Here is a 72,089-nt window from a genome sequence, read left to right as displayed (position 1 = left end):
GTTGACTGATAGATGCCCACACACACACATCATTTGAGATATGTTATTGTCACCCTATCATCATCCGACTTTATTCATAGATGCATTACAATATGGAAAGAAAGAGAGGGAAGAGTTGAAAAAAAAGATTAAGTAAAAATAAATTAGGGAATTAAGAGTGGATGACTTTGAATGACTTATTTTTCATAAATATGTTATAATTTAGAGAATTGAAAGAGAGTTTTGAGAAGTTTTTTATTGTTCTGATAAAATTTTCAAATCAAATTCAATTTATGTTATTATAATAATATAGATATTAAAAATATACAAAAGAATAAATATTTATTTATTTTTCTAAACAAAAGCTTTTTCTTAAAAAACTTATATATATTTATAAATACTCATTTTCTTTTAAAAAACTCTCCTCAATCTTCCTCTAAATTTTTGGCGAAAAACCTTTAAGTTAGGTGTTACAACTCTCCCCACTTAAAGAATCTTTACCTTCGAAAATTACCTAAAAGAAAATAACTCTAAACAAGACTCCATCATCTAGCTCTTTAACTTTCACGTCACGCTACCCTAAACAGATTATCTCTCACTTGTTTCATTCCCACTTGCGATCTCCTGCAGGATATCAGTTAAAGGAAAAAGAGTGTCGACAATGTTTCACACACATGTCATACACCAAGGTACAAACAAGTTCACAAAACCTAGGCCAAATTAACCCATCAACTATGATACCAACTATGTAACACCCTAAACCCCAACATACAATTTATAAAGTAATCAAAATAATTTTCTTAAAAAGGGTGTAACATCTTTACTCAACATAAAATATTTTACTCAAATTTTAGGTTTAAATAGTCTTTTGATCCTTATAATTTAGCGAACTTTTGATTTTGGTCATGTATCTTTTTTTTAGTCCCTAACAGTTGATTTCCTTTTGGGATTAGTCTCTGACGTTAAACTTCTATTAAAAAAAGATGATGTGGCCAACGCCACTTACGTGGCAGACTCAATAATTTCACATAAGTGTTGTTTTTCTTTTGGGCTTAAATCTTAAAAAGGCAACAAATCAAAACTTAATCCTATGAGGCATTAAACTCACCACCTTTGCAATTACAAATAACTATCTTCACACTAGGCCAACCATTTCATTTCAAGGAGGATATTGCGATAAGAATATATCTTTCATAAGTGATTCAGTATTTAATAAATTACTTAATATTTCAACTATTAATGATTAATTAATTTATTTCAACTATAAATTACTTAATATTCTACTAACGGCTTCATTATTAGTATTTCATATTATTTAATAAACTAATTTTTATTTCATATTAATATTTATGGTTGAAATAACTGTTTAATTAACTAATTTTCTAATATTATATTTTTATTTTTATTTTTATTGATATTATGAAATAATATTAATTTTACTAAATATTTTATTAAATATTTCAACTATTATATATTAAATAATTATGTCATATTATTTCAACTATTTAATATTTCAACTATTAACATTTTAGCTATTAATATTTCCACTATTTAGTTTATTAAATAAATATTCTATTAAATAATTATTTTATTAAATATAAAATATTTAGTCTATTAATAATTATTTTATTAAATATTAAATATTTAGTCCATTAAATATTTAGTCTATTAATAATTATTTTATTAAATATTAAATATGTAGTCTACTAATGATTATTTTATTAAATATTTAGTCTATTAAATATTTATTATATTAATAATTAAATAATTAAATATTAAATATTTAGTATATTAAATATTTAGTATATTAATAATTATTTTATTAAATATTAAATATTAAGTCTATTAAATATTTAGTCTATTTAAACTATTAGGTTATTAAATAATTATTTATTAAATATTTCAACTATTTAATATTTAAACTATTTAAACTATTTAATATTTCAATCATAAATATATTATTTAAAGTTTCAATTATAATGGAAATATTTCAAATATTTCAATTATTTAATATTTCAACTATAAATATATTAATTAAATATTAATTATATTTAATATTTATTTAATATTTAATAATTAATTAATATTTACTATTAAATATTATTTCTTAATAATAATAATAATATATTTCAAAAATGAAGGAAAGAATATGAAATAATTCTTTACAGTAATGTTTCTAATAATATATATATTTGGTGTAAAATTAAGTTTGAATGGATTGGCTGATCTAATGGTTAAGGATCTCTTTAGTAATGTTAAGGTCACTAGTTTAACACTTCTTGGGACCAAAATTTTGAAACTTTTCCTTAAAACCTGCCACGTGTACGCTGTTAGCCAAATCAGCTTTTTCTGAACAGAACTCTAATCCAGTGACTAAGGTCAATATAAAAGTGAGATATAGGGATTCCGACAAAAAAAAAATATCGGGACCAAAATAAAAAACTCGCTAACTTATAGAAACCAACAAATTATTTAAGCCCAAATTTTATAATAAAACAACGGAACCCAAAAATATCATTTAACTTAATTATCTCATAATTAAAACAACTTAATTTTCAACCATACAAAATTAGTTCAACAATTCTTAACGATACACAAAGCAAAGGATAACCTATCTCAGTGTTACACTTTCACAGCGACACGTAGAAACTAAACAACATAAAATGATAAGCGAAGAAGGCCACTAGCCATCTTCAACACAAGCAGCATCTAAGACTACTCAGTCTTAACCTGAGTATGTGCACCATAGGCTTAATGTCGACACTATAAGCAAATGAGGGGTGAGAATACATTCATAAATGTTAATGGTGTATAAAACAACAAGGATAATACAACAATCATCAAACATATGATCATTCACAACAATCATTATTCATCAGTGCAGTTATGTATGCAATGCAATCAACATCTAAACCCTAATGTACGTGATTCCAAGTTTCAGATATCATAGTTATGTTACTAATTTATCCACCCATTTATGGTTCCTCTCTGAGCCCTAACTACCTCCAAATGCTCAACAAATTCAACAAAAAAAATCATAAACTTGTCTTATCAATTCAAAAGATTTATCAATTACTCCAACAATAATTAGCTCACCAATATTATTATGATTCTCATCCCCTTTCCTTATGGTTTTATAGCCAAAACTCTCTTCCTATTAGATAAACTTTATACTCCCACCTTATCAAAAGACGTCAATATAATTTATGGATCAAATATCACCTTAACATAAGGCATCAATAGATTTTATTAATTTATAACTTTTATATTTTCACCTTGTCAAAAGGCATAAAAAAAATTATCAAATTGACTCGGGCTTTATCAGAAGGCTTCAACACATGAATACACCAACTTATTTGGTCAAACAACAATTCAGAACTCAACAATCATGAAAACAATACCATATCAACCACCTTAGAAGGTTTTGCACAAACCTTCTTTGACCTCAAATATTATCACAGAGAGAGAAAAAAAGAGAAGGAATGAGGGTAAGGAACCATCGTTATCCATCTGCTTAAAAACACCTAAATATGAACAATTTCCCCTGCCTCGAATTTGAAGAAACTTGAAGATTTAACAATGGAGGTTTCTCTCTTCCGTTTCCAAAAGCTCTCATAGGGTTTCTCTTCCTTTATCTCTTTCTCAAATTTTCATGTACCAACTAATTCTCTCCAAACTTCTCAATTTAAATAATAAAATAAAACTAAATATCTCTTTTATTTTATTAATTCTCACTATTTCCCCTCCAATCACAAAGAATTCTACCCACACCCCTATTTTATTTAAAAAATCTATTTATCACCCTAAAACTCATATTCTTATATTTCTATTATTTTTAATTAACTAAAAATATTAATAATTCTAAATAAAAATAATAATCTAAAAAATTATAATAAAATTAAATTAATCACTCTAAATTAATTAAAAATATTAAATTAAAAAGTCTAATTAATTCTAATCTACCATAACTCCTCACTTATACACTAAGTTTTAATACAATAAAACTCTACCCAAAATCCGCCAATTTAAATAATTAACTTAAAAACACTCTAAAACTCTATTAAAATAAAATAATAAAAAATTAGGTGTTATAACACGCATCTCTGCTACAACGTTATGATCACTGCTACCTCCAGCATCCTCTTGTGTGGGAATTGTGTCATTATGACAACCATGATTGGGGACGGTTAGGGAAATGAGTAACGATTTTGGTGAGTGTCAAAGTGATAGTTATAATGGAAAGTGTGGCGTAAGTCAGTTTCACCGGAACGCAATGGTGAATGCGCCACTATATTTGCTAAAAATAGTACAAATGTGTGACACCCCTAAAATTTACCTTAATTTTGTAAATATTTTCAAACAAATATCTTTTAACAATAACTTGATTTCAACATTCAAATTTATTAATATAAAGTTAAAGTCAACTTGATATTGTATATAATAATTAGTTTGTGTGGGTGTTTATTTACTGATTATTTTATATATTTTAGATTTGACTTGCTATTGTTAGAGATTGATTAATTTAATAGTGTATTATTTGTAAATTGTTTGGGATTATACACTTATTTATTGTTTGCATCTATTCACTCTCTCTAAATACTTATATGAAGTGTTCATCACTCATGGAAAAAGATAACAAAGTTGTTGTAGGAGAAGTTAAGGCTCAAAAGCGGGAGTTTGACGAAGAAGAAGTTTGAAATGACGAGGTGATTAAATTTAGAAGAATTTATTTAGTGGGTTAAGAAATGGTCTTTGCCGATGTTTTGATGGAAAATCCATGATGATATAGAAATAATATGCCTAAGGGTTTGGTTTTAAATAAGAAAACATATTGGGAAGCTTTCACATAGTTGACTAATAGATGCGCACATACACACTGATCGGTCACCATTTCCATTGAATTCCCTCCGTTAATCCGACATATTTTCATCACTTTGGTAAGATTTATGTTTTTTTTCAGTTGCTTTGGAGTCATTTATCATGTTTTGTTGGTTTGGTATCGCATTGCATTCGATTACAAGTTTATGTCAAAAAGGTCTTGTTTATGCTTCGTTTGGTAGTGTCATTGTTACAGGCCATTGCACAGGTTTAAAAGCAAGAATGGTGAAGTTATGGACACTCTGAAAGGCAAAAATATGAAGAAACAGCAGGTCAACACGGGCACCCGTGTGCCACAACACTGCCCGTGTTGTTGATCAGGCAGAGCAGAAGGGGAACAGAAAAACAGAGATCAACACGGGCACCCGTGTGCCACCACACGGCCGTGTTGATTAAAACAGTGCATTAACACGGGCACCCGTGTGGAGGAACACGGCCCGTGTTGTTGCCACTGTAGCTTGTGCTGAAAATAATTAATTATGAAGAACAACACGGCCACCCGTGTGCCACCACACGGCCGTGTTGATTGGACGCAGCTTGGAAAACCTAATTTTTGCTTTGTGAACCGATTCTGCTCATTAAGGGTAGTTTGGACCTTTTGCTTGGAGGAGATTCATCTGAAGCTATAAGAAGGCTTGGAAGAGAAAGAAGAAGGCACCTTTTTACAGACGAAAGAAAACATTGCATTGGAGAAGATAGCGAATACGACGGATTTGAAGACGGCGAGATTCAAGGGCATCAACTATTGAAGATCAAACTCTCCTAATTCTTTGTAATGTCTAATCTTTACATTTTGAGTTCTTTAAGTACTATGAGAGGCTAAACCCCCTGATGCTAGGGGGGTGGTCCTGATGTTATCGCATGCTATGAATTTGAACCAATGATTTCTTGATTACTATGTTACGTATTTCAATTCAATTGTGTGATGTTATTATGCTTTTGTATCGGACAAATACAAATTGATCTATGACTTCCAATAACAGGATTGTGATTGGTAGGGTTTTCACACAATTGGGTTTATGAATGCATCATCTAGGACTAGTAACTTTCGTAAATCACCGTAAACCTTGATATTTTGTATGATTAAAACCAATGATTAATTGAAGGGACATTTGAGTAAGAATTGGTAGGTTAATAGTTTCTTCCTTAAGGACTTAAGTAAGAACATTTTGAGGTTAGGTGATTGAATGTTTCATATGTATCAAGGAAATCGTGACTGAATTCATAACCAGTTAACTCAACCACTCACCCTAGCATCTTTTATCTTAATCAATTATTTTTACTATTTTTGTGTTTACTATCATAAATTCCAAAACAACCTAACCATTATCTTTTTGTTCTGATAGAATCAAATTAAAATAAGTATTTCCTACGCAATCCTTGAGATCGATACTTGGAAATAAAACTCCTTATTACTACATCGGTAAAAATAGTACACTTGCTATTTTTCCGATCACACACCCACCATTTGAGATATGTTATTGTCACCCTATCATCCCACTTCATTCATAGATGCATCACAATATGGAGAGGAAGAGAGGGAAAAGTTGAAAAAAAAGATGAAGTAAAAATAAATTAGGGATTTAAGAATGGATGACTTATTTTGATTACTCTCTTAACTTCTATATATAATTACAACTCAACTTAAATGTTTAATTATATAATTACCCACAATACTCATTAACAAGGTAAAAACAATATTATCCAACCATCAATATTTAACAGGGTCAACTCATAACTCAACATAACTCACAAGAACTCTTTCACCTATTTCGTTCAAAACTTAAAGAGTCACAAGGCGTACTCTAACCTTAAATCATTTAACTCATAACAACTCTAAACAAAATCAACTCAACTCTAACCCGTCAGATAACTCACAATTCAACTCCAAATTTGTTTCCATGCAGATTGGCAAGGGTTGCTCATAACCCTCGCTTTAACTCTAACAACCAACAAATATTTGCAAAAGGTAAATCTCTAAACATATCAAACTCGACTCTAACTCATCAAATAACTCACAACTTAACTCTTTTAACTATACATAACTCAAACTCAACTATGAAAATATCAAATAACTCAAACTCAACTCTAAACATATCAAATAACTCATACTCAAGTCTAAACATATCAAACTACTTAAATTAAAGTTATTTATAAATATATTCAATTCCTTAAATTGCTAAAGAATTTTCCAAAACTTTGAACTTAACTCTAAAATTATCTCACTTCACAATAACACCAAATATCATACACGCGTGGTAAAAGTATGAAACTCTCCAGTTTAAAAGTTCTTTAAACCTTCTTTTAAAGGCAATTGATTGCATCTCGATTGGAGTCACATAACTCCAGTTCTATTAGTTTTAGATCAATCATATCATAATATTTTGTGTATAAACTCTAAGACGGAATGTATGACTTCAAAATAGCACCAAAGATTATATACTAAAGATAAAATTTACTGTTAAACCCTATTTCTAATGCAACTAACTGCACCTCAAACGAACTTACGAAACTCAAGTTACGTGTGGAATAAGATGACCAACATATGACTGAAATTTGACTACATCTCTAGTATAAAAACCAGAGAACTGCTACTGTTGTAACGCTCATAAACCCAATTTCCCCACTTCAAAAGAAATATTATTGTTCTAGCTTTCTAACATAACTAATGACACCTCAAACGAACTTATAAAACTCAAGTTATACATGAAACAATACGGTTAACCTCCTTCCATGTCTACCTGCGAGTTTATGCATTTTTCACTCCAAACTTGCCTATTTGAGTCTCAACCGCCTCCAAACGCTCAACAGATTTGATCATGAAAATCATCAACATATTTTATCAATTCAAAATATCTAGCAATTACTCCAACATTAATCAGCTCACAAATATTATTGATCCTCATCCCTTTGCCTTATGGCTTTATAGCCAAAAGTATATGCTATGAGATAACATTTATACTCTCGTCTTATCAAAAGGCGCAAACATATTTTATTGACCAAATCTCGCCTTAATATAAGGTATCAATATATTTTATTAATTTATAACTTTTATATTCTCGCCTTATCAAAAGTCATCAACAAAAATTATCAAATCGACTCGCGCTTTATCAAAAGACTTCAACACATTAATACACCAACTTATTTGGTCAAACAACAAATCAAAACGCAACAATCATGAAAACAATTTCATATCAACCATCTTAGAAGATTTTGTACAAACCTTCTTTAACCCCAAACATTACCGCAGAGAAAAAGAAAAGGGAGAAGGAAAGAGGGTAAGGAACCTTCGCTATCCATCTGCTTATAAACACCCAAATTGAACAATTCCTCCTACCTCGAATTCAAAGAAACTTGAAGCTTTAACAATGGAGGTTTCTCTCTTCCCTTTCCAAAAGCTCTCCTAAGATTTCTCTTCCTTTGTCTCTTTCTTAACTTTTCACGTACCGACTAATTCTCTCCCAACTTCTCAATTTAAATAATTAAATAAAACTAAATTTCTCTTTTATTTTATTACTTCTTATTATTTCCCCTCCAATCACAAATATTTTCACCCACATCCCTATTTTATTTAAAAATATCTATTTATCACCCCAAAACTCATATTCTCATATTTCTATTATTTTTAATCAATTAAAATTTTTAAGAATTCTAAATAAAACCAATAATCTAAAAAATTATAATTAAATTAAATTAATCACTCTAAATTAATTAGAAATATTAAATTAATAAAAGTCTAATTAATTCTACTATCAAACTCCTCAATTATACACTACGTTTTAATACTATAAAACTCTGCCCAAAATCCATCAACTTGAATAATTAAATTAAAAACACTCCAAAACTCTATTAAAATAAAAAAATAAAAAATTGGGGTGTTACAACACGCATCTCTGCTACGACGTTAGTATCATTACTACCTCCAGTATTTTCTTGTGTGGGAATTGTGCCATCCTAACAACCATGATTGGGGACGGTTAGGGCAAGGATTGAAGATTTTGGTGAGTGTCAAAGTGATAATGATAATGGAAAGTATGGCCTATATAAGTCTGTTTTACTGGGAAGCTGGTGAATACGCCACTATACTTGCTAAAAATAGTACAGATGTGTGACACCCCTAAATTTTACCTTAATTTTGTAAATATTTCCAAACAAATATCTTTTAACAATAACTTGATTTTAACATTCAAATTTATCAATATAAAGTTAAAGTTAACTTGATATTGTCTATAATAATTTGTTTGTGTGGGTGTTTAGTTACGGATCATTTTATATATTTTAGACTTTACTTGTTATTGTTAGAGATTGATTAGTTTAATAGTATATTAATTGCAAATTGTTTGGGATTAAACATTTCTTTAATTTGAATCTCTAATTCAAATTGAAGAAGCAACTTAATTGAGATTGTGCTAAATTTTATCATCCTACGAGTTTTGCATAAATATTAATCATAACAATCACACCAATAAGAAATTTACACATAAATATTTTTAAAACTACATTTTCCGTTGTGTTGGTTGTATGTTTCCACTCGTGCTTAATCTTTGCATCTATTCACGCCCTCTAGACACTTCTATGAGTCATATCAACCAACAAGTGCTTCATTGCTTCTTATCAGACAATTGCCATAATTATCGGTGTAAATGAAGTGTCCATTAGGTCATGAAAAATGATAACAAAGTAGTCGTAGGAGAAGTAAATAATAAAAGGAAAAAGTTGAGTTATTTTAAGTTAAGGCTCTAAAGCAGGAGTTTAGCGATGAAGAAGTTTAAAATGACGGGGTGATGGACTTCAGAAGCATTTATTTAGAGGGTTAAGAAAAGGTCTTTGTTAATATTTTGATGAAAAATTCCATGATGGTGGTATAAATAAGATGCAAAAAGGTTTGGTTTGAAATAAGAAAACATATTGGGAAGCTTTCACATAGTGGACTGATAGATGCACACATACACACTCAACCATTTGAGATACATTGTTGCCACACTATTGTGTAACTTCATTCATAGTTGCATCATAATATAAAGAGGAAGTGAGAGAAGAGTTGAAAAAATACGAAGTGAAAATAAATTAGGGTTTTGAGAGTGGAGGATTTTGAATGACTTTTTTTCATCCATAAATATGTTATAATTTGAGAGAATTGAAAAAGAGTTTTGAGAAGTTTTGGAGAGTTTAGATAAAATTTTCAAATCCAATTTATATTATTATAATAACATAGATATTAAAAACATATAAAGAGTAAATATTTATTTATCTTTCTAAACAAAAGGTTTTTCTTGAAAAAATTATATATTTTTCATTATGTTCATTTTCTTTTTAAAACACTCTCCTCATTTCTACTCTAAATGTTTTGGAAAAAAAAACCTTTAGTAAGAGTTTACATTTTTTAAGATAGAAAAATATATGTCAGGTAGGTGTGTTATAAATCTATTAAAATTGATCATCCATTAATAATAGTAAAAAATACACAATGCAATACTAATCTAATTTGGACTACTTATTTATTATTACACATGTTGGGTAAAATTAGAATTGATGGATGAATGATTGACGTTGATCGCAATGGTGGACTTGAGCTTCTGATACGGTGGAAAATGAGCTGACTTGCAAGGTTAACACTCAAACACTCAAGTTATTATGAGGGTGAGACGAAGTGAATGAGATTTGAATTTGAATTACCTGAGAAATAACGCGTTCTCCTTTATATATAGTAGGGATGTTTATAACTGTTTGCTAAGATAACGACGTGAGATGCAACAAACTGTCTAATTGATCTTAGGTTGGGATTACCCGCTTCCTTGTGTAGGATAGTGTACATGTCCCACACATGGTCCGACAATTAATTTTTCTTCTAGGATATGGTTATTGGTCCTTCTGAACGACTCAAAACAGTTTCCCCCTAAGTCATTTTCGCAACTTTGCAGGGTAAGGGCTTTGTTGTGCTTTTCTTGACAAAGCAATTAAACTGGCCTTCCTAGCGGGGTTTATCGCAACCTCAGGGAGGAATTGTCTCGGTTCCCAATCCCGATGTTAAAATTATTGGGGATACTTGAAGAGTTCCAAGCACACCAGGAATTTTACCCTCGACCTTGGGTATTTCAGCTCCCATCTTCTTGGCCTGGTCGATACCTCGTACTCCAAAGGAGAATTGGGAACCCGTTTTTGAGGATGATTGCTCTTATCTTTCCAATCTAACTAATGACATTCTCGAGGAGGAATTGCCAACTCTAGCATACTATACTCGTTGAGACTCTACTGCTCTGGCCATTGGTGGTGCTAGTCGGGGGGGGGGGGGGGTTCTTATGATTGGTCGACTCCACAAGGAAAAACAAATTTTACAGGAAGCAAAAAAAGATTATTATTCTCTTACTGGGATAAGCGCTGCTTTGATTCCTTTCAAATTCCCTAGCTCCTTAGTTAATTAAGTAAAGCTATTGAAGCGAGAAGTAAAGAAGAAGGACGGAGCTCTAGCTTTGGTTCAAGTGTCCCAAGTATGTTACTTTCGAGCTTAGATTCTTCTTTAAGAGGTTTTAGGTCGAAGTATATTTGACGTATATGGGGTCGTTCCCGACCAAGGGTAAGGACCTATTCCCTCTCTTAGGTGAAAATCTGGTTCAAGGCCGACGAGTGGCATACCCACTGCGACCTCTAGAGTGGCTAGCAACTAAGTATGGGTGAGTCGATTTCTTCCATTTCATTGTTTTGCCATTTTCTTTGTATGTGTGCTTTGCTTTATATGGTTTTGATTACTTTTGTCATGCACCTGCGATGTAGTGACAATACCCCTAGGTCTTTGTAGTGGGGCATTGATTTCCTCTATCATACCTCAGACTCGTCGTTACCTTTCACAGTCACAAAGAAAAGAGATATTTTAGCATAACATTCTTACTTTTTCAATAAAAATTGCATAACACAATACAATGAAGTAATGTTGTTTTATACAAAACTATTAAAATAACCAGGTGGGCTTGCCACCGCTTATCATCCCCCGGGGAACTCCTGCCACCTTTAGTTTGCTTGGAGCAACCCTTTTTGCTTCTCTGGCCGAGGTAACCTGCCTTACCTGTGGGAGGGATAATACTAATATCTTTCAACTGGATAATTAGGGAGGTTGCATTGATCTCCATGGTTTTGAACCCCCCAAATTTTTGGTCTTGTTGCAAAGCTTTGTAGATTCTATTCGCTCAAGAAAGATCGACGTTTACCGTGATTGGTTCATAATGGATTTTGTGAAACTTTAGCTTGAGTTGAACCGAGAGTGCCACTACATCTAAGGATATCATGAAGGGTCTATCGAGGATACATTTGTAGATGTTTTTTTTTTCAGGGAACCACCGGAAACTGAGAGTCAACTACTTTAACATCTCTCCATACGATAATCATCAACTTGGTGTACCCCAAGGGATGGGTAATCCTGCCATTAGAGGCTTGTAGATCAGATCCCTTATAAGGCCACAACTCTTCTTTGTCCTGGGACATCTTCTCACAAACTTTAGAGTACATCATGTCACAAGAGCTGCCACCATCAATCAATATCTGGAAAACGTCAAAGTGACCAATCATGGCCGTTATGACCAACAAAAAGATTTTGTTCAAAATTCTCCTAACCTTTTCGCTATCTCAAAAACCCAACATCGACCTTTAGGGGCCATTGGTTGATGTACCTCCGCCCTTTTTACTGACGACCATCAGTTCAATCGTTTTTTATTTCATTGTTCCCTTGGACGTGGAATTTGCTCGTGGGGCACCTCCCATGATGGATGCAATGTGTTGGCGCTTCCATTTATGCATATGCCATTCTTCACTACTTACTTCTTTACCCCTGGTCACGACATAAATTGTTTTAACTGGGGACTTCTTATACCTTGGGGAATCATCCCAATCCCTTTTTCCATCTTTAATGTACTTAGACAAATGAGATCTCTTGATCATCCCCTCAATGCGTCCTTGAACTAGATGTAGTCGTTGGTGTTGTGGTTGTGATTTTTATGGAAATTGAAGTACTTTTACTTGTCAATCTGATAGGGCTCCCGAACCGTGAAGAGATTATTTATCCCAGCTCTCCTGAACATTGTGTTGGCACATTCTTTCTATATTTTCTCCTAGAAAGTGTTAAAGGGAGTGTATATGAAAAATCGAGCGTGGGGCCCACTATCACCTTCTTCTTTGTGTTAGTTGGATTCCTTTCATGATGATTGACTAGAACATACATCCTCCAGTGCCATGTTGTCCCCAAGGGCAATGAGTTTCTCCTCATAACTAATAAAAGGTTGAGCCTTATTCAACAGATCTTTCAAGTTGTGGGCTTCCTTATGCCCCAACTTATCTTTGAAAGCAGTGTCCTTCCTCAAACCTCTTTAAAAAATTCAACACTTTAGGGTTTCATCGGAGCCTCCTACCTCTATAACTACTTTTGTAAAGCGGGCGATATACGCCTGCAAATTCTCCTTCTTATCTTGGGTGATCCCGTTGAGCATGGGTATTGTGGTAGGATGTCTCTTTTGGACAGTGAAACAAGCAGTGAAGTTTTCACACAAGTCGATCCATGACTCTATGCTTACGTCCGAAGGATATTTAAACTAAATCGTAGTTGATCCGGTTAGAGTTAGTGCAAAGAGTTTGCACTTTGCAACATCATCAACATGATAGTAATCTAGACAGTTGTCCACATGCTCCATATGCTAATCCCGATCTTTAGCTCCATCATAAGTCTAGAACTTTAGAGGCTCCTATGATGGCTTTCAGGACCAGACTATCTAGTATGCAAGCAAAAAATGAATTCTTCTTTCACCCTTTGACATGAGGTCATTCCTCTGGTTCTTCCTCCCTTTGAGGGCGATGAAACTCGAGAGGAGAGTGACCGTCCATTCCTCGTTCAGGACTGGGATGAGGAGTATGGTGCCTTTGGCTTCTTCGGTGGCTTGTAGATTTTGGAACCACTTCCAGACGAGATGTTATCGGTTCAAATAGGGCAATTTGATTCCTCTAAGAAATGGCCTCTTGTACTTTGTTGCTCTTCGAATTTGCGTGATGCAAGATTTATTTAATGTGAAGTAATCTTTCTGTTTAGATGATGCTAAAGGCCTGAATAATGGTTCACCTGACTGAAATTGTGGAGTGGATTCTAAGAACCAGAAAGATTGAAAGACTCCTTGAGATGTCTTAGGTCAACCAAGATCTCGAGGTGATGTTGCAGATGGAGAATCCACAAGGACTTTATCTAAGAAATGACCCTCTTCGTTTTATATAGTAGGACGATTATAACTATTTTCTAAACTAATTAATAATTATAAAGCGATTTATATTTAAAAAAATTTACATTAGAAACAAAATTAAAATCAATTTTACGCTTTAAACGCGTCTATAATTTTTTTTTACACTTTAAACCGTCTATAAAAAAATAATAATTAAAATCAATTTTAAAAACAAAATTAGTAATACTCGAAAACAAATCATATCAAAATTAATGTTACACATTAGAAACAAGTTTTGAACACACCAATCTTCAAACTAATCATGAACTTTTTTTCCTTTACTCAACTAAACATAAACTTAAGGAGATATGAGGAACCACTTTTCTCTCTTTTTTGTGTTGTCCTTTCTCTAACCACATCAACCAAAAATAATAATGAATAGATGTGAATGGAAAGAAAATAAATTAATGCCTTAAAAAGTTGGGGAAAGGATTCATCAAAGGAAATCAACATAAAGAATAAAGAAAAGGCTGAAAAGGGAAGCAACAAACTTTCTTTTATGTAGCACTTCTCGTTTAAAAAAGTAAAGTCGATATGTCCAAAAATATTAGTATTTCACATTTCAGCTCAATACAAAGAAATATTAAAAAAATTGCTTTTAGATACTTTTTAGATTTGTAATACTTTTCTTTTGGGACAAAGAATAATTGATTCTTTTTAATAGACAAAATAGAGTATAATGGACTTGTAAGATTTTTATTTAAGGTATTATAAGTAAAATACAAAATTATAACACATTGGTTCCAAAATAGTTATGGAATTTGGCAATTTTAGATATATAAAAAAATGTTAATTAAAATATAAAAATGATGAGTTTATCAAATTATTTTTATAAATTATCGATATATTTTATTATTATAAATATTAATTGTGAAAAATAAACCAATTGAAAGTGATGTGAAGGTATTGGAAAAATATATAACAAAAGATTTGAATTCTGTTGACTATTTTTATTAATTTTAATTGTTGTTTATCAAAAAGTTTTGTATACTACTCAAACGAATTGATATAAGCAAATACATAATAAAACGATAAATGTGAAATAAAAAACACACATGTACTTTTAACTAGTTCGCAATGATGTTTTATTACATGTATATGGTCCTGTGTTTATTGATATATTTACCTCGTTACATTCGAGAACTAAAAGAAATAAAAAAAATGTTATTCTTATAGTGCATTTTACATCTATATCGTATTTTATTGTTCACTAATACGGTGAATATTAAAATATTTATAATAATATATTATCTTAAAAAATATATAATTTTTTTATTATTCGAACATTTATTAATCAATTTCATATTTTTTAATCAACTTCATAATTTATATTAATCAAGTTTGGTGACTACTCAAAATTATTTTTAATGTTTGAACGTTTATTAACCAATTTCATAGCTTCAATAGCCAATCTTTTACTTTTCATTAACCAACTTTGGTTTATCACTAAAAATATTTTTAATATCTGGACGTTTATTCACCAACTTCCTCACTTCATTAACCAATCTTTTACATTTAATTAACCAAATTTTTTCACTACTTTAAGTCACTATTCACGTGCACTGTTCATATACACTGTTCATGTGCATCGTTCATGTAATGTTCACGTACTGTTCATAAATATATTATTTGATTTTAAAAATACATTGTTCACTGTATAAATACGATGAATAGTGTATACGGTATAAGTATTTGGTGTAGGAAATGGTGTAGGAATAACAATGCTGAAATTAGTATTGCTTACATTGTCTCTTAAAATTATACAAGTATTATTCCATTTGCTTCTCCAAAACAAAAAGTTTATTTATTTATTTCAACATCATTGTGTGACTTTCTTGTTGAAACTGATCTTGATAGGATAAAACTCAATTGTTTTTTCAATCGATTTAAGATTTTTTTTTCCACTCTTTATTCGAGTAATTCAATCACACATTAGCTGTAAGATTCCGCCACACAAAGATTTGAAGAGAGACAATAATTTTAGAGAAAAGAGAAAGAGAGAGAGAATAATTAGGGTTTTAGAGAAGGGAAAAGGAATGTATTGAATTGAGTGAAAATTATACAATTACAAATGTAGGGTACCTTCCTATTTAGAATGAGATTGCTTACACATCAAGCAATCTTAAACTGACTAACTAACTTTAACAAGTTGTAATTCCACTCTATCGAATATTGCCCACTCCGACTTCGACTAACTGTATTCAACTCTCTGTCGAATACATACATATCCAAGTATTACTCTATCGATCATATTCGACTTCGACTTAGTCGTATCTTATACTTTACAAATATGCTTAACACAAAAAATTACATATTTAACACACCACCTAATTCATTGTGTCTAAGCTATTTACATTCATCACATCTCTCAGTCTCTTGAACAATTCCACACGCACAACTTTCGTCATGATGTATGCAATCTAATTCTCAGTTCTGCGGTGTTCCAAGTTCAACTTTACATTTGATACTTGCTCTCTAACATAATGGAATCTCATCTCAATGTGTTTGCTTCTTCCACGTGCTATCAGATTCTTGGCCAAATTGATAGCAGACATGTTATCGATTTTCATGATCATTGCTCCATGACTTTCACCTGCAATCTCTTCAATCAGATTCACCATCCATGTTGCTTGACATGCACAAAGAGAGACAACTATATATTCATCCTTACATGATGACAACACTACAACTGGCTCTTTTCTTGAGCTCCAAGCAACTGGTGTACCACCTAGCGTAAACACATAACCAACTGTGGATTTTCTATTCTCGGCATCACCATACAACCTCGAATAAGTGTATTCCACTAGTTGGCATTCCTTTCCTTCATCTGCTGCAGGAAATAAAATGTCATAGTCAAGAGTTCCTTTAAGATATCTTAGTATCATCTTTGTGGATGCAAGGTGTGATACATTTGGCCTTTGCATGAGTCTAATCATCATACCTACATTATATGCTAGATCATGCCTTGTGTGACAAAGGTATCTTAATAATCAAATGAGTCTTCTATACTGATTTTGATCGACTTCATCTTCGTCTGGACCTTTGTCAGCTGCAATCTTGTTTCAATTGGTGTCGAGGTTGAATTGCATTCCTCCATCTCAAATATTTTGAGTATCTCACTTGCATATCATCTTTGGTGCAACATCAATGCTCTACTACTCTTGTAGAATTCAATTCCAAGGAAATATGAAATGTTGTCAGGTCATACATTTTGAATTCCTTGCTCAAATCACTTTTGAAATATTTGATCTCCTTCTTGCAGCTACCTGTTATCAACAGGTCATCGACATAGAGACATAGTATAAGAAGTTCACTCATGCTTATCTAACATATACTCCATGCTCGGTTGTACACTTCATAAACTATTTCTCTCTTAAAAAGTCATCTATATTCTTATTACAAACTCATGGATCTTGCTCGAGTCTATACAGGGCTTTATGCAACCCACATACCTTGCTTTCTTGGCCTTGCTTCACAAAACCAACTGGATGTGCTACATAAACTTCTTCATATAAGGGGCCACTCAAAAATACACATTTCACATCCATCTGACACATATACCAGTTTTTCATGTTTGCTAGGCCAACAACCAACTTGATTGCTTCGATCCTAGCAACTGGTGCAAAAACTTCATGAAAGTCAATTTGTTTTGTCTAAAGAAATGATTTGGCTACAAGTCTTTCTTTGTGTCTGGTGACTTCTCCTTTTAGATTCAACTCCACTTTGTAAGCCCACCTCACATCAATTGCCTTCTTGCCTTGTGGTAATTCGACTAGTGACCATGTTTTGTTGACTTCTATGGACTTCAATTCCTCCATCATGGCTTGCATCCACTTTGAGTCCTTCAATGCCTTAGTTATATTGACTAGACCACTGCTTGCATATAAAGTATAATGTACCAGTTCACGTTAATTATTTTCCACATTATTTGATGTGATCATGCATTCCTGCAACCTTGTAGGCATGTTTCTTGTCCTTTGAGGTCTTCTTGTGCCTACTTGAACTCCACCTCCTTTTGTTTAAATTCCATTCTTGCTTCACTAGCTGGCTCATCATATAGGATTCTCACTGAATCCTTCTTGACATTTGTATTTCTAATCCCACTCCTTCAACTCATCTATGATCACATATTTGTTGATCACAACTTGCTTATTCAAGGGATCGAAAGTTTGTATCCACTAGTCGAGTGATATCCTATCAGGATCATCTGACTTGGTTTGTTATCAAGTTTCCTTCTCAGCTGATCAAGCACATGTCTATATGCTATATATCCATATACATTTAGATGACTTAAGCCAGGCTTGACATGGGACCAACATTCTTCTGGTGTGATACCTTCTAACTTCTTGGTTGGACATTTGTTCAAGATGTATGTTGTAATGGACATAATTTCACCCTATAATTTATTAGGTAAGTGCTTGCCTTTCAACATGATTATTACGATGTTCATGATGGTTCTGTTCTTCCTTTCACCAATACCATTTTATTATGGAGTGTAGGGTGACACCACCTCATGCATAATCCCTTCCTTTTTCACACAATGCATCAAAGTCTCTCGACACATATTCTCCACCACCATTGATCCTCAAAGTCTTGATCTTGTGGCTACTTTATCTCTCCACCATAGCTTTAAACTTGGTAAATACCTCAATCACGTCGATTTTCTTGTTGATTAGGTATATCCATAATTTTCTACTGAAAGCATCAATGAACGTAAAAATTACTTGTTACCTCCAGCTGAATCTACCTGAAGAGGACCGTACACATCTAAGTATATGACCTCAAGGGTTACTTTCGGCTTACTTCCTGCATCTTTGCTGAAGCTGTTCTTATGTTGCTTTTCCGGAACACATTCTTCACACACTTCATTTGGAATTTCGATTTATGGTAAACTTGAAACCATATTTAATCTCTTTAGGTTTCAGATGTCTTTAAAGTTGATATGACCAAGTCTATAGTGCCATATCCATTCATCCATGCTAGTTACAATTAGAAAAAACATGTGGTCCATCATATCGAGTTTAATATTTAAGGTTTTATTCTGAGACATTTGTGCCTTCAAGATCAAGTTGCCACCTGAGTCGAGTACTCTCATCATGTTATCTTTGATCAATACTTTATAATTCTCATCGATCAATTGCCCTATGTTGAGAAAAATTCTTTTCATGCCTGGTATGTATAATATGAAGGTTCAAAAAACACAAGAAATGGGGGTTTTAATTGAGTTTCGTAGATGTCAACTTTTTACAAACCAATCGCAAACCAATGATAAGAACAACAATGATAAAAATACACACGATTTTTATACTAGTTCACTATTAACTAAGCTAATGTAGTCCACTCGTCAGAGTTATTTCTCCTTATCACAAAGACTTAATCCACTAATCAAATAAATTACAAACTCAAAGACCAACTGCCAATGACTTCTCGAGGCTACAGACTAAACTTAGCCCCTCAAGGAAAACTAAAAGGCCAACTGTCAATGACTTCTCGAGGCTACAAAAAAAACTTAGTCCCTCGAGGAATTTAACCAAAGTTAAAATACAAAGAATGATTCTAAGCTAGTAGATGCACAAGATTAATTTCAGAGTTTACACTTAAGAAAATATAAGAGTAAAATCTCTAAGTATAATGAGTGTTGTAATTGTTGTTTCTCTCGTTCGTTGTTCTTCTTTTTACTCATGTCGTTGTTATTCTTATTCTTCACACCTATCTTCATAATTCCTTGTCCTCTTTAAATAGATGATGAATAGTACCGTTGGAGGATAAAATTGAAAATTTCTTCAACTTCACAGCTATAATAGTCGTACGAGGTTGAGTCGTGAATCATGGAGATCCATTGGTAGTACATTCCTTAATAAATCTAGTATATTTGTCCTTTTAATGAAACATTTGATTTTGCTGCTTGAACGTACGATTTCCAAGAATATTCTTTCAACATTATTCTCTCAATCATTGGCTTCGTATTTTAGATGATTTGAAGTTTGATTAGATTTCAGAGCCTTGAATGTTAGACTTCAGAGTCTAGTAAAAATAAGGCTTGGGTTATCTGAGTAAAACTGAATTGTTTGTTCTAGAAGCGTTGACTTGGTTATCCATATGGTTGACTATTAGTTAAAAAATTCTTCATATATCAACCTTGTATTAGAATCTATTGATGTCCAGAGTCCAAAGTATGCTTGTCTAGAGTCTAGAACCTGCTTTGTCCAGAGTCCAGAGTCTACTTTATCCAGAGTCCAGAGTCAGCTTTGTCTAGAGTCCAGAATCTGTTATGCTTATCTTTAAGATTTTGCACACTTATTGAAACTATTAGAGTACAAAGTTGTTCTTTATACTTTGTTATCATTAAAACTTAAGGATTGTAGATGAAGAACCAAACTTGTTCTAACAATCTCCCCCTTTTTGATGATGACAAATACTAGAATTTTGATGAACAATTTTGACTTAATAAATAATCAACTAAAAAATCAGAGTTAGGTTTGTAAGCCCCCTTTGTGTTTTAGAACTTCAAAATTTTCTTAGCTTAAGTACACAGAGTGATATTTGCAAGCTCCCCCTGAGTTTAAGACTTAGGATTTTTTTTGATTTAACAGAAAATTCAATGAGCACAATAATCTAAAAAATTATCCAACAAAAGTGTTAAATGTTTGGGATTTGTCGTAGGATAAAAATGATCAAAATCATATAATTTCTCCCCCTTTGTCATTAATAAAAAATATAGATAATACTAAAAGAATAATAATATTGATTAAGAAGGAAAATAAACATTCCATTAATCAATCAAATTACAAGATATGTACTAAAAAGGATAAAAATATATGAGAAAAGATAGTTCGGAGGAGAGATTGATGGTGACAAGAAGGGAGAAGGACTAGTGAGTAGAGGGTCCAACTCCAGAGGCAATCTTTATGGACTTCTGTCTTTAACCATCAGTGCTTTTAGCTCCATTAAGTTTCAAGCCCTGATGGGTTACAAGAGCATCAGTCAAGCCTATTTTTTGCACCTTCTTAACTATTCCTTCGTGAGAGAAAAGTTCTTATATAACTCGTCCATAAGGAATGAAGAGAGATATTTCCTCACGAGATACCATGACCTTTGACTTCATGAAGTTGAAGATGGTGTGAGGTAGGTTAACTTTAACCCTTGTTAGTAATAAGTACATGAGATGCTTGTTATCAAAAGTGAGTAAGTCCATATCATTTTCTCTTGGCAGGAAATTTGTCACTAGCAATTGATGCCAAATTTTTTCCATGGGAGAGAGAGTAGAGGCACTTGCAGGATTTTCATGGTTGGGATAAATATGCTTAAGAATGTCGGAGATGAATGGGTTGTTGCTTCTGATTTGTTCAACACAAACACCATCATCTCCATACTTATTACTTTGGCAATAAGTGGTGGAGTAATGATAATTCGAAACCCAAAGATATTAGACTGAATTTCAAAAGCATCCTGGCCGATTTGCTTAATGGATGCATTCACCCAAAATTCTTTGACGAGAATAGGGTAAATGGGTCCATGGAGTATGTCAAAGTAGTTGTCCCACCGTTGTAAAGAGTTAGTTCCTTGAAGATCAAATCCTTGATCCTTCAGTTCTTTAAAGACAATAAACTTTTCAATAAATGTGAACAAGAGGTTTTTATCACCAATGAAAGTTTTGGAAGCCATCTCTGAGGTTTAGGGTTGGCTAAGTTGAAAGAGAAAACAAAAGATTTCAGAGAAGATTTGAAAAGACAAAAGAGGATATGAGGAATGAGTAATGGGTAGGGTGTTTAAATAGAGTGGGATAGGAAGTGTAAAAGTCTTTGAACGAATAAAGGTTCAGAGTTGAGATGAATGGGAACTCAACCCTCACCTCGAAAACCCACAGTAATAACATTTACAGCAAGGCACATTAATTTTCATGCTTGATATAAGAAATTATTACTATTTTAGATAGGAGAAAAAGTTAATGACATATGAGGCGCTAAAACATGATTTATTTTGCCTAAACAAAACTCCCAAAGGTCATTCAAGCATTTTTTACGACTGAAAGAATTAGTTGGACAACTGCTCACTTCATAGCCACAATAATAGCGCTTGATATTGACCATTAATATAGCTCAGAGTCCAGAAGACAAAAAGTCCTAGAGTGATACCGACTTAGATCTTCTTACCTAGAGAACCTTCTAAGTTCAGAGGGCTAATTTGTTCAGAGTCATGTTTCCCTAACCATCCAGAGGCTACACATATTGAGATTTATCATTTAATCTGGACAATTTTCCATTTTCAAATTCCTATAAATAAATAAAAATTATCCCCATCAAGATATTTTGTAAAGATATCAACCCATTGATGGGCTGTATCAATAAATTTGAAGTCTAAAATTCCCTTATGAACATAGTCTCTGATAAAGTGATATTTTATCTCAATGTGCTTAACCCTATAATGTAAAATGGGATTCATAGATAAACATATAACAGAAGTATCATCACAGAAGATAAGAATGTTACTCTCTTTTAATTGATAATCTTCTAGTTGACTCTTCCTCTAGAGAATCTGTGTGCTACGACCATCTGCTACAATGTACTCAACTTCTATTGTTGATAATGTAATGGTTGATTGTATTTTGCTGGACCACATGATTAGATTGTTACCCAGAAATTGACAACTTATAGTGGTGTTTTTTCTTTCATGTTTATCTCTAGCATAATCAACATCACAATAACCTACTAACTTGTAATCTTCTGGTTTCTTATACAATAAACCAACGTTATTAGTACCTTTAAGAAATCTAAAGATCATCTTACAAAATCAAGATTTTTATGACTTTCAAACCTAGGAGGTTGATGAACATACACTTCTTCTGTTATGTATCCATTCATAAATGCACTTTTAACATCCATTTGATATAAAATAATATCATACTTTACTGTAAATGATATTAAGAGATGAATGGATTCTAACCTAACCAGCGGTGCAAAGGTTTTAGTATAGTCAACCCCTTCTTGTTGACTATAGCCTTGTGCAACCAGTCTAAATTATTTCTTACCACATCTCCTTTCTCATTTGATTTTTTTTAAAACCCACTTGGTTCCAATGACATGTTTTCCTTTGGGCATGGGCACTAGATCCCACACATCATTTCCGGTGAACTGGTTTCGTTCTTCTTTCATAACCAATATCCATTATGTGTCCAACATAACTTCATCAATGGATGTTGGTTTTGTGCTAGACACAAAACCAAGAAGCATTTCTTCATCTTGTCTAAATGAAAGTCTGGCTCTTATAGGTTCTATCTTGTCCTGTAAAATCACTTCTTCAAGATGAAAGGGTCTTTTCTTGTACTTTATCGGAGGTGCTGGTGTGTCAGCAAGTTTTGGTGCTGATTGTTTATTTTCATGTTGAGAATTTCTAGAGTCTTTATCCTCAGAGTCATTGTCTTCAGAGTTTGAATAGATCATTTCCAAATCTGCAAACTTTTCAACTTGCTTTGACTTTTCAGAGTCAATCTTATCATCAAACATAACATGAATTGATTTCTCAACAATTATGGTTTTAGCGTTATATAATCTGTAGCCTTTTGAGTTATTAGAGTATCCTAACATGATAGACTTTTGAGCTTTATAATCAAACTTGTTTAAGTTGTCTTTAGTATTGAGCATAAAACAAATACAACCAAATGAATGAAAGTAAGAGATGTTAGGCTTTTTGTTCTTCCACTATTTATAAGGGGTCTTACCTAGAATATGTCTTATAGAGATCCTGTTTTAAATGTAACATGCATTATTCACTGCTTTTGCCTAGAAGTGTGTCATACCCCAAATTTGTCATACCCTAAAAATTGCATTGCTTATTTTCTCTTTTTATCTGCATTCATATGACCATTTCATTTGGTCATCTTCTTTTCATCATTCATAGGCCATTCATCTGCATACAGTTGAATAACGTCAAAGTTATGAGTTTGACTCTCTTATGATTTTGTCTAAGCTTGTCATGTGTATTGTCCGATTAATTCTCATATGCATTCTAAGTTCTTTATTTAAATGGTAATACAAAGTCAAATTTTGACTTTTTGACTTTGATGTTTTTGGTCACATTGGATTTTTACTTTTTTGCATATTGCAATATAAAACTATTAAGAAAACTCAAATGTTTTTTTTTTGTTTTTTTTCATGCTTGGTATATCCACTTCAAATTAATTAAGTTTAAAATTAAAAGTGTGAAGTTTGAGATAAAGTGGGCAATCTTTTACGCATTAACACCAATACATTAATGTTATCACCTCATTGTTACATATGCATCTAAAATACAAAAAATGCTTAATTGCAATTTTGGTCCCTCTATTTTGTCTTTATTTGGGTTTTGGTCCCTTCATTTTAAAAATCGCAATTTTGGTTCTTTCTAAAGTTTTGGGTTGGATTTTGGTGCCTTTTTAGGGGACTAAAATCCAACACAAAAACTTAAAAGGAGACCAAAAAATATGGTTTTTAAAATAAGGGGACCAAAACTAAAGAAAAAGCAAAATAGGGGGACCAAAGTTGTAATTAAGCCTAAAAAAAGAGAGTTTTCATAATCCATTGACATCATAAAAAAACAAGATTTATTATTTGTTGAGGTCCCCACATAGTCCCTTCATCATCTCACACACCCACATCCATTTTAAATCAGTCTCTTTGCACATTAAACCATCATGCATAAACCTGCAAACCAAAAGTCTAAACCAACTCAGCAACACCATACATCATACATACATTCTAAAAATCAAATTGAAAAAATATGCTGAGAGCAGAAGGGACGTGCAATCGTTCCATCAAAACATATCACCACCATCATCATTCAACATACACATTAACATACCACATATCATACCTCAAAAATGAAATTAAATTAATTTGCTAATTGGAACAATAGGCTGCAGCTAACATGTTCATTTTCGAAACCATATTGATTCACTCAAAACTCACCAAGTCACACAAGGGATCCCAAGGTATAATTTGTAAAAACACAACAAATTCACACCATATTTAGAAATCCCTTGAAATCAGGGATTTTAGATTTGTGTATAACGTTTTTTTTCTTTCACACGATTCTACGCACACGAATCATCATAGATATTTTCATTCAAGCAAATCTCACACGCACTTGCAGAAAGAGACTCACACGAGTCTGATTTTATTTTTTCACCTCTGTCCCACTATAAAAAAATACCTCACTCTCACTCATTTTCATCAACAATTACAACAATTTTCCTGCTAAAACTCTACAGAAATCATAGCTCGATCCACTTATAGTTTAGTTCCTATATGAACTAAGTTACGTGAGTTTAGAGCATAATTATTTTCTACTGGTATTATTTCTCTTTGAATTCCTACCCTAACTTATATTCTAAAGCTCATATATTAGACTACTCAGAGCTTCACATTGAAGCTCTGAGATAGTGAGCTAAGCCACCCAGCAAATCCAAACACAACAAGGAACAGTAATACACAACACGAGTAATAGAAAGGGAAAAAGGAGAGGATTCAACACAAAACACAAAGCAACAAACCAAGAGAAAGTTTGTGGAAAACCTTCTTGGAGGTAATATTCCTCATCTTCTACGAGGCTTGCCTTGCTTGATTTTTTTTGCCGTGTCGTTATGTAATGCTTAAGAACACTCTACCTTCCATTGATTGCTATTTTGCTTGAAGTATAAACTATATATTTTGTTAGGGTTTTTGAGTTATATGAGTTCAATCCGGGAAAACGGTTAGGTTTATGTTGAAATTAACTTCGGATTTGGAATCGGGGGATGGAAAAGAGGGGGAGGGGGTTAGTTTTATGCGTTTTTGAATCTGGGTATTAGTTGGTCGTGGGAGGCCGAATAAGACAATGGCGGCCACCGCGGGCTGCCGACATGGTGCTTCTCTGGTGAGGAACAATTCAGAGAGAGGAGAGAATATGTTATTCATATATATATATATATATATATATATATATATATATATATATATATATATATATATATATATATATATATATATATATGTATATATATATATATATATATATATATATCTATATATATATATATATATATATATATATATGTATATATATATATATATATATATATATATATATATAGATATATATATATATATATATATATATAGTATATATATATATATATATATATATATATATAATATATATATATATATATATATAGAGATAGAGAGAGAGAGAGAGAGAGCGAGAGAGAGAGAGAGGAGAGAGAGGAGAGAGAGAGAGAGAGAGAGAGAGAGAGAGAGAGAGAGAGAGAGAGAGAGAGAGAGAGAGAGAGATAGAGAGATAGATAGATAGATAGAGAGAGAGAGAGAGAGAGAGCTGAGAGAGACATGGTCCCTCTTTCCTTTGCTTAAGCCATCCGTTGAGGTATCATTTGATGACACTTGGCATTAGCGTGGCTTCATCTCAGTCATAAGATCGTTTGACTCACCTTTTTGACCTAGGACATTGTGTGATGTCTCCTTTATCATCATTATACGCTGCACCTGCATGAATTCTATTATCTGTTGGTCATCTGATCCAAGGGCTTAGGGTTGAGTCAACGTTTGTTGACTCCTCTTTCCCTTGGTGGACCATTCGCTCTTAGTATTGGGCCTCAAAGTTTAGGTTGGCACGATTGCACCCCCATATTTCTGTTACTTCTTTTAGTTTTTTTTACTTTGTTTTTTTGGGTCTTTGATTTGTTTATGTTTTTCTTTTATTAAGCCCATGTTAAATTTCACCCTATATTGTTTTTTTCTCTTAACTTAATTAATTAGATTTTTTTAATTAGTTAAATTTAATAATTAGATGTGATTAATATTGTTAATTATCAACTTGATTAATAAATTTTGATAATCATTTTTTTAACTACCTTATTTAAGTAATTTAATTAAATCCTAATTAATTATTGATTTTCATTTGATTGCTTACATATTTAACTATGCATTTTTGTATCCATGACACCTTTTACTTAATTGTGCATTTGTAATTATCTTTGTATTTAATTACCATATGATAATATAATTTAAAATAGACTTTTTAATATACAAAACCCTTGGTCAAACGCCAAATGATTTTTCTCTCAAACCATTTCCAAATCCCATTCCGCTTCAAACGTAAATTAAAACCTCAATCAACATCGAATACTCTTCCTAATTCAATATAAAACATCTAATTATACTTAAACATTATTTCACTAAAGATGAAAAGGGAGATGTCTCGAGCCTTCGACTCCTCTCCTTGATTGCTTGGGTACGAGTTCCCTTACTTGACTATTCGAACAATTGTCATCCCTTAAAAAACTTCTAATCCGATTCACCTCAAACCACTTTCATAATTAAATCTAATAAAATCCATTTTATAATAACTTGTCCGAAAAACAAAGTGGTCTAGAGCCTTCTATTCCCTTTCCTGAATTCTTGGATACAAGTTGCCTTACTCGACCATTAGATTATTCGTCTTCCACTCTTAACAATATTAAGTCCTTTGCAATTAAGGATGAAAAGGGAGATGGTCTAGAACCTTCGATTCCTCTCCTCTATTATTTGGGTACGAGTTGCCTTACTTGACTATCCGAGTAATCATCACCCAACAAAACATTCAACATATTAACCTAATTTCTCGCCTCCGAGTGATCAAAATCTTTTTCAAAAGAAAATTGTTTAGTCCATTCTAATGCGAATATAAACTAGCGCTTAAGTCTCCATCGTAAGCAAACAAGCCAATGTTTAACCGTTAGAGTGCGATCTAAACACTTGTTCAATAAAACAAACCAATAAATTGTAGCCTTCCCCCAAATTATGAAACTTTGAGTTACTTATTGTACCCAAGGATACGTAGGAGCGAGATCCGCAATCTCGTCAAGTACCCGAATAAAACCTTTTTGTGACCTTTTTCTTTTCTTGTTACACTTTATCATTTGAATAAAATAATTAACATAGGCTAACATTCAATCACAAGTTTAACTAAGAGGTTCTCGTTGAGTACAACGGACGTGAGGGGCGCTAATAACTTCCTCTTGTGTAATCGACTCTCGAACCTGAATATGATTGTGACGACCATCTTATTTTTCTCTTAAGGTTTTTATCAATATTTTCCTTTTCCTTCTTTGGAATAAATAAATTTTGGTGGAGACTCTGTTTGAAACAGTTTTCTGCGAGCGTGCGAATGCCTTTGCAATAGATCATATTTTTCGAGATGCGACAGCTGGCGACTTTGCTAGGGAAAATGCTCCAAGCTAGAGACAGTCGAGCCTAACTTAGTTGACTTTTCGAATAAATTAATAACTTTTCTAATTGTCTTCTTCCACTTACATTATTTTATTTTGTGCTATAACTGTTGCCCATTGACACTATGAGGGATCTCTGATTATTGGTACTTTTGTGAGATAGGCTCCCTACCCGAATCTGAGGAAAACCATAGGACTAAGATAGTGGTTGTGTAGTATTGGCCTGTGAGGTGCATTCCTCATTGGGACGATACAAATACCCCTGCCTATAGTAGATTCTCTTGGAGATGTTATTGTTCGAAGAGCCTTCGTCACGATGATAATATTTTCAATTTGGATTGATGACTCTATGGACCTTTTAGAACCTTAGAGTCAATTTTGTCGTAGTATTAGCCTGCGAGGTATCTTCCTCGTTGGGATGATACAAAGACCTCACCTAGACGAGATCGTTTCAAAGATATTATTGTTCAATGATCCTTCGTTATGTCAATAATGTTTTTGAAAAGGACTCATGACTCTAGTAACCTACTAACCATAGAGCCTACCCATGGGGTTCTGTTAATCAGAGATACCTGTTGTCATGACCAACCTGAGAACTTGATTATACCTGTGATCCTGAAACCATGCATAAGCATTTCATATTCATAAATATGACATTTGCATTCTTTTGTTTCTAGGGAATCTAAGAATCTCAGTTGCAGGAATTCAAAAAGTATGGGATCAAACAAATAAAGCACTTATTCCTACAAGTTCAAAGACCCTCAGTTAGCCAGTTTACGTGAGGTGGTTTTTCAGATGCATCTAGTCTGTGGAATCAACTTTGGGAAGGATTATGGGAATTTGCTCAGTCTCTTAAGTCAAAAAATGGACTCTTTGGCACTTGTGACTTTGGCCCAACTCTATGATCCACCATTGAGATGTTTCACATTCTCGGATTTCCAACTAGAACCAATGTTGGAAGAGTTTGAGCATCTTGTTAGAATCCATATGAAGAATAAGTTATCGTTTAGGGGTGTGGAAGAGTCTTTCAAGCATGATGTTTTAGCTGCTTCCCTTCATATGAATAAGAAGGATATTACCTCTAATCTAGAAGCCAAAGGAAACACCAAAGGGTTCCCACTCAAGTTCCTCATAGAAAGGGCATATACTTCTTTGGATGCTCAAATTTGGGAGGTATGTTACGCTGTGATTGCATTGGCCATTTATGGAATCGTTATGTTCCCAAACTTGGATGATTTCATAGACATGACTACCATTGGCATCTTCATCACAAAGAATTCAGTGCATACCCTTTTGGCTGATGTATAATATTATCTAAGTTGCAGGAATGCTAAGAAAGGAGGGATGATTGCTTGTTGTGCTCCTCTGCTATACAAAGGGTTTTGTAAAGATATCAGCCTATTGATGGTTTGTATCTATGAATTTTAAAATAATTATCCCTTTCTGAACATAGTCTCTGATAAAATGATGTTTAATTTCCATGTGCTTCGCTTTGGAATGTAAAATTAGATTCTTACTTAAGCATATAGCAGCCGTATTATCACAAAAGATAGGAATATTACTCTCATAAATCTGAAAGTCTTCAAGCTGATTCTTCATCCAGAGCATCTGAGTGTTGCACAGTAAAGCTGAAATGTATTATGCTTCTTCAGTTGATAGTTCAATGGTTGATTATCTTTTGCTTGCCCATAAGATGAGGTTTCCTCCTAGAAACTGACAGTTCCCAGATGTGTTTTTGCGTTCCAACCTATCTCCAGCGTAATCTACATCAGAATACCCAGAAAGCTTGTACTCTGATGTTTTCTTATACATCAAGCCAAGGTTAGGTGTTCCTTTCAGATGCCTAAGGATTCTCTTAACAGTAATTAAGTGATATTCCCTTGGATCTTACTGAAATCTAGCACATAAACATACACTAAATAATATATCTGGACGAGAAACATTAAGATAAAGGAGAGAACCTATCATACCACGATAGAGTTTCTGACAAACCTTTTGACTTACCTCTTCCTTCTCCAGAATGCAAGTGGGATGCATGGGAGTCTTGGATGGTTTGCTTTCTGACATGTCAAATTTCTTCAGAATATATTTTATGTATTTACTTTGATAAACATATGTGGCTTCTGATGTTTGATTAATTTGAATCCCCAGAAAGAACTTTAGTTCTTGCATCAGACTCATCTTAAGTTCTGTCTACATTAACTCAGAAAATTCTTGGCAAATAGAGGGGTTAGCAGAACCAAATATTATGTCATCAACATAAATCTGACAAATCATAAGATCGTTTCTAATGTTTTACAAAAGAGTGTAGAGTCCACTTTGCCTCTGATGAAATCATTTTCCAAAAGAAATGAGTTGAGTCTTTCATACCAAGCCCTAGGAGCTTGTTTCAGACCATAAAGAGATTTTTTAAGTTTAAAAACATGTTCTGGAATTTTTGAATTTTCAAATCCAGGAGGTTGATGGACATACACTTCTTCATAAATATAACCATTCAGAAACACGTTTTTGACGTCCATATGATATGGTTTAATGGAATAGTTTACAACAAAAGATACTAGAAGATGAATAGATTCTAACCTTGCGATTGGAGAAAAGGTTTCATTGTAGTCAATTCCTTCTTGTTGAATATAACCTTGTTACACCAGTCGTGCTTTGCTTCTGACCATTTCACCTTTTTCATTTAGCTTGTTTCTATAGACCCATTTGGTTCCAATCAGATGGGTTCCCTTGGGTATTGGTACAAGATCTCAAACGTCATTCTTGGAAAACTGATCAAGTTCTTCTTTCATTGCCAGAATCCATTTTTTATCTTGAAGAGCTTCTTCACGGGATGTTGGCTCTATCAGAGATATTAGTCCCAGAAGTATCTCTTCATAAACTTTGAATGTTGATGTTGTTCTAACAGGCTCATTCTTGTTTCCCAGAATCAATTCTTCAAAAAAAACTCTGCCTGTTTCTTTGTCTTTTCTGATTGATTGTGATTTTAGCTGCTTCTGAAGTTCCTCTTTCTGTTTCTTCAGATTCTTTGGTCTTTTCGTCAGAACCTGCAAGTGTTATCTCCAGATTTGCAAATTTCTCAAATAGCTTTGACTTTTCAGAGTCAAGCTTGTCATCAAATATGACATGTACTGATTCTTCCACAATTTGTGTTTCTGTATTGTATACTATATATCCTTTAGAACATTATGATTATTCCAACACAATACACTTTTGTGCCTTAGAGACAAACTTGTTCAGATTATCTTTAGTATTCAGAATAAAACAAGAACATCCAAAAGGATGAAAATAAGAAATGTTGGGTTTTCTTCCCTTGCACAATTCATAAGGAGTCTTCTTCAGAATAGGTCTGATGGAGATTCTATTCTGAATGTAACATGTTGTATTCACAACTTCTGCCCAGAAGTGCTTAGCCACATTAGTTTCATTGATCATGGTTCTTGCCATTTCTTGGAGAGTCTTATTCTTCCTTTCTACAACTCCATTTTGTTGTGGAGTTCTAGAATAGGAGAAATCATGGGATATTCCATTAGAGTCAAAAAGTTCTTCAAAAATTTTGTTTTCAAATTCGCCACCATGATCACTTCTGACTCTGATGATTTTAGAGTCAAATTCATTTTGCACTTTTGAATAGAAACTGGTGAACACAAAATGTGACTCATTCTTGTGCCTTAAGAATCTTACCCATGTCCAACGACTATAATCATCAACAATGCAAGTATATACTTCTTACCATTGACTGGCGTTGTCTTAACAGGTCCAAAAAGATCAATGTATAGAAGTTCCAGAGGTTTAGAGGTAGAAACAACATTTTTATTTTGAAAGTTGTTTTTAGAAAATTTACCTTTCTGACATGCTTCACAAAGAGCATCTAAAGAGAACTTCAGCTTCGGTATGCCTCTAACTAGCTCAAATTTATTTAGTTGAGAAATCCTCCTCAAGCTAATGTGACCAAAGCGTCTATGCCACACCCATTGTTCTTCATTTACAGACATCAAGCATTTTACATTTTGATTTTCCAAATCTGAAAGCTTTATTTGATAAATGTTTTTCTTCCTCTTTCTAGTGAAAAGGTTTGTGCCATTTTTTTATTAACAGGTTTGCACGTTTTTTATTAAAGATTATATCACAGCCGTTATCACTTAATTGACTTATGGATAACAAGTTATACATTAATCCCTCAACATAGAGGACATCAGAAATAGAGGGAAGAGATCCATTACCAACTGTTCCAGATCCTCTGATTCTTCCTTTCTGATTTCCTCAAAAGCCTACAAAGCCAACATCTTTAAGTTCCAGGCTTTGGAACATATGCTTTCTTCCCGTCATGTGTCGCGAGCATCCAGAGTCCAGGTACCATGACTGGTGTTTCAACTCTGCTGCATAGGATATCTCTTCAGAGTCAGACTCTGTTTCATATGAACTTTCAGAGGTAGTTGCCATGAATGCTACATTTGCCTGCTCCTCTTCAAAATCAGATGCTGAAGCTTCAGATTCAGAATCATCCCGTGTTGCCATGAGTCCTTTCTTCTTTGCTTTGAAATAATTCTTCTTGAAGCTTTCTTTTCTGGAGCTATCCTTCTTTAACTTTTTACATTCATTTCTGTAGTGTTCGGGCTCTTTGAATTCATAGCATATAACTTCCTTGTTGGGTCTACCTCTAGAGGTTAAATTTGGATGGTCTCCCTTTGGTCTGGGCCTTATGAAGTTGTTTTGTCTTTTTCTCCAGAGTTATTTGATTCTTCTAGAAAGAAGAGATAATTCTTCTTCACCATCAGAATCTTCATTCTCAGAGTCATTAGCTTCTTCTTCTTCACTTGAAAGGCTTTATTCCTTTCTATCTTTCTTCTTTCTGATATAGACTTTAGATTCACATATTTGCTTTTCTTTTGAGGTTCATCTTCTTCAAGCTCTATTTCATGACTTCTGAGAGAGCTGATAAGTTCTTCAAGACTTATGTTGTTCAGATCCTTGGATAACTTCATAGTAGTAACCATAGGTATCCACTTATTGGGAAGACTTCTGATTATCTTCTTGACATGATCTAATGTAGTGTATCCTTTGTCCAGAACCTTGAGTCCTGCAACTAAGGTTTGGAACCTTGAGAACATCACTTCAATAGCTTCATCATCTTCCATTTTGAAGGCTTCATATTTATGGATTAAGGTAGAGCCTTAGTCTCATTAACTTGATTATTGCCTTCGTGCGTTATTTTCAGGGAGTCAAAGATCTCTTTGGTTGTTTCCCTGTTGGTTATCTTCTCGTACTCGTTGTATGAGATGGTGTTTAACAAAATGGTTCTTGCTTTATGGTGATTCTTGAAATCATGCTTCTGATTGTCATTCATTTTTCTTCTTGGAATGGGAATACCAAGTTCAGAGTTTGGTATCTCATAGACATTAATAACCATATCCCAAAGATCAACGTTGTAGCCTAGGAAAAAACTTACAATTCTATCCTTCCAGTAGTCAAATATTTCTCCATCAAAAACTGGAGGTTTTTCATTGTAGCTATCTCTTTCATTTGTGTTAGCCATGAGGTTTTTCTCACCCTGGGTCTCTCTACACTATTAAGTGTTTGATTCAAAAATCAATAACAGATCCTACGCTCTGATACCAATTGAAGGTAGAGAAAAATAAGAAAGGGGGTTTGAATTTTTTTCACAATAATAATTTTTTTTTACAACACTACACATACAAAAATAAATGCTAACAACACAAGGAGTTTATCCTGGTTCGCTCAGGTGTTCTAAGTGATCATCTCCATTTTTGGATTTGGGAATCATGTCATCCACATAAACATCAATCTCTTCATGAATCATATCATGAAAGAGGGTTACCATGTCATGTTGATATGTTTCCCCTGCATTCTTTAAGCTGAACAACGTTACTTTGTAGCAGTAAGTTCCCCAAGGTGTGATGAAAGTTGTCTTCTCCATATCATATGGCGATATCTTTATCTGGTTATACCCTGAGAAACCATCCATGAAGAAAAAGACGGAAAAATAATTGTATTATCAACCAAAACATCAATATGAGGCAAAAGGAAATCATCCTTTGGACTCGCTTTATTGAGGTCTCAATAATCTACACACATTCTGACTTTTCTGTCCTTCTTCCGAACTGGAATGATATTAGAAGCCCACTATGGATACTCATAAATAGGAAAAAAATCAGCATCAAACTGCTTCTTAACCTCTTCTCTGATCTTGAGTGCCATGTCATGTCTAGTCCTTATGAGCTTCTGCTTGACTGGAAGACATTCAGGCTTGAGTGGCAAGTGATGTTCAACAATATTGGTGTCCAACCCTGGCATATCTTGATACGACCAAGTGAAGACATCAACATATTCATGTAGTAACTTAACCAACTCGAAGTGTACAAGCTCGGAAAGGGATGCCCCAATCTTTACTTCCCTTTTATCAGTTTCAGAACCCAAGTTGATAACATCCACTGGTTCTTTGTATGAATGAATCTATTTTTCTTCGTGCTCAAGGAGTCGTGCTAGTTCAGCTGATAATTCGCAATCTTTCTCACTATCATCTTCAGCTTGGTTAATTGGAAATCCAGAGTTATAATCGATTCTTGTCATGTCGTTATCAATGGTTTTGTGTGCTCTGCGTGTAATGAGCTTATTTTTAGTATGCTTTTTAATAAAGTGGAAAAAATAAAAAGAAACTTTTTCCATTTCATTTTGGTGAAAAGTAAAATAACTGAAATAAAGGAACAAAAATTTTGAATGCAAAAAAATACTTTCTTTATTTAATCACATAATACTTTTAAACATTGAGGACTTTACAAGCTATCCTCTTGTCTCGGGCGAAGACAAAGAATTAAGAAAACAAATTGTATTATGTTTTCTCCGAATACACTATAGGAATCACGAAATTCGTCTAGTTGGTGAGCTTGAACCCCAGAGAACATCTGTGTATGAAACTGGGAGTCTCCTATTTGCTGCCGCTAGATTCTCCAATAACTGCCACGATATGATCATCTTGGAAACCTGCATTGCTGAACTTCGCAGGATTGAATTTCTGCTTCCTAGGACTTGCTTTGCAAGTTGATGGACGATAGCCAATACCGAACCTGTCGCGCTTCTCTGTCACATTGACGACTTGACCCCAACCAACTAACGAACCTTTCTCCAGAGTTTGCTTGGCGGTTCTGAATGAAGATAGGATGGTGGCAGATGACTGATCATGATTAGAAGTAGCTGAATTGACCTCTTCAAATTCTAAACAGAGCACTAGTCCTGCCTTTTAGAGCCATCAAAAGCTCTAACAATCAGAGCACTAGTCCTCATCTCGGGCCCCTTAAACTATAACTAACTCAATATAGGTTTTGGCATCATATTAAGCGAGGAACCTGTATCAACAAGAACTCAAGATAAAAGGGTATCTGTACACATGACTGAAATATGTAATTCCTTATTATGAGCATTTCCCTCAAGAGGTAATTCTACTTCATTAAATCCTAAATACTTGCTGGTGGTGATATTCGCGACCACGCCGTCAAATTGATCGACTGTGATATCTTGCATCACATGAGCAGTATTCAAGACTTTCAACAATGCCTTACGACGAGGCTCAAAACTCAGGAGTAAGGATAATATGGAGATTTTGGAGGGAGTTTGGCTTGGCTGATCAACAATTTTGAAGTCACTCTTCTCGATCAATTTGAGGAATTCTTGGCCTTCCTCAACAGAGATACCTTTCTTGCGACTTTCAACCTGTTTATCTTCACTTATTGGCCCTTTACCTTTGGAAGTTTTAGATTCTATAGCTTTATCGGGAATAACCTTCGTTACCGTTGGAACAATCGTCACGATCGGAGTGGCAGGTACAAATGCCCCTGCCTACGGAGGAGGAGTAGGAAGCCCCTTCTCCTTATGAGGGACAATTGTGAGTGATGAAGACACCCTAGGAGTGTACTTCGGATTGAATACACGGCCACTTTGAGTCATGCCTCATGTTCCAGTTATATTAACAATCTCAGTATCAGGAATTTAAAGCACTTTTCCACCCACGTACGCATTTGTCTCATACCTCCAAGGCACCACCTTGGTGTTTTGATACGGGAACGGACCAGGAACATGGATATGGATAGGCTGGATCCTCTTGGGAGGAGCTTCAATCTTATTTTTCCTGTACACAATGGTTATAGGCTCAATAACAACAATCTCTTCAACTGCCTTGGATATGGAGAACTGCACCAACCTTTGATTCATCAAATTCTGCACACAACCCTTCAGGATGCCACAATAATCAAGGTCAGGCCTACATACCACACAATCATCATGAATACCACAAACATCATCGGCCTTCCTGACATATTCTGCAGCCTCTTCTTTGATTATAACACTGACTGCTGGTCCACCATGATTCGGCAGAGGGGTTGTCTTCAATTAGGTTTCTCTTCTGAAAAAGACAAAATCTTATGGTTGATCAACTCTTGAATTTTATTCTTGAGAGTCCAACAGTATTCAGTAGAGTGTCCTATATACCCGACGTGGAAGGCGCATGAGGCACTAGGGTTATGCTTGGGATGATAAGGAGGTATGGCCTGAGGAAGTTCTTTTGGAACAAGAGCCCCCACATGAATCAGATATGGCACCAATTCAACATATGGTACCAGGATCTTGTCAATATGAAGACACTTACCACAATTGTTCCTGTTGTTCTATCCTTGACCTTGCCCTCTATTATCACGAGTATTTTGTTGAGTTTGAGCAGACTGAGCCGATGCTGATTGTTGATTACGATTATGCGGTTGATACTGAAAAAGAGGTTGTTAATACTGGGCGACGACAACATACGGATAAGGATACTATGGCATGGGAGCCATAGGAACCTTATACTGAGGGTGAACATTTTCCATTACAACACTTGTATCACCTTCCTTCTTCTTTGTAAAACCCCCATGCGATTTCTTATTCGCAGCTGGCTGAGTAATAGTACCTGCAACCTTCCCTGATTTAACCCCATTCTTAATTCTTTCACCGATAGTCACAATATTTGCAAAATTGGATGAGGAGCTACCAATCATCTTCTCAAAATACAACCCCTGTAGGGTATCCATAAAGATGTCAACCAACTCATTGTCGGACAAAACTGGCCTAACCTGAGAGGCCATTTCACGCTAATGCTGAGCATACTCTTTGAATGTCTCACTAGATTTCTGCGACTGATTCTATAACTACAACCTGGTTGGTGCTATGTCAAGATTGTACTTATACTACTTCAAAAACGCTTCAGATAAGTCTCTCCAAGATCTGACTTTGGTACGCTCTAAGTCCATGTACCAATCCAAAGAAGCCCCAAAAAGATTGTCTTGGAAACAATGGATCAACAAATCATCATTGCCAATCTACGATTCCATCTTTCTGCAATACATCGTAAGGTGACTTTGAGGACAACTTAGTCCCTTGTACTTTGGCAAATCTGGTACTTTGAACTTCTGAGGGAGTACCGCGTTTGAAACCAAACAGAAATCTCTGGCGTCCATGCCGAAGGCGGAGAAACCTTCGATAGCCCTTATTCTGTCATCTAACAACGAGTAGTCCACTGACCGAGCTGGAGTTGCATTGGGAATGATGACCTGACTGGATGGTCAAGAGGTGTCGTGAGCAAATGCCTGAGTAGGTACAGTTTAGGGAGTAAACAACATCCGTGGCGGGTAAGAAAAACCATGATGCACCATTTGGGGAGCATTATTCATCATTTGAAGGAATTTCCCTCCAACTTGAGCATTAGGTCCTGATGTGCCCCAACCTACACGTACTGGAGTACAGGGTTGGCAGGTGCATACGAAAGCATAAGAACAGAAGTTGCCCTAGGGTAGGCAAATTGGGAAGCTTGATATTGATTCGGGTTCATATGCTTTCGTACGCACCTGCCAACCCTGTACTCCAGTACATGCATACTCTGAGTTTGGAGATATTCCATGATGGTCTCCATATTACCCTGGAAAAAGTTCATCTCACCTTGGACTTAAGCCAAGGTTTCCTTAACAACAACATTCTCAGTTTCAAAATCAGCCATGAGTTTAGACTTGTTTGCACGGGTAAAATAGAGATGTCGAGTCGTCGTAGTTGCTGTGGAAAGATTGCTAGGGTACGAATTTTGTTTTCTTGTTAGAAAAAATGCATGGATGTGTGAATGTATAAATGCATGCAAGTAGAAACACATTTTTTTCTCGAGGGAGTCAGTGTGTCAGTATGCATATATAGTCATACAGTTAGTAGGAGTAGACAACAAAACTATTTCAACAAAATCTCTCTTATTCATTTGAGGAACAAACAATAAAAATTATTATAACTCAAAATTTTGTTCAATGAAATACAAGAAGATTATCATTGATTCTTTTAAATATAACCTTACACACTAATACAAAATGAAAAACAGCCCACAGAGTGTTTGGGGAAACATGTCAGCATATGCCTTCTCTAGCAATCCAAGAAGGTCCTCAAGAGCATGGTCAATAAATATGACCAAGCGTGCGTGCCTGTCGTTCCAGTACTGTGCATCCTTAACAAGGTTGTACAATAGATAATGATTGGGTCCGCTTAAGAGATCCTGTAGAAACACCTCCTTTTGATCCAGGAGAACCTGAAGCTGACGACTGTGAGTCTCCCAATGAGTGGCTTCTTCCTTCAGCTGATTCCTATCTTCCAAACTCTGGTGTGCTTGACCTCTCAGTTCTCGAATCTCCTTAAACCTTTTGTCGAGATTGCTCTGGTGCTGTGAAAAAGTGACTTCTAGCTGTTTGACATGACTTTGCTCTTCCTTCAACCCCTTATGGAATTTCTCTAACTGGTTATGTAGATCCTTGATCTGATCTTGGTAACTAATCTCCATTTTGCATGTGCGGTATTAGGCTTCAGATAACTGCTTCTTCTTGGCTACAAGGTTCTCATAAGTTACCTTCAAAACCTCTCATACCTTTATTCTTTTATGTTGTTCAATTTGAATATCAGTGTGCGCTTTGATAACTCGCTCCCTCTTTTGACTAAGATTAAGCTTCAAAGTTTCCTTCTCCAGTGTGACTTTTCCCATACTAGAATAGAGATTGGTATTCTCCTTCTCCAATGTCTTGATAGTCTCTTTGAGACGGTCCACTTTAGAGATAGTAGCAACAAGTGGCTTGATGGTCTTGAAACTCATGGAAGGTTCCCATGGGTATGGCAACTTAATCATCTTGGCTCCCGACTTAACCCAAGCTGAATATGATACTGTCACGATGCATGTATGCTTGCCCAATTCCTTCTTCCCAATACGATGGATCTTACCCCATGATCAGTGTAATTTCTTCATCATATCAATATTCTCAACCCCTTCATCTATAAGTAATTCTTTTAGTTGTCAGTCTTCAGGCTTTTCTTTCAATGGATACCCTAACTGACGAAGTGAGAAAACATGGTTGTAGTTGATCAACCCCCCTTTAGTATTGATAAAAGGAACATTTTGAAAACCCCCACAATAGAAGATAGGTTCAACCCCAATATAATCACGACTATACCAGATAACATCTTCAGCATCCAAAGACATCAACCTCTGTGACCATTTCAATGCCCCAACATTATCAGCAAATGGTCCTCTCTTTGGCAAGTGAGTCATGATCCACTTATGGAATAGAGGAATGCAACAGTTAATAGTCCCACCCTTCTTCATGTTTTCCAATGGAAAGAGAAGAAAACATCAGCTAGTAATGTATGAAATGAATTCTAAGAGATAAAAATGGTGATGACGATCTTGTCGATTAACCCTTCAACACTCGAAAATAGCACTAGACCATAGATGAGCAAGGTGAAGCTAGCATAAAAGGCATCCCAACTTCCACTATTGGCAAACAAAGTGGTTTTCTCGAACAAAAACTTGGACGAAAGACCCTTGGCATTACCCTTAACCCGAAAGCTAGAATCAACCAAATCCTTCTTTATATGCAAGGTTTATGCTATCACAACAGAATCAAGGAAACCATCTTCATTCGTGTAAGGTACCTGATCCTTAACCGACAACTGGAGTAAGTGAGCAAATTCTTCCAATGTGGGAGCTAGAAGAAAGTCTTGGAATGTGAAAAATTGCAATGTGGGATCATAGAACTGCGCAAAAGTGAAGATCAACCCTGTACTTTCCTTAGTAGCCATAACCCCCAACAGATTACCATAAGCCTTTTTAAAGGCCATCCTATAGTCATAAACCAAGAAGTCACCAAGCTTCCTTAGCTCATCAAACTTAGAGTCCCTTAACTTGTATTGATATGTGTTCCTCCTGTCAATCTTCTCCATAACTGAGTACACAACTTCAACTGACAACTGAGCGTCCCTGAAAAATGCAAATGTAACAAGAAAAATCAAACATTATGATGCAATGATGCCATATGATGCAACAATGAGACATCATATAATCAGAGTTCCAACATATTCTGGATAAACTGCATATTCTGTTTGTTGCAAGTTCAAAGGTCCGACGTATACACAAGAGACAGGTATGAAGAGTCTTGGTTTCCTACAAAAACCCAATATCCCCCTCACAGGTATGTACTATCCTCAAAGGATAATCCTAAAAGGTTCCTAGAGTCAATGACCCATTTTGAGATACCATTGCCTTGGACGAATGACTCGTCGGACAATGATGCTCCCAATAGGATCTACTCTAGGTGTGACGTCTAGCGCCAACCATGATCGTAAAATAACTCCATGGAGGTCAAACACGAATCTAGCTGTATTATTATGTTGTGTCTGTACTCAAGCTCAGGTATAGAATATAAAAATAATAAAACAAATGGTGAATAATATAAAGCGAGTAAAGCGTAAAGATAAACACCTAACACAAGCGCAAACAACCAAAACTAGTCTCGACTCCTTTTAACGACTAGGAAGCACTTCAAGTAGCAAAGTCTCCCCAGCAGAGTCGCCAGTTGAAGCTAGCGGAAATATACCTGAACGCATCGCACACTCGAACATACAACAGAGTCGCCATTGAACTTTATTTATTCCCGAAGGAAAGGGAAAATATAAATAAAACCCAGGGAAAAAGATATTTGGGTAAGGAAGTCGGTTATGCAAGAGGAAGGTATTAACACCCCTTACATCCATGGTACTCCATGGGATTCATTTTGATTGTTCTTGCTCGAATGGGTGTTAGATCTGAAGATTACTCGCGAAAGGATAAGGGAAAAGGAAAAAGAAATAGCTAAAGTGCTCGGTAAGGATTAGGGCCCTCATGCCTGCGTATCCTTATAGTGCAATAAGGAATCCAGAGCTTCATAGTTCATGGGACTAATGATGGGAGGTGAAAAGAAGAGTGATAAATGTATGGTCTAAACCAAAGGATTATATGTTTTGAACTCCAAAAAAAGAAGAAATTTGAACCCAAGAGTAAAACTGGCGTTGACCAATATGTGGACTAGCCGGAAGCGTCTGCCACTATATGGTATAGCCGAAAATAAAGAGAATTAAGTGTTTGGGTACGAGCCAAACAGCTCTTAGTTCACAAGGTGACACAAGATGGAGCTCAAAGAGATAATGTATTTGGCTCAAAGATATAGGTATATCACATGGAGTGAATGGTTCAATGATTGAAGGAAGATGATGGTTCATAAAAGATATTAATGATTCCCTAAGGCAGAAGAAATAATTAGGGTTGTGCTCGCCAAGGGTTTGAAGCCTTGTGGCTACATATTCTCATCGTGCAATGAGAAAGTTAAAGCATTTGTAGTTCATGGAACCACGAGAACAAATGAGAGAGATTGAAAGTGATAAAAAGTATAACTTGTACCAACATAATGATAACAAAAGAGTGTTTGTCTAAGCAACAGGGACTCACAAGGCAAACACAATTTCAAAGATTAATTGCAATGGAAACAAAGAGAGAAGTGTTAGTCTAAGCAACAAGGAATCACAAGATAGTCACAACTTCAAGGATTAGCTGCAATGTTGTTTTAGTATAAGGAATAGTATATCACTTACTGGGGAACATTTAATTTGAAATCAAAGGAGAATGATATCTTGGATCCATGAAGGGATAGACTCTGAAGCGAAGAGTAAACATGTGTCTTAGCCAAAAAAGAAGGAATTAAATGTTTGGGTATGAGCCAAAAAACTCTTGGTTCACAAGGTGGAATGCTATTATATCATCCTAAAAGGATGTGCATGATGTCCAAGTAAAAGTGTTATTTGATCTCAAAAGATGGTATTGATTGAGGAATGAAGAAGTGAAGTGGAAATAAATAAGTTAGCTTATGGAGAATCTGAATTCTCGTGCCTACGTATTCTCACCATGCAATGAGAAAGTCAGAGCAATCGTAGTTCAGCCTACTAGGGATGTCAACAAGATGATTAAGGCAAAAGAAGTGATTGATTGATAATGGAATATGAAGAGTGTTTGACAGTTGTCTGATAAGAATCACACTAAAGTCTATGAATGAGGGTGAATGCTTTGAATAGCTAAGGCTTACGCCCAGTATGCAAAGTCACTCTAGATGAGGGTAGGAGAAACTCTGTCTCATCATTCCTCATTACTTAAGGCTCATGGCGTTTGTTTTCATCATAATTGACAAGTTCTTGGAGAAGAATCCTCATTGTTGGTCCTTGAATATACGTTACTTTATATGAAGAAGATTTGACACTTTGTTTGATTCGCATTGCACTAAAGTCTATGAATAAGGGTGAATGCTTTGAATAGATAAGGCTTACGCCCCGTACGCAAAGTCACTCTAGACAAGGATATGAGAAATGACGACTCATCATTCCTCATTACTTAAGGCTCGTGATGTATAATTTGAATCGTAGTTACCAAATGTTGACCTTTGATGTATCTTGTATAATCCGCTGCTTGATTTGACTGGGATGCCTTACATGAAAGTCTGGACTTGAAGCTTGGAGATCCACATCATTAGAGATAATCCTATCAAGTGATCAAGGGACTTTTGATCACTTGAATTGTTTATGGGATTACACATTAATCAAAGGATTTAGTTAATCAAACTTGCTTTTGATCAACTTGAATCGAGGGTGCGAATTAACTTGAAAATATGAGCCTAATCAAGGTATAAAAGTATGCACAAGCTATTCCTAAGGGGGCATGTCATATTAATCAGATGTTTATGAAAAAATTGATTAAAACTACCTATCATTCTAAGTAAAAAATTAGTCTTAGAGGAGCATACATCTCTATGGCTAAAACAACAAAACAAACCCCTAAGTACAAAATGGTCATTTCACATGCAATTATTCAATTAGGAACAAAAAAATAAATCCTAATTAGAAAATATAACTAGAACCTAAAATTTTATTAAGTCCTAAAATCCATTTAACCTCATGATAGAAATTAACTAAATTCTAAAATTAATCAAAATTGAATTACTTCCTAATTTCTAATCTAATTAAAACTATATTAAAATCTAATTAGTAAACTATACTAAAGTCTAACTAAATCCTAAATTCTATTTCTAAAAGTCTAATTAAAGTTCTAAGAATTTAATAAAATCCTAAGAATTTGATTAACCTTATTAACAAACATTAATCCTAATTAAACCAAAGTCTAATATGATTAAGCTAAAAAGGGTGCAGAATTAGAAAACATGGGTTTGTGAAGTAAATGGGCTCAGAGGCCCATTCTAACCCCAGCCTTGTGAAGGGGTGTATAACCAAGGGAAAGTATTCTCAGTGGTTGGGCCTTAGGCACAAAATCCCTCCATGCAAACAGCCAAAACAAAAAAATCCAAAGAAACTAGACTAGTGGGGCATAGGAAGCAAATGCACCAACGTTTGGGCCTTAGGCCCAAGCCTCCAAGCCAAGGTCCAATCCATCCTTCCTTGCCCTACGTAACTGAAACCAAACACTAAGCTTTTCCAACAAAGTCAAACACGAAAAAGACTCCCCACGGCGCCGTGCCTTTGTCCTTGCCACTTGTCTCCACGCTTCCTTCAAGGTCCATGTCTAATTTCGTTCACTTTCCATGAAACGCCAAGAGCCTGCTCTCCTTTCGGTCAAACACAACGAACTCTAGGAGACACAAAATGAACACTTCGCACCAACGAGTGGACTCGATCCACGACAAATTGAATTCGATTGTGCTTATAAAGGAGGGATTGAAGGAGAGAGAACCTACCAGATTGATGCATTTTTGTTGATCCTCCAGATTCCAGGTGATATGTTTGACCTTTGATCCGCATTTCCTTATCTTTTTCTTTTCTTCTTCTAGATGTAGCTTTCGTTTTTGATTCTGAAACTCGGAAACAAAATGGTGGAAATGATGCCTTCTCTCTTGTGATTGAAGCCTTTGTAGACTGAAGATTTGGTTGAACTTTTGCTGGATGAAGGTTCGGCCGAAGCTCCTACAGAATGGAGGTTCGGTTGAAGCTTTTGTAGAATCTGGATGAGGATGAGGATGCGTGCAAAATGCTTCAGAGTTTTTGATTTTCCTCTCTGATGCGTCCAACCCTTGATTTATAGCGTTGAATTATGTTATCAAATGTTCATGAAATTCACCCGAGATTCACATGTTAGTTGCAAATGGAATCCTAGTCGGTTAGAGTTAGTTATTATGAAGTTAATATGTTAATGAGGTTTCGATTCCGTGTGGTGCCGTTTGTTAGCTTATAGTGGAATTCAGTTAGGTATGCTACTACACAAAAATGCAAGCAGCTCAATTATTTTATTTAATTATGCAAGACAATTTGTTGTTAAAGAGGTGTCAGGCAATGTTTGTTGTGGTCAAAATTATGTAGAGTATGTTGTCATGAACTTCTGCAGGGCAAAGTTTGGTTTGCAGTAAAGGTGATGTTTTGAGTTTGGTTGCCCTAATTATGTAAAGTATTTGGTCTTCGGCAGGGCCATGGTTAATTGGATAAGTGCAAGGAAATGATTTTGCTAAGGAAACGCAGTGTTTCAGTTGGCATCAGGCAACAAATGCAATGCTTGGTCCGAGTTAAAGTCTTGGTGAATCAACTTGCTTAGAGTTTGATGGATTTAGTGGTTTAGACTTTGTAGATTTTCTTTGTAGGAATGTAATGTAATGAATGATATTGAATGAAAGTATTGAATTGGGTTATAATGGAAGTGTTGGAAAGTTATTGAATTTGAGATTTGTATGACACTTGAATATTTAAAATGATGAATGTTATTGGATTGGTTGATTTATGGCTTATGATGAAATCAGTGAAAGGAAATAAAAATAGAAATGAAAGTGGAGAGTTGAATAAGGTAGATACGATAAATTGAAATGGGATTATATACAATGTGAACATTATTTTGGTTTGGATGAAGTGTTTGAATTGAAATTGTAATTGAAACATGTGTAAATTGACTTGAATGGGATTGTGTGGTGGAATGAAGTATTGTAACAAATGGTTTATGGTTTGTAAAGAAACAAGGTTGGAAAATGACTTTAGTTTGTCATGGTTTGCAATTGATAATTCAAGGCCCATGATTAAATTGTGTAAAATGGTATTGTAAGACCCTAATTTTGACCCTAAGATCCCTCATGCCATCTCATCATATTTGCATTGACATTGGGATCACATCTTGGTATCCTCATCACCTATCATTCATTGGGTTTGCATTAGGAGAGATCACCAAGCATATTTGATTATATCATACTTTATTTTTCTTTTTTTACTAACCAAAATATTCAAAAATATGTCTAGTGTAGTTTTGTTTCTTTTGTAGGTAGTGTGTGCATCAACCTATGCCTCATCAAGCTCATAACTAGGGTTTGAGACCCTCAGTGAAAGGAATCAAGAAAAGCAAAGGTACACAATGTTTCTAAGCATCATATATGGATACTCGTGTTCTTTATTTGTCATTTTGATCAAGAATTCATCAAGAGTTTGAAGCTTGTTTGTCAAGGAAACCCTAATTCAATTGGGTATCTTGTGTGCCTTCCTCAGCAAGTTTCTTTAGCATTTGGTCAAAGATATGATGTGATACTTCATTTAACTTCATCATAAGCATATATGATTCTCCATGAGCCCCAAAGATCAAAATAACTTCAAGTTTGCAAGTAGGTTCAAGGAGGTTGACCAGAAGAGTCAACTGGTCAAATATAGGGTTCCCTAGACCCTATCTCCTATAATTTTTGTCATATGAAAGTTATTATAAGATAAAGTTTACTCTTTATTACATTCCAAAAAACTTTCATGTTGGCATCAAGAGCTAAGTTTGCTTGGAATGTCATTTTTTATGGTGAAAGATTATAGGTCATTTTGTCTATGCCCTAGATAGAAGGTCAACTTCCAAGAATCATAACTTGCTCAATTTTTATGATATGAATATTATCCAAGTTTCATGATCAATTTAAATATGTTTTTTACAACTTTTCTTCTTTGAGAAAGGTAAAATTCCACTTGCAAGGTCATGTGCAATGATGAAACATTATAGGTCCATTTTGGTCCTCATCATTGAACAAACAATTTTCCTCAACTTATAAAATCCATAAATCCATCATGAAAGCTCTAAATGGTATCAAATTTGTGACCAAATTGAATATTATTGAAATAGATACAACTTTGAATAAGGAACCAAAGTCATTTGAAGCTCATATCAAAAGCTATTCAAGGTGGAAAAAGGGATCATTTGACTTTTAACTTAGAAATTTTTCAAGTATGTTTGATTCCTCCAACTTCAAGGTTATAATTAATCAAGAAAGCTTCAAATGGAAAAAGTTCCAACATAAAAGTTGTTCCCCTTCATGCTATCTTTCCAAAGAGTCCAAGATCATTCAATTTGGATCAAATTTTAGGGACTTGCACATGGTTCCTTTGGATGGCTTGTTTTGGCATCATTTGAACTCAATTTTCACACAACTTTGCATGGCTTCATGTTATGATCTCATCCTCAATTGTGCACGAATTTTGACTTATTACAATCATCACTTGGGCCTAAATACATGCCCATGCACCCATGCACATCAATTGCTATTTTTGGATTCAAATTTGAAAGATGTAGAAATCACATTGCATTGCCTATATAATGAGCTCCATTGCCTCAGAATTGAGGAGGACCATTGTCCAAGCTTTGCTCAGCAATCCCATAGCCAACATTGAAAGAACACGTTGAAGATTTCTTTGAAATCGAGCTTCTAGTTCAAATTATGTTTGTGAACTAGAACTCCAAGGGTTCACATTGTTTTTCATCTCAATCATCTCCTGCAAGCAAGAGGAAGCAAGGCCAAGTGTAATTGCATCGAGATCTAGCTCAAAAGTCACCACCCAAAGGTGAATTTTCTCCAACTTTACTTCTTCGATTCTCACTCATTTCTTAACATTTTTGCTTAATTTTTGGTTGGATGAAGTCCTACCAATGGATGCATTGATATTGAGTTGCTTTGAGGTTGAATCGAAGCAACTCAGTTATGGAACCTCAATTTTCAACTCCACATATCTTCTTATAGAGTAAAAGTTGGAGAAATTGGAGGTCATATTCGAGATCCTCATAACTTTCTCTTCAAAATAGTGTATGATCCATTGATTTTGGTGACAATTTGCTCCTGACTAGTCTGGTGACATGGCCGGAGAAGACAGTCGGAGCAAGGGCTCCGATGGTGCATTGACATTGTCCAAGCCGTTTGATCCCATGGCCACGTTATAATATCAACCTTTGATCTTGATTACCATTTGTACACGTGCTTTGACTCAGGACTATGGTGGATAGCGCGTGTTAGCCATCAGATCTGCCACCTCAATTATTGAGGGAGATCGGATGCCCCTCGTTTTTTGATTTAATTATTTTAAATACCATTTTCTCATTTAATTCATTATAATTTCAATATTAATCCAAAAAATATGGGACTTTCACCAAAATTTCACAAATAATCTCCTATTCCATTTTATGAATTAAAATCATTTTTTGGATTGAGTTTGATATTTTTAATGAATTTTGTGATTTTTGACTTGTTTTTAAATACATCTAACTTTTCAAAAATGCCAAAAAAACCAGTCAATGGTCCTTTGACCTTGTTTGACCTATGATGAATTCCTTAGCCATTTCTTTGGTGATTTAAAGGGATTTAAGGGTTTTCCCATTTTAAAATGTATTTTTAGTCATTTAGAAATTGAATTTAATTTGTTCAATTACTTTAATATTTTATTGAACTTTTGTTTTGACTTTGTGTTGACTCAACTTCTGTTTGGATTTAATATTGGTTGAATTGGACTTCAATTTGATCAATACCATTGGATTTAAGGGGTTGATGAAGTTTGAACTTCATCCCTAAAAATGAATGGATGATATTGATAAAATGAAGTTCATCCCTTAATCAATTTTGATTCCTTTCACTTCATCTCTTCATATTTATCTATTTCTTCCCAAATCCCTCATTGACCAATGACTTCTCAAAAATCAAATGCTAGTTGATTCATCAATGACTTTGTGTCAGATGAATCAACATGAGCTTGATTGAGATAGGTCCACCCCTCTTATTTTTTTGTGGTATGCTTTAGGAGCTTGGTCTTTATACCTTGTCTCTAGCATGCATTAACACCAATATTTTTATTGCCCGGTCTCAGATAGTTATGACTTCTACATAAGTCCAATTACGATTGCTTAACATAGAGCTAAATGTATCCCAAAAGGCATAACATTTTTGTAAGTGAGATTGTAAGTCTCCCATTCCTCATGGTATTGTGTGAAGATTTTACCTCTTTTCCATTTGTGAGAGCTAGTGGCATACTTGTTGATTTATTCAAGTTGGAGCCCTTCTCATGAATGATGTCTAGGTTCATATCTTCATGCTTGTGAGTGGAGGGTTGAGTGCTCTCCAAAGAATGACTTAAATAATTTTCCTCTGCCATTAACATTCACTAACATTTCTTTATTGATTTTTACCTTTATGTCATTTACTTTAATGCAATTTAAATTTATGCACTTTATCATTCATTGTTATTTACATTCGTGCAATTTATTTATGTTTCAGTCATTTTCACTTTGCTCACTTGGGCCATATTTTTGTGCTTGTATTATATTTGTGCTTGTGATTTTGTTTTGTTTGTGTTCTTTGGACCTTAAAATACTTGATAACAACAAAAACCCTAAAAAATAAATTGGTGGACTGTTAGACCTCTGTCTGTGACTTGATATGATCTTTGGACTTAGAGTAGGCAACATCCATGAGCTATGGAAAAGACTCGGCCAGTGCCATTAATTTGAGACCTTTCTTGACAAATGTCATTCATCTGATACAAACCTTGAGAACCTGTTTTGGTTTATCTGTTATACTCACTTTGTCTCTATGCTTAAGTTGTTATTTTGATCTTACTATGATTATCGGATGCTTTCTCTTTGAGTATATTTCATAATATATTTCATCTGATACATGTGAAAGACATTGAAGACTACTTACTTTTGGAGTGCTTGCTTGGATTTTTAGTTATCTTTATTTGATACCATTTAGTCTTCTTATTGATTGCTTGGATGACTATGCTTGTTGCTTGCTTGACAATCCAAAGGAAATGGGTTTCCATCTAACATTCTTATCTTGTGGATGCTTCCCATTGGTTAAATCTTTTTAACTCTAAACTTTTAAATCTTGTCCAGGATAGTCCCTTCATCTCCTCCACCTTCTTTAATTTCAAAATCTCTCCCTCATTTTCAAAACTTCTTTGTTTGTGTTTTCAACTTAGACTTGTTTTAATGAGTAGAAACCTTGGCCTTATGCCATTGATTTTCAAAATGTTTTCTTAATCAAACTTGAAAATAAACTTAATCATATTGACCTTATTTTCAAAAAGACAAAAAGAACTAACAACCTCATCTAATCCTTTTAGCCACTTTGTGCCTTTTTCTTTTAAACTTTTCAAAAGAGGGCATTTAGATTTGAGTTATATTTGGTTGAGATATAATTCTCTCATTCCATGATATATTAATTATAAGTCTTTCCATTTATTAGGGGTTAATGGCATACTTTTTGATTGAATCCAAGTTGGGTTTAGAGGCTAAGTTAAGACCCACAGAATAAATCATGGAGCCTTATAACCCAATCACTAGCAAATTAGGGTTTAAACCCCTATGAAGAGTACCATGATTGAATTCAAGCCTAAAAGATCATATCATTAGGGTTTTGCATCCCCTACAACCAGATGAATATCCAAGTTGAGCCTCTAGGGTTATCCACTCAAAAACCCTAGCTTTGTAAACCAATAACTTTTAATCCACAAGGATCAATCAATAGATATGAATGAATGATTAATGCATATGTATGAAACACGAGGTTATGTGAATTATTATGAAGTTAAGGGTTGAATGAAAGGAATAAAAGGGGAGGGCAAATTTTGGGGTACAACAGTGGCGACTCTATTCAAACATCTTTTTCCCAAGCATGCGAGTGTCTGGCTAGTTCTGGAGATCCAGGCTCCCAGTTGGTTCTGGAGATCCGGGCCTTTGGATGGTTCTTGATATCTGAGATCTTTTTGTTTCGATGATAAGATACCCAACGTGAGGCCTTTACGATGATGAGATACTTTACATTAATTTCCCGGGGTGGTGTTATACCCGACATTCCTCTTGCGGGTGATTCCTTCTGACCTTGCTCGCATCCTGGCCATATTTCCCCATGAATTTTGGTGAGACCCGGATATAACTGTGTTGGGTTACACTGGACCCCTGGTTTTGCTCGGCCGAGGGCATCATGGACCCCAAATGATCCTGGGCTTTCGAACCTGGACTCGGATCTGAGAGCGTACACAGCTAGCTTCATCTAGCATTCGAGGTTGATGCTCCAGATGATAAGCACAACTCTGAATGGAATATTAACATGAGACTTCCATTGACGTTGTTCCAATGCGGCTCAGAATCAACATAAATGTTTGCTCGACATTGGATAAGTGTTCGATGGATCCAATGACGGAGATATAAGATTTCAGCTTCGTGAAGCTTAGATTCATTCACCGAAGCTCTCTTTATAGCTCAAATATGAGAATTGAACATGGAATTATGGAAATTCTAGGAATCAAAATTCGATTCCCACAAATGGCACCACTGTTACGTAGCGGGACCATAAATGGTAATGATTGCGGAAACTGTGACAGAATAGAGTTTCTGATACCCTACCTTGATGTGAAACCGTTGATCGGAGGTTGCTATCACTACTACGTAAAATCCATGTCACCATGGTTGAAAAAGGGATACCACCACGGTTGACCAACCATAGTGAGGTATGTGGTGGTTGTAAGTATGATGCTCTCCACCACAGTCGTGTGACCGTGATTATAAATTAGGTAGTGGGTTACCTGTCATAACAGTTATATTAAATAACCATAATGAAATTCTAGCGTTTAAAATTTAATAACGGTTGTGCTAAACAACCATTATGATATATACACCTGAGTTTATTATAAATTATACTGAATTCTGATTTCGCCAATGCTCACTAAACATATAACTTTTCAATATGATCTAGAAATTAATAATATGAAAAATTAAGTTATATTAGAAGAAAATGTTACACTAATCCATGTTATACAAGATTTCTTCAGGCCATTATCCATATTTCACTCTTTAATGATTAGGTTTTATTTCAATGCTCATAGTTTTTCAACCTCCAATTCCTTCACCTCTAGTTCATTTTGCCAAATATTATTTACTTTGCAACCAAAATTGATGGTGGAGAAAGAGCGGTTGAATAACTAGAAGCATTAAACCAAGTTCTATCCGTTAAAGAGCGAAATACGAATAATGGACTGAATAAATATTGTATAACATTGATAAATGTAATTTGTTTTCTAATATAACTTAATATCTCATATTATAAATTTATAATTCAATCCGAAAAGTTATATATTTGGTAAGAGGGTTGGAAAAACACTTAAATTACATAAGATATAATAAAATCATCTTCTAAACAAACCTTAACAACAACATTCATCAACAACAAACCTTAAACAACATACAACATACAACAAACAACTTTTATTAACAACAACAAAATCATCAACAACATACCATAAACAACATATAGCTTACAACTTTTATTACTAACAACAAACAAGTTTTATCAACAACAATAATATATCAACTCACAAAATGTTTCATGAACATACATGTCCCAGAATGACATCCACAATGAAAGGAGGATGAAGTTGAAGTGAGAGCTGTAAACTTGTGTTAAATTTGAATTGATGTAAACATGGGTCTTTCACACAAGTTTGCAACGCTCACTTTAGCTTCATCCTCATTATATATTTTCTTCATAGAAACACAAACCATTTGTGAACCACGCCCATAGTAATGGGTTTCTTGAGTTAATTTTTTTCATTCACTTTCGTACCTATAAGTCAAAATGTATTATAATGACATTTTAATTGTAAGAGATGCATAAAGTTCACTTTTATAATCCATACATTTCTATAATCCATAAACCAACAGAAAGTTCTCTCATTTTAAGTTATGCATGTCACATTATCCTACAAACAACATGAAATAAGCTACTGAAACATAAACAATGATACATAAACAACATAGTTCACTTCTTAGGTTATATATTCACTAAATTAAGTTAAATTCTAAATATATTTGGAAACATAAACTATTTAACCATATAAGAACCTATATATAATATATTGTGAAGAATAACCTTTAACGTAACTATTTCCTAGGATTTGATGGAGTTAAATCACATTCCATAAGCATTGATGCAACAAAGGTAACCATTCAAAGAAGATGAGTTCGCTGAATGTGTTTGGTGTTTCTATTTTGCATGTTTGTGAATAAAGGTTGTTGAAACGTTAATGGAGATTAGGATATATGAGAGAGACGAGTGAGAGAGATGTTAAGGTTTTATTTTGAGTGAGACGATTGTTATGTACTGAAATGAGATAACTTCATTTAAATATATATGGTTGATGGTTGATGGTTGATAGTAAGAATAGTGATGAAACGTTATCACCTTACACCACAGTTGATAAAATGAACTGTGATGAAATATAACGACAAACAATTTTTATAATAAAAAAATAGAAAATTATTGGTGATGGGATTCAAAACATTACACTCCAGGTACATTTCACCATGATTGTTAACATTGACTGTAGTAAAATATCTTTTAAAAATAGAAAAAATAGAAGGCGCCCAAAAATGAGTTATTACTACGGTCGACAGAACAACAATTGTAATATGGTGTTACGAAATGTATATTTTATTGTAGTGGATCATGGTGCTTCTTGAACAATGGATATCAGTGTTGATTTGATATTGTCTCGTCTCCGATACAGTGTACTTAGGGGGGGTACCTTCATGGTTAGCACTGGAACACTCAAGTCAGTTTAGGGTTCAGGATAGAAGGTAGTGAAAGTCGAGATTATTAATTTTGTGCCTTAGAACCCTTAACGAAGGTACTTATATCTTTGTCATTGTAGAGTAGGCTAGGTAATGATCCTCATGCTATTGGGCCTCTGGCCGGCACAGAGTGGTCGGTCCCGAATCTTTGGCCAACACGAAACAATTCAAAATATCAAAATTTAAATATTTCAAATTATCAACAAGGGGTACTAATGTTCCCATTACCCATCCCATGCCCATATTTTGAAATCGAGGAAAACCTAAACCCAAATTTGAACTCAGTCAAAGCATATTTTACTCATCAAATTCAGAGTCCGTTCGGGCGGATGGGTGGATACCCACGGGTAAGGGTTTTGTAGACATGGGTAGTTGGTAGATTATGAATAAAATTCAGTTAATGTAGATAATAGTAAAATGGTAAAAAAATTAGGGGAGAGAGAGAGAGAGAGAGAGAGAGAGAGAGAGAGAGAGAGAGAGAGTATTTATCACCTCGGTTAGTAAAAGGATTTCACCAAGATTGATTGTTTATGATAATAAAGGGTGTCATAGAAAATGCGACACTTTTCACCATGGTTGGAATGTTCATCAAGTGAAAAGTTGTTTGGTCCTTGGTTCAAATCCCATCAATAACATTTTGAAATTTACAAAATGGCACGTTGTAGGAATTTATCCCACGGTTCAACCATTATCGAAGGGGATAGGTCTTAGGGAAGATTTTTCACCATTTTTCTTAATTTCAACAGTGGAGAAATACAATGTATCATCTGTCACTTTTATTATGTTGTTGCTTGTTGGCTTGAACACATTTTTTATTAAATCATAAGAATTTGTTTTATTATTAATATAGGTATATTGTAAAAACATAAATATTTGTTTAACAAAGAAGAAATTACATCATTTAGAGAATAATTAAAATCTAAAAATACAAATGATAAATAGTATGAATTTGAAAAGAAAACATCATGTTATATTGAGGAAACACAATTTTATTTTTCCAAGTTGTGTTTTCTCAATAGAGTGTGATGTTTTATTTTCAAATTCTTATCATTAACTATTTTCTTTTTGGGTTGGGAATTTTCTCTAGATGGTGTTGTCTCTTTTTTGCTAAACAAATGGTTTTTCTTTTATAATATGGGCAATACTAACTTGTGCCCTTAAGGAACAAGTTAAGATATAAATATAGAAAAATTACTTTAAAATTGTGTATTGATTTCTTTAAAAGCTTATAATTATTATTTTTATTATTTTTCCCATCATAATCTTTCTAGATGGGGGTTCTTAACATGTGCTCCTATGACACAACTTATCATTACCCTTATAATATAACTAAATTAATTAAAAATAAATATTTATACATCAAAATAAATTTCATTTTGTTAAGTATAAACTGTCAAGAACATAGTCAAGTGATAGAAAATAACTAAACAACATAATTCAACAAAAACAATAACAATAACACTAAATTTTTTACTTATCTCAACAAAAACAACAAAAATAACACTAAACCTTTTATATATCTCAACTAAAACAACAACGTAACTCAACAAAAAAATATTTTTTTTTCTAAACAAAAACAATAATATAACTCAACAAAAACAACAACGATAAAACTAAGCATTATTATTTATCATACCAAAAACAACAACATAACTTAACAAAAACAAAAGCAATAACAATTTTTTTTTAATTATCTCAATAGAACAACAACATAACTCAACAAAAACAACAACAACAATAACACTAAACCTTTTATTTATCTCAACAAAAACCACAACATAACTCAACAAAAATATCAAAATAAAACCTATAGGGTTTAGGGTTTCAACAACAACAACAAATCCAAACATACAAATAGTTTGAACAACAACAACAACAACAAATCCAAACATACAAATAGTTTGAACAACAACAACAACAAAAATAAAAACATTATAATAACATGAATGATGAAAATGTTTCACGTATTGAAAATGTGATGAAGATGTCATAGAAATGAGTTTTGTATTTCTTTCTTACAAGTTTTGTGTTTCATTTCCTTGATCCATACGATTTGGAGAAGATATGATAAAGGTTAATAAAGAAATGATGCTTCATACATTTATCGAGATTCAAATTAGGTGTGAGAAGATATGGTTTCGCTTATGGTGTTAGGGCGCTATTATGTCTAGAAGAAAAATAATTTTTTGCTTATATATGAATTTTTTTTAATATAAACTAAAAAGGGAGTGCTATTTTTTTCTTCATTTTGGTCATATTTAACAACCATGTGGAAATGTCCCTCAAAAAGAAACTTGGTCATATTTAACAATCATGTGGTCATATTTCCCCATAGTTGTTAAATTTAACTGAGGTGAAAAGTTGTTTAACTTTAATTTTAAAATAAAAAAATGGAATATGACCCTTTTATAATGAATAAAATACAAAATTGTTAGTGCTAAGATTCAAAGCGTCACTACTAGAAAAGCTACTTTTTAGGACAACGATTCCACCTCACGTATCGAAAAATCAAGGTAAAATTCCTGGACACGCCCTGATTTTGTAAAAATATAATATGTTCCACCAGTTATTTTGAAAATCGAGGGATAAACTTATTCAGTTTACATGCTTCGAATCCCAGCAGCTTGAGATTGTGTTTTTATCTCATTAAAAGTGGCGCCTTCTTGAATATTTTATTTTTAATCTAAAAATACGCCATTTTCACCTCGATTTTCTCTCCAACCAAGGTGAATATGTTTCTCTAGTATATATAGCTTTAACTTGTAGCATTCAGTTTCACTTGTCTAAACAACACAAACAAAACCCTAACGAATAGCCCTTAACAAAAGCGCCCTAAACAACGAGAGTCATAAACACATATCATCTTCAATACAAAGATATTATATGTTTAGGACTCTCATTTCTTCTTCAAAGATCCAAATCATTTTCTTTTACTTCTTCTTCAAAAATCGGATACGTCAAACATCACTACTCATATTGTTATTATTGTTGTTATGTTGTTGAGATATAAAACCCTATAGATTTTCTCTTGTTGTTTTTGTTGTTTAAACAGATTTACGTTATATGTTTTTTGATGTTGTTGATGTTGTTGTTCTTGTTGTTGAGAATCATTGTTGAGATCCTAAACCCTAGAAACTTAATATTGTTGTTGAAGTTGTTGCTAAGTAAAAATTATTTATATTATAGGTTTATTGATGTTGCTTTTGTTGATGTTGTTGTTCTTGTTGTTGAGACCTTAATTCCTAGAGGTTGTTTATTGATGTTGTTGTTGATGTTGTGGATTTTTTTTTTATTGTTTAATGTAAGTTGTTGTTTTTTAGTTGAATTTATAAAATTTATATGTTTTAGTTTAGTTGTTGTTATTGTGTTTGAGTTTGAGATTGATATTGATATTGATATTATATTTTTTGTGAATCTTTTTGCTGCTCTTATCTTGTTCCGTCGTGTTTAGTTTATTATATCTAATATCGATTGATTGTTTCACTAATCCCTCTTTGTACATATAAACTATTAAATCGATTTTGGAAATAATCATATGAAATATTATGTTATATTATAAACATATCTTACACTTATTAATGTTTTTCTAGCATTCTGCAACTCATCATTTATCTCATGCTCTTGTATGGTTAAAATTTCTCCAATACTTTTAGGTTTTATTCAAGTTTCTTCCATATTTGTTCATTCTTCAAAATATTAAATTTTATGCTTTCAAGAATGACTTAGTAGAAAAGTAAGTGTTGAATAAATAAGTTGAAATATTGAAGAGATTTTAACTATGAAAGAATGTGAGATGAGTGATGAGTTACATGATACTTCAAAACCATCAATCAATGTAAGTTGTTCTTCAAATATAACACAATTATTCATATATTATTTTCTTAACCAATTTTAAGAAGTTATATGTTAAGTATATGGTTTAGTTAAATAAGCAATCCACACTAGATTTAATAAACTCAAAATTATTTTACCCGTCAATTTTATGAGAAAACTGAGGTGAAAAAGTGGTATACCCGTATGTGAAATATCAAAAACGAGGGGACATGTGTTTTCGCCATTTCAGAATTCCAAAAAGGTCTCCATGGTGATCGAACTCATGACCTTTACACAATACCCGTTGGTTATTTTAAAACCGAGAGGTAAAATGTGCACTTTTCATTACGCCTTTCGTTACCTCGCTTGTGAAACCGAAGTAAAACCACTTTTCAACTGGGATAAAACACATTTTTTAAGTGCCTCATGGAACTTTCCCTATGGTTGATGTTATTGACCGAGGGGAAAGAGAATTAAAAAATATAAAAAAGCCTCCTAATAAAATAAATATTATCTTGGTGTAATAAATGGTTGAGGTAAGAGTTTGTTATGAAATCTACAATTTGTTGTTGTTCTGTGTGAGTGTGTATCTGTGTGAGATAGAGAGAGAATATATATATATATATATATATATATATATATATATATTATATATATATATATATTATATATATATATATATATATATATATATATATATATATAATATATATATATATATATATATATATATATATATATATATATATAATATATATATATATATATATATATATATATATTATATATATATACTACAAAGAGTATTTATTATCTCGATTGCTAAAAAGATTTCACCAAGGTTAATTGTCTATGCTAAGAAAGAGTGTCATATAAAGTACGCCACCTTTTATCATGGTTGAAATGTTGACCAGGTGAAAAGTTGCTTTATTAAAATGTTGATCGAGAGAATTTTAAATTTATAAATAAAATTAAGAGATATAAGATCAAATTTATGAACACAAAAATGGCCAATGAGACTAAAAATTACAATGTTTAAAGGAGTTAAATCACATGACCTCAAATGTATTAATATAAATGATATGAAAATTGGGGTGTTATTAATAAGATGAAGAACTTTCATTCATCTCAATAAATTATTCAACAAATATAGAAAAAAAATTATAATTCACCGTAAATACTTGTAAAAGAAATAGTTCATGTGAAAAAGTAAATTAGTGAAAATGTCAAGTCATATTTCTGTGAAAGAAAAATATCTTGACAGTAAAAATCATAATTCCTTTGTTAAAAAAAATTAAAAAATAGGAAATTAAGGTTATAGTAAACAAGAATATTCTCAATTTCTCTTGACTTATAATTATTATTTTTTAGCTTATAAGCTATTCTTGAAAATTATCCACTAAGTATGTGAGATGATATATAAGTTTAACAACCAATCAAAAGATCATGAAAAACTAAAAGAGTAAAATAATAAGCTTAGAACTAAAATCGTCGTCTACATCAAATCAGAGAGGTTGAGTAAACCCCATTCAAGTATGAGGAATCATTTCAACAACTTTTAACAAACATGAAATAAAAAAATTAGTACAATTTATGGTGTTATAATAAATTTAAAAAATATGAAATTGACTATCAAGAAGAATCTCCTAAAACTATTTTAGAATCTTTATTTGACAAAACTCATGTAAATAAATTTTTAGCATGTTCTTTTACTGAGCCTTTACTATTTTAAAACACACGATGGAGAAATATTGTTCCAAAACTTTAAAAAATATTTCAAAAAGGCTATTTTTGGGAAAGCATGACCCAAAATTTGGACAACACTCAAAACCAAATAAGCAAACATGTTTTTCATGATTTAGAACCTTATTTAATTCAAAACCAACATCTTAGAGTGAAAATTTAGAAGAATACAAGACTTATTTGAATTGGTATATTTACAACAATTTATGAAAATATCTTATGACATTTTTATTAAAAATATCTCAATTTATTTTTAAATGTTTTCCAACATATCTTATAAGAACAACTTAAAAAATATATAAAAAAAAATTAAATATAATGATTATTTCATTAATTATATAATAAAGATTATACAAAAATAAATTTTAAGGTATAAGGAATCAAATCATTGACCTTAGAATACAAGAGCACCTTACTTAGCACTAAGCCACCAAAGTTCACTTATATAATTTATATCATAAATATTAATTTTGTTTTCTGTTTTACCGCTACTACAAAATAGATTTTATTTATTTATATTTATGAAAATACATTACACTACGGTCAAACTAATAAACTTTGATTATACATTTATGAAGTGACAGGGTTCGAATCTCAACTTCAATAATTTTCTACTCTTTTGTTATAATTAATGTTGTCCTTATAATTATAATATATAAATTAAAATTAAAATACATATCACCACGGTTGTTAATGTGAACCGTTGTAAAATTCATTATATTTCATCACGGTTTTTGAATACAACCATGGCGAAATTGTTTACTAATATATAATTTAACCGAATTAGCTCTCGCTTCTTAACAGTATCGTCGTATTTATCCCAACAAAATCCTAGCACACATTTTATCTCTTCTTCTTCGTCATTAGCTCTCGCTTCATACATAAAAATATTCTTCTTCTTCCTTGTTCTTTCTTTTTCGTGTATGTTATTTTTATGTTTCACATGATTTTCACATGATTCTCTTCTTGCTCGAGAGTTTATGATTTTTTTTAGTCATGTGTTGTTGTTTTTTTGTTCTGATTTCAGATCCTTCTCTCAACATGAATAGTGGCAGCAACAAACTTATCTACGAGATTCAGATTACAAAAGAGGTTACTGATATGGTGGAGTTATGGTTGAACAAAGCCAAGGAAGCTGGATCTATTAAGGATCACATTACTGTTGTTGAACCGTCTGATGGAACAGACTATAAAAAGATTCTTTTCAAGAATCTTAACCCTGAAAAGATGAAGAAGGTATAAGCTATTATGAATGACCTAGTGAATCTGGATGTAACTGATTTTGAATCTGATGAAGACCTTGAGAACTATGAAGACCTTGAGAACTGCACAAATTCAACTAAGTATGAAGATTGAAGGCCTTTGTTATAGTTCACATGATTTGTTGTTGACAATTTTTTGTATGTTGTGGTTTTGTTGCTTGTTTTGTTACATTGTACTGCTAGTTTATGTTAATATGCTGCTTTTTGTTGTGACATGACTTACTTCCTTTTTGGATTAACAATATATTGTTGGTTGTTGTTGCTTGTTGTTGCTTGTTATGTTACAATGTTAATGTTAGTTATGTTGTGGTTGTTGTTGCTTGTTATGTTACAGTATACTGCTTATTTATATTATAGTGTACTATTATTTGGATTAACAATATACTGTAGGTTGTTGTTTGTTATGTTACAATATTAATTCTAGTTTATATTTTCAAAACAAGTTAACATTCTGAAAGCTGTTTAGATTTTGAAATCTAGTTCAAGAGAGCTCATACTATGAGTGTGGTTCATAAATGGTTTGTTTTTCTATGGATAAACAATATAATAAGTACGAAGCAATTTTGGAAACTTCACTCGCCTTGTATTTTTCTCCATGACAACACCAAATACATCAACTTCAGATAATTCCACGAATCTTCTCAATAAAAGGTATGTTTTTACCCTTTTGTTGATATATGTTGTTGTTAAGTTTATTATAATGTATATAGATTGTTTGTTTAACTAACCCTTCATTGAACATGCATTCATTTAAAGTGATTTAGAAAATAATAATCTGAAAAATAAATTATATTTGAAATGCAACTTAGATCAAACATGTTTTTCGAATTGCATTCATCTCATAATTCATCTATATCGATCTTTAACACGTAAAACTTGGTTTATTGTCCCAAATTCTTCAAAGCAACAGTTCGTTCTCTATTAATTTATATTGCAAAATATCAAATGTGTTTAGAAATTAAATCATCTTCATTGTTGTCATCATAATAATCTTCATCATTGATTAAAATAATGATGATGATGATTCAAAATTAGTCCATATAATGATGATTTCAAAATAAACTAGGAATGAATCGTTGATTTGAAGAATTTGAGGCATTGAGTCAAATACTACATGTTAATAAGCAAGAAATGAATTACGGTATGAATGCAATTTGAAAAACAATAGTTCATTTAAGTTGTTTTTTAAGACTAATTTAATTTTTCAAATTATTATCTTCTACATCAATTTTAATGGTTGTATATGTTTAGTGAGGTGTAAGAAAAAACAATCAATCTACATATTTTATAATAAACTCATGGTACTTTTCACAACGGTTATCTTCTGTAACTGTCGTGAAATGTTAATTATATTCCAAATAAATTGTTATTGTTGCTGAGTTTCAAAACCATTACCTTAATATTATCACAACAGTTGTTTAATATAATCGTTGTGATAGGTAGCATGCTATCTAACTTATAACCACGATCACATGACCGTTATGGAAACCGCCATGCGTGTAATCACATGCTACCTAACAACGGATTTCAAACCATCATTATATGTGTTTCGTAACCGTCATTATATGTGTTTTCCGTAATAGTGTACTATATAAATAACTTATGAAAGTTTATACATAAGCGTGTGTCTTGATAAACATTTGTGTTATAAGGTGAAAATAAATTATTAATCAAAACAATAATAACTAAATAAATAATACAAAGTGACAATACAAAATTAAATGGAAACTCGTGAATATTCTAACACAAGATATATTATATATTATTCATCTTTCATGAATAAGTATACATTTTTTACTAATGCACATATAAATTACAGGAAATATGTTGGGAATTTTTGGACAATCAGCGTCTTCTTCACATTTAATTACTGCAAATAAAAAAAACAAAAAAAAACAATGTTACTAAACAAAATAAAAGATTGTGTTCAAACTTTAAAGTAAATAATAAAATTAAAACACTAAAAAAGTGGCTTACCATCAACCTCCTTTGCAACAAGAAATATGAAGAAAAATAAAATCATAACATAAACAAATTTGAGAATTTTAGCCATACCTTTTCTCTTTCCATGTAACAAATATAATATGAGTTGATCTTTTTATAGTGTATAATAGTCATATAAAAAATAAAAAATTATTAAATAGTTTTTACGCTTAAAGAAGCTCAATGTATTATGTTTGTCCTTTCAACATAGTTAATAAATACTTACCATAAAAACATGATAATCACTATAACTCATTATTAATTCACATTGTTAAACAAAATATATTAGGATTTGTACAGTCACATTTCATTATTACAAAAAGACACTTCTCTTTGATTCTTTTAGAAATCTCAAACTCTATTTGTCTACAAAATCAGTATATTGATATATAAAATAATATGATATTGATTACTAACAAATACAATTGCTCGCGTGTATATTTGTTAAAGTAAATTTACCATAATTTCAAAGAATGTGATATGACATATGCATGATATAATTTATTTGTGGATGTTTTCTTTGTGGAAGTATTATGTAATACTATAATAATGAATATTACATAAACTTGTATTTAAGTTATTATGTATATTTTTTGGTTTAATTGAATAATTCTTAAACTCTTTATTTTTAATGGGTTTTTTATATTATTTATTTATTGTACTTTTTTCATGTATTTAGTTTGATGCTTAAACATTATAGGTCCTAAAGAATCGACAATTGATTGAGGGTAAATTTATACAAGAATGTGGAGTTTTTTTTAATTATTTATTTAAATAAGAACATTATGTATTATATTATCCGTCATACTACATTTTTTTTTATTTTGCCATTAACTTTGAATACTTTAAACTTTTCGATTAGCCCAAAAAGATGAAATTTCAGACAATTAGTAAATAAATGTTTTTAAACTATATTTTAAATGAATAGTAATTTATACACTTTTATTTCACAAATAAAATGACTACTATTTCTTAGCTTTACTTAGTTACCATCAGGCCAGGCCCTATGCATGTGCAGCATGTACTGCAGCACATGGCCTCACATTTTATAAGTCCCAACATTTAAATTTTTTTTTCTAAATATTAATAAAAATAAATAAAATGTTATTAAAAAAACTCAATAATTAAAAAAATGTTATGATAAAAATTTAATACATATAAAAATTAAGATTGATCAAAATCCAAAATAATTATAATTAAATTTATTTTTAATTAAAATATAATTGTATTTTTGATATATTTTTTTAATTATTATAATTATATTTTTAAAAAAAATTTAGCCTATTTTTAAAATTAGAACGAGGCCTCCGATATGATTGGGCCGGCCCTGATTACCATATGGATCACCATGAGAGGAAAACATTCATATTGGGTCAAACACTCACCCTAAAGGTTAAAGATTCACCGAAACAAATGTGAGAGACACCACATATTCACTCAAAATCTTAAGGTGATCAGTGTATGGGCCCTCTCACTTATAAATTGCTCAACCTCGACTTTTCTAAGCAATGTGAGACTTAGAACTCACACTTGGTTCTCAACACAACTCACACATGTTTCTCAACAATCTCCCCAACAAGTGTGAATTCATCCATTATGCTCCCCCTCAAGTGGAAGCTCTTTTATTCACATGCTTGTACGCCATTGACAGATACTCTTATCTCGTCATGGGCACTTCAACGGAACACACAGCCTGATCATCATGTCAAGAATGCTTGACACAAGGAGTCGGTCCCTTACTCGAAACACGACTTTGATACCACTGATGGATCATCATGAGAGCGAAGCATTCACATTTGGTCAAACACTTACCTAAAGGTCAAAGATTCACCCAAACAAGTGAGCGAAATACCACATATTCACCAAAAACCTTAAGGTGATAGTTGTATGGATTCTCTCACTTATAAAGTGCTCAACCTTTACTTTTATAAGTAATGTGAGACTTAGAACTCACACTTGTTTCTCAACACAACTCACACTTGTTTCTCAAAAATTGAAAACCATTTCTTAATAATTTGTCGCATTTTTTCAAATTAATTAATATATTAAACTAATATTTTGCATCAAAATCAGAGGCATTACGTAAACCGTATCAATCACGAGGTCTCACCTAGGTGGTTTAGGGCTTGCTCACAGTGTACTTGTTAAAAACTACACAAGTGTGGCTTCCCTAAGCTTGAAGAGGGGGGGGGGGGGGGGTGTCAGAGGCTTTTAAGGAATTTAGGTAGCTTAGGGCTTACTCATGGTGGTGAGAAATATTGTTCAATGGTGTATGAGAGAGCAAGCTCACATGAGATGAGTAGCTCTATAGCTTTTGGGAGTGTTTCATGTATGTTATGACATGTCTCCTCAACATAAGAGTTGGAGTATTTATAAAGGCTCTTAGGCTTGAAATTAGGGTTTCTCGGGAATGATATTCGCTCACCTAGTCATAATTAGGCTCTTAGGCGAGATTGTACATTGATCCTGTCTGACGAGACTTTAAGTCCCTTAGGCGAGGAGTTAATATGAGCATGTTGATTGGACTATAAGTCCTTTGGACGAGATTGTACGTTAAGTCTGTCTGACAAGACTCTAAGTCCCTCATGAGAGGCATTAAGTCTCTTGGGAAAGACTTCGGTCAAAACCCTCATGCGAGACTTTTTAAGTTAAGTCTGTCGAGCTAGACTTTTGTCAAGTCCCTTGTGCAAAAAGAAGAATATAATTTTAAAATTTACATTTGTTTTACTAAAAACGGGCGTAAATAAGAAATATATATATAATTACTAGGAGTATCCATGGGATAACTTAATTCAAGCATTGTGTCATACTTAACATTAGCATGCTTTTTGACACTTCTTTTTTTACAGTTTGATAGCTTTTTTAATCTACTTTTGCATTATGTCCTATATGCGTCATGGTTTGGTTACTAATATAACATGTGTTGCTCTAGTTTGCATTATAATGCTCCAGATTTTCTATTACAAATTGTAAACTTGTGTATTTGTTTGTATTATTTTTATTTTTTTAGTACTTCTGAAAGAATCCCTCTGGTTGTTTTAGAAAGGTATAGTATTTGATTGAAAATTTTCTATTTTGGTTTTTGAATTTAAACTTAGAAACTAGAGTTTTTGTCTGTTTGTAGTTATGTTTGAATGCCATATTTGTCATTTTATTGGGTATACAAAATATTTGATTGATTGAAATATGCTCTAATTGAAATTAAAGATACTATAATTATCAAATATTTTACACCTGTAATAATTATAAAATAGAGTGTAATATATCATATTTTTATACTTTATTAAAGAAAATAGGGTGTAAATTTGTTGACATTTTTAGTAAGCATTATTCTTGTTACACCCAATTTTTATCAAACGGGTTATAAATTCATTTGATTTAAATGTATATAGGTAACAATTTACACTTGTGTAGTATACTATCTACTTACATCTGTTTTAAAATGGTTGTAAATTTGTCAGACATTTCTCACCCTTTAAATTTAAATCCTATAATAACGAGTGTAAAATATATTTAAAAAACAGGTTTAAATTCCTCTTTCTGCACTAGTGTATGGGGAGATTCTAAGTCCCTCGGGGGAGGAGTTTAGATGAGTCTGTTTGATAGGGCTCTAAGTCCTTCATGCGAGATTGTATGTTGAGCATATTGTCATACCCCCATTTTTTCTCAAATCATTTCATTCATCCATCAAGACATTTGCATCATTCATGCATCAGTTAAGTTAAAAGTCAACTAAAAAGTCAATTGGCCCTAATTATATTTCCATTCATTTTGATTCATTTCATCATATAATTTCATTTGTGAACCATTCATCTATGTATTTTTCTATTATTTTCAAAAATCAAAATCCAACAAAAGTCAACAAAATATTGACTTGATCTAAAAAGGCAAGGTTTAGTTCCCTTTATACATTCCCATTCATTATACATACACCTTGAGCGTTGTATTCTTCATATAACATTCACCATAGGATAACCATTGTATGCATTGTTGCATCTTGGAAAATTAAAACTAATATCAAAACAAACTTGAGTTTTAGGATTCAATTTGAAAAGTTTAGTTACATCAAAGCATTAGAACATGAACAAATCAAGTCTTATTCATTTGGAAGTTTTTTTAATGATTGGAATCTCCTTTTTAATTTGAATCACACTTTAAGTGTTTGTTACAATTGAAAGATCATAAGCTCATATTCATGGCCTGATTATCATCACACTATTTATAAATTAACAAAACCAAACCCAAATTAATATGATATGACATCCCACATTATGCATCATCACATTCATCAAATAAAGGTGAAAGCAAAATAAACAAGAAGAATTTGAATAAAATTTGAATTTCATCTTACCAAGTTCATGCCACGGTTTTTATATCATCATCGTCCAAATTCAATTAACAAAATTAACAAAATAATGTAAAATCAAAATTTAACGTAATGTGTTTCATTGTAATTTGAATTACAAGTTTGTTACAATTAGGATTGCAAGGTTTCACATGGCCCAAAAAACTCTACGTGGTTTGCTCACCTTCAATTCCATGAAATCAGCTCACAAAACTCCCACACAAATCACTCATATCCAATTACAGCTCACACGATTACGACAACAAATTCACTCAATTCTCACACAATTTTCACTCAAATAATTCCATTCTACACACCTTAACAAATCTCACACACTTACACATTTTCCCTAATCATTCACTACTTAAACTAACTCTAATTGCCTAGCTCAAAGGCCACAATTTTCACATCTTCAAAAAAACACAAATCTAAACTCTTGAGCAAATTCGCAGCAATCTCTGACCCCGAAACCTCTCACCTAAATCTTAATTTCATATTTGTTAGAGCTTCACATCGAATCTCTAATCAAGCTTGAGGTTAACCTCCTCATAACCTATCTTCATCCTCGTATCACCATAGTAAACCATAATTCAGAAAGATAAAAAGAAGAATTATAAGTGGAAAGAAGAAGAGTAAAGAGGCCAAACGAGTCAAAAATGCATTAATGGGGAAATTTGAGTGTGGCCGAAATCTGGGAAAGTTTTCGAAAGTTACATACTTGTTGTTTGGAATCTTCAACCGTCGTCGAAAACTTCATCGGATTCTGGAAAATCTAGAACTCTGATTGGGTATATTCCTTCGTTATTTTTCTTTTTCTCATTTGATTCTTGGCCCCAGGCCCTCTCTTCTTGGTTATGAAGAGTCCCGATGATATTATATTCGTAGTATGAACCTGTTTGGCGTATTTCCTCTAGAAGAAGTTGAAACTTCCTTCGTCGATGAAACCTCCAACAATGGTGTTAAACATGGAACTTAGATCCTTTTGGCAATTTCTGAGAGAAAATGGTGAAAATGGAAAGTGTGGCCCTGGTTAGTTTTACCAGGGCCTCATGGTGGGTGTAACACCCCGAATATTGTTAGATTAATTTAAATATTATTTAATATGATTATTTGAAGGTAAAAGGAATTATTAAATAATATTGGGAATTATTATTATTATTATAGATGTTATTTATTTTAATAATAATTAAATAAATAAAATAAATGGAATATGAAGAGTGGAAGGGTAAAAGTGGAAATTTGGTAAAAGAGGCCAAAGTGAGAACTCAGAGTGTTTTCACGTATTTTTGCCTCAGAGTCAGAGAAAGGGAGAAACGCTGAAGAGAAAGAGAAGGAAGAGGAAAAAGGCCAAAGATTGCTCAGAACTTCCTTCAATCCAAAGAGGTAAGGGGTCTGAACCTTATTAAACGATAACATGCGAGCAAATTCATGATATATGTTGGATTGTGGATGGATTTTGGGGATTTTAGGGAGATTGGGAAAGTTGGGGTTTTGATGGAAATTCTCCGATCCGTGAGTTTTGTTGAGTTATATGCATGATAATCGAAGTATGTTGTGTATATATGACTGTTAAATGTTGATATTGGGTTGGTAGCTGTGGGGTATGAGTTATGGCGAGTAGAGAAGCAAAGCTGCGCTGGTTTCCATAGCAGATGGCTTCTGTTCGCGCGCGATTCGCGGCGCGAAGCCCAGTTCGCGGCGCGAACTGGGCAGGATCAGAGGAGTTCTGTAACGCATCGTTCGCGGCGCGAACCCTGCTGCGCGGCGCGTCCTGAAGCGAATTAAATTGTTCGCGACGCGATCCTTCGTTCGCGGCGCGTCCTGGAGAAATGGAGGAGTTCGCGGCGCGTCCCTATGTTGGCGGCGCGAACTGTGCTGTGAAGCTAGTGTTGGTGAGTTTTTGAGTACGTTGAGTTGCGAGACTCTTAGTAAGTCGCTGTAATTGTATTATAAACAATTAACAGTGATTATATGATTGTTGTTGATGATGATGAGATGTTGAATTTACGTGTTTAGTTATAAATGTGTTATGTAACGATGTGATATCGTTGTAATGTTGTTGTTGTTTTGTTGAGTTGTATGTCATGCTATTAATGATGATGATAACATGACTATATGATGATGTTGTTGCTATGTTGATTATGATGCATGTTTGGTGTGCATGCATTCATGAAAGGCCGATGCCTAATGATGAACGGACTGAGTTCCAATGATGTTGTTGACTCCGGGCTTGTTGAGAGGCTTGGTTCCTTGCGGGGAACTCGGATTCTATGGTGATGAATCTGGGAGTGGTGATCCTGTAGTTGGTCACAAAATGGGTATACCGAGTCGTGTTGAGTCATGCATGGGTGTGTGCATTGCATTTGATATGTTGTTTTGTTGATGTTCATGAGTATGTTGATTATGATGATTATGATGAGCTGTGTTGGCATATGTGAAATATATTTATTTTTATATTTCTGTCGTTATATTATTATTTAATAATGGAATTCTCACCCCTTCTGCATGTGTTTATGTTCATCTATGATGAGCAATGTGCAGATAAAGAGGAGTAACTATTGTTGAGGTTTGAAGAATAAGTGTAGAGTTATTCTACAGAGTCGAGTCAAATGCTCTGGTCATGTGACACCGGGGTTATGGGATTCGATAGATAATTGGTTATTATTTACGTTGTTTATGATGACTAATATGTTGAGATGCTTTGTTGAGATAATGATGAAACATTATTATGAATGATAATATTGTGTTGTTGTCCGCTGCGAAGTTTTAATAAAATAACTAATATGTTTTATGTTGTGATGCGATAAGTGTTATGTTGTAAGAAATGTAAACTCTTCTACTTGTTGTACTCTGATAATCTATTAAAATATGTCGTTTGGGTAGAAGGGTGTTACATTAGTGGTATCAGAGCATTGTCAGTCCAGTCGAGTCATAATGTGATGTTTTCCCTGTTGGTCGATTAGTGTAAATGACACTGTCGATATTTAACGGTTGTGGTTGTGTTGTGCAGAAAGAGAGTATGGCTGGAGAAAATGACCGTGCGATTGCTGAGGCTTTGGCTGCTATGGCGCAGGCTATGCAGGCGCAACAGAATCCGCCGGTCGACGAGTTTAAGAATTTGGGAAGGTTTCTGAAGAATAACCCTCCTACATTCAAAGGGCGCTATGATCCAGATGGTGCTCAGATTTGGCTGAGAGAAATTGAGAAGATTTTCCGGGTGATGACGTGTACTGAAGCACAGAAGGTGCAGTTTGGTACGCATATGTTATCTGAAGAGGCGGAAAACTGGTGGGATAACACTCGCCAGAGAATTGAAGTACCAGGTGCTGAGATGACTTGGGAAAGGTTCAAGACGGCCTTTCTGGAGAAATATTTTCCTGCTGATGTGCGATGTAAGAAGGAGATGGAATTTCTAGAACTGAAGCAGGGTAACATGTCTGTTGCTGATTACGCTTCGAAGTTTGAGGAGCTGGTGCAGTATTGTCCTCATTATAATGGTGCTGATGCTGATGAATCCAAGTGTGTCAAGTTTGAGAACGGGTTGCGTCCCGAGATCAAACAAGGCATTGGTTACCAGGAGATTCGTAGGTTTCCTACACTGGTTAATAAGTGCAGGATATTTGATGAAGATAGCAAGGCTAGGACTGCTCATTACAAGAGTCTTAGTGAGAAGAAGAATAAGGATCGTGGTAGTCCTTATGCATCTCCGAATGGTAAAGGTAAGCAGAAAGTGGTAGATGGGAAGAAGCCAAGTGGGGGAGGATCTCCCATAGCTGGTAAATGTTTCAAGTGCGGCGAGCCAGGCCACCGTGCTGATAGCTGTACCAAGAAAGTGCTGAGATGTTTCCGATGTGGTCAGGCTGGTCATAGAGTTACTGAATGTAAGGATGCTGGTCCGACATGTTTTAATTGTGGCGAGAAAGGCCATATCAGTTCGCAGTGCTCGAAACCGAAGAAGGCGGCTACTGCAGCTCATACTACTGGTAGGGTGTTTGCTCTGAGTGGGGCTGAAGCTCCTAAAGAAGATAATCTGATTAAAGGTACTTGCTTGATTAATAATGTTGAATTTCTTGCTATTGTTGACACGGGTGCTACTCATTCGTTTATTTCGTATGAGTGTGCGACCAGGATTGGTGTGATTATGTCGTCCCTAGGCGGAAGTATGGTGATAGATACTCCTGCTAATGGTTCTGTGAAGACTTCTGTTGTCTGTCGAGGTTGTCATTTGACGATCTTTGAGAGAGAGTTCGTGGTTGATTTGGTGTGCTTACCCTTGCACCAAATCGATATTATTCTGGGAATGAATTGGCTAGAATTCTATGGCGTGTTTATCAACTGCTATAGGAAGACGGTGCGGTTTTCTGAAGTTGGTGAGAATGATGAGGCAAGATTTCTATCTGCTAGGCAGGTGGGGGATTTTGTGAAAGATGAAGCTCAGATATTCGCTTTATTTGCGTCTCTGCAAGCGGATAAGAAAGTGGTGAGTGTAGATTTGCCTGTTGTCTGTGAATTTCAGGATGTGTTTCCGGAGGATGTAAGTGATTTACCTCCAGAACGTGAAGTCGAATTTGCCATTGACTTAGTACCAGGTACGAGTCCAGTGTCGATGTCTCCTTATAGAATGTCGGCAACTGAATTAGTTGAATTGAAGAAGCAACTTGAAGAATTGCTTGAGAAGAAGTTTGCGCGTCCAAGTGTTTCTCCTTGGGGTGCACCAATATTGTTAGTGAAGAAGAAAGAAGGTATGATGAGGTTGTGTGTCGATTATCGGCAGTTGAATAAGGTGACTATCAAGAATCGGTATCCATTGCCGAGGATTGATGATTTGATGGACCAGTTGGTTGGAGCTCATGTTTTCAGTAAGATTGATTTGCGGTCGGGTTATCATCAGATCCGAGTGAAGTCAGATGATATTGCGAAGACTGCTTTCCGTACGAGGTATGGTCATTATGAATACACTGTGATGCCGTTCGGTGTGTCTAATGCTCCAGGTGTGTTTATGGAATATATGAATCGTATATTTCATCCGTACCTTGATAATTTTGTTGTGGTGTTCATAGATGATATATTGATATATTCTAAGACGGAAGAAGAGCATGCAGGACATCTGAGAATTGTTTTGCAGGTGTTAAGAGAAAAGAAATTATATGCAAAGTTATCTAAATGTGAGTTCTGGTTGAAGGAAGTGAGTTTCCTTGGCCATGTGATTTCGAGTGGTGGGATTTCTATTGATCCTGCTAAAGTTGTTGCTGTATTACAGTGGGAGACTCCGAAGTCTGCTACTGAGATACGCAGTTTTCTGGGGTTAGCTGGTTATTATCGCAGA

General features: G+C 33.7%; 2 long non-coding RNA genes across 2 annotated transcripts; one reads left to right on the top strand and one right to left on the bottom strand.

The window, feature by feature from the left end:
• Nucleotides 1–24,311: 24,311 nt before the first annotated feature.
• LOC127076047 (uncharacterized) lies at nucleotides 24,312–44,632 on the bottom strand. Its single transcript, XR_007786748.1, has 2 exons — nucleotides 44,460–44,632; nucleotides 24,312–24,787 (listed from the first exon to the last, which is right to left on the bottom strand). It is a non-coding gene; the product is annotated as an uncharacterized LOC127076047 (long non-coding RNA).
• LOC127076046 (uncharacterized) lies at nucleotides 44,043–45,428 on the top strand. The gene is made up of 2 exons (XR_007786747.1): nucleotides 44,043–44,496; nucleotides 44,628–45,428. It is a non-coding gene; the product is annotated as an uncharacterized LOC127076046 (long non-coding RNA).
• The last annotated feature ends 26,661 nt before the right edge of the window (nucleotides 45,429–72,089 follow it).

The sequence above is a fragment of the Lathyrus oleraceus genome, chromosome 4, assembly GCF_024323335.1.
Source record: "Lathyrus oleraceus cultivar Zhongwan6 chromosome 4, CAAS_Psat_ZW6_1.0, whole genome shotgun sequence".
In the NCBI taxonomy this organism is placed as follows: Eukaryota; Viridiplantae; Streptophyta; class Magnoliopsida; order Fabales; family Fabaceae; genus Lathyrus; species Lathyrus oleraceus.
This window is presented reverse-complemented; position numbering and strand designations above follow the sequence as displayed.